Below are 72,089 nucleotides of genomic sequence, written 5' to 3' on the forward strand. Positions count from 1 at the left end.
AAATTTAAACTCAAGGCTAGGGCCTTAGCATCAATTTGGGTTAATTCAAATGATTTGAGTGTCTTATAGTGCATAAATCATATCAAATATATGCTATTATAGCACATATTTGGGCTCCAATCAATCATGCAAAAACCATGGAAACCATGCAAATGCAAATGCCATGGAAGTTCCATGCAAGTCATGTAAACTATGCAAATACCAAACAAGAAAAAAACCTAAAGAAGACTTAGGTGGGCTCAGGCAAGCCTAGGTGGGCCAGGGTGTGCCTAGATCGACTAAGGCATGCCTAAGAGGTCCAAGACATACCTAAGAGGGTCAAGGCATGCCTAGGTGAGCTAGGGTTTGCCTAGGTGGGCTAGAGTATGTCTAGGTGGGCCAAGGTATGCCTATATGGACCAAGGTGCACCTAATAGGGCCAAGGTATGACTAAATGGATCAGTGTGTGCCTAAATGGGCTAAATGTGCCTAGATGGGACAAAGTGTGCCTAAGAGAGCCAAGGTATGCCTAAATGGACTAGGGTGTGCCTAAATGGGCTAAATGTGTCTAGATGGGCCAAAGTATGTCTAAATGGACCATGGTGTGCCTAAATAGGCCAGATGTGTCTAAATGGGCTAGATGTGCCTAGATGGGTCAAATGTGCCTAAATGAGCCAAATATGCCTAGATGAGCCAAAGTTAGATATAATTGTCTCATTGCTATCCTTTTGGTGTATTGACATTGATTTGAGCATTCGGCCCATGTCTCTTACATTGTACATGACTTGGGTGTATTAAAAGTTGTATAGAAAATACAAGTCATGGGTTCCTTATAAGTAAATAAGTTGTCCACAGTTGGTTCATGGATTTGGGCAATCCAGTAGACTCTAGTGCATTATCTCTTAATTGGAGGGATGACTTGTCTTGGTTGTTAGGATGCATTTCTCATGGTGAGTGCATTAGTGTATGTGATGCACATTGAATAAGACCTACGATGAATCATGACATAAGTTTATTAATAGTCATGATTCACCAAGCTACTATATTGTGTGCACTCTTAATCTTGAGAGGATATTAAGTTTATGCCAAAATCAATAGGAGACTTTGACTTATTGGTGAGACCCTAAAATGGTCATATATCTTTATGGATTGGGTCCCTATTGATGAAGGTTGTTCACTACATGTATTCTCAATAAACACACCATGATATCTCATGGGATTGAGATAGTGTGCGTCCTTGGATGATCTAAAGGACATGTGATCATGAAATTTGTGGCCATAATAATTCCTTTAATAGAATTTGACATATGCTCTTTTGAATTAGGATATGTCAGTTGATCACATAATAAATGAAATCTATAACTCAAGGATTTGAGAAGTGATCTTGATAGGTGATAGCCCTAGCTTGTTAGATTACAAACACTAGTTCATGAGGAGTTTGCATGCAATGGATAGTGGGTCACAGACTAAAGCTTCGTCTCGTTGTTATTTACATAAGGTACTGGAGTGCAATTGATTTTCTTTAGTGGAATGTTGAATCAACTTTAGAATTGAATTATGAGAGAGCCAATACTCCCATGGATCCAAATGGTCCCTACTTTGAGCTCATAAACCATGATAACACAGTTTATGAGGGTTAGATTGGCTCTAGGTTCATTCTTATGCATAAGAGTGTTTTGGTAATTATGCAAAGTTGCATAGGGGATAATGAACAAGGTCTCTAGATTGAGATAATTGATTATTTAGATGACCCTATGTGGTTAATTGATCAATTAAGACCCATTTTAGGCTAGATTAAGTGACCCAAGTGTTGATGGGCTTAAGTCACTTAAGTCTAATGGGCAACCTTATAAATACCCCTTATGGGTTAGGGTTTCTTAATTACTTTAGTTGGTCGTCTTCTACTTCCAAAAAGAGAAAGAGAGAGTCAAGGTTTTCACCCTTCCAAAGCCTACACTTTGGAGTGTCAAGATTGTGGTTCAAGTCATCGGGAGGAAGATCTTGGGTATACGAGACCTCCAGACTATTTAGACATGTTCTTCACAACAATGAATTGATTTTGGAACATTCATATCTAGGTATGTGGTTCATATCTCTAGATCTATAGTTAATAATAGTTTTTATTGTCATTTTATTTCATTGTGACATATTTAGAGATGCTTAGAGATAGATGCATGCACCTTATGAGATCCAGGGTATGGGATTGGAGTAATTTAGGGTTCCCAACAACTAGGGTGTGCCTAGATAGGCTAGGGCATGCCTAGATGGGCCAAGGCATGCCTAGATGGGCTAAGTCATGCCTAGATGGGCTAGAGTTGCCAAGATGGATCAAGGTATATCTAAATGGGCTAGGTATGCCTAAATGGGTCAGGGTGTGCCTAGATGGGTTAGGGTGTGTCTAAAGGGGTCAAAGGATGCCTAGATGGGCCAAGATGTGCCTAAGAAGGTCAAGGTATTCCTAAATGGACTAAGGTGTGTCTAAATGGGCCAAATGTGTCTAGATGGGCCAAAGTGTGCCTAAGAGGGCTAAGGTATGCCTAAATGGACTAGGGTGTGCCTAAATGGGCCAAATGTGCCTAGATGGGCCAAAGCATATCTAAATGGACCAAGGTGTGCCTATATGGGCTTGATGGCCTTAAATGAGTCAGGGTGTGCCTAGATGGGTTAGAGTGTGTCCAAATGGGTCAGATATGCCTAAATGAGTCAAAGCGCGCCTAGATGAGGTAGGGTGTGTCTAAATGGGTCAGGGCTTGCTTAGATGGGCCAAGGTGTGATTAAAAGCGCTAAGGTATGCCTAAATGGACCTGTGCCTAAATGGGTCAAATGTGCTTAGATGGGCCAAATGTGCCTAGATGGGCCAAGGTGTGCCTAAGGGATCTAGGGTGATAAAAAATACGCCTAAGTGATCTAGGGTGGTTAGAAAAGTGCATAAGTGACTTAGGGTGATTAGAAAAGTGTCTAAGTGACCTAGGGTGATTAGAAAAGTGTTTTAGTAACCTAGGGTGATAAAAAAAAAAGTGCTTAAGTGACTTAGGGTGATTAGAATAGTGTTTCAGTGTGTTGTTCTAAAGGTTTAAAGGAGCTATCCTAAAAAGAAAAAAAAATGAAAATCCTAAATCTAACCTAGGGTGACAAAAAAAAAAAAAGTGCTTAAGTGACTTAAGGTGATCAGAATAGTGTTTAAGTGTGTTGTCCTAAATGTTTAAAGAAGCTATCTTAAAAATAAAATAAAATAATGAAAATCCTAAATCTAACTCGAGGTTGCCAAGAGTCATAATGAGAGGCCAGATAAATCCCTCAACCAAAGTCTCCAAGGTGGTTAAAAAAGGTAAGTTGTATGAGTAGCAATGGCCCACCAAGGAACTATTGTGGAGTATTGAAAGAATACTTAGTATGACATGTGCTAAGGGATAAAATGGAGGGTCTACACACTCTCTCCTTTGCTTGATTGTTGTGCTTTGAGTTTGGTTTTTGGTTTTTCGATGCACATGGCATATATATTCATTATCGATTTATTAATTTTATTAATATGTCTTGTTTTTTTTTGTTTTTTGCTTTTTGTTTTTTTTTTGTTATGATCTCTTAGTATACATAATCTGTTAGTCAATTACCTTAGTTCCCTCCACTTGTTTAGTAGATACTTTTTTAGAACTTAGAGGGGTGCTACCCTATGATACCTTCCTAATAAGTAACCTAATTCCCAAATCTAGACTCGATTTTCACACTTTACTTTTCCTTAAATGTAATATGATTGTTATATTTTTAGATGAAATGTACTATAGGTTAGTCCTAGATGTTAATTAATAAGCATTATAAAAATACTTAAATTAAACACTCATAAGCAATCATATTTTCTATAATCATTTGGAATAATGTGATATCATAACTCAGAAGTGATGCATTTTATGCTACTTCTAATTATATCTATCCCTTATAGCTCATCAGCCAAATGAGTGTCAACAAAATGACAATATTGTCTCTATCCCTTATATCTCCTTTTTTTTTTCTCAAATAATAAATATTTATATTTCATAACTAGACACAAAAATAACAATAGTCAATTATGTCATCTACAATATGAAAAGTAAGGAAACAATAAAGTATTAAAACAACTAGAAAAGCCAAATTAACATTACCAATATTAGTTACCCATGAAACACAAGTAGGTATTGAGTTTCATATAATATAACAAGCTAAAATTATAGGATATCCAAGTTCAACAACACACAAATGGATAGATGAAGATATTGGTTTATGCATCTGATGATGTGATCATGTGGGGATCGTTAAAGGACGAAATCCATGATGGAGACTAGCTTCCCATATTTTCTCAATGTTGAACATTGTGTTACCACACTCGTGCACATTCCATCCTTCTAATGCATGAATCACCCCAGCTACACGCGATGCACTCATTGCCCTTCTCGGCAACCAATTCTATCACATATTTACATTATAAAAAAATCCATAACCCAGATGAATAATATAAGTAATCCAGTTTATAGTGTATGATGATTGGTAGGTGGTGGAGTTAATGCCTTGAAAGTTTCTTTGAAAGATGTTCTCTTCATTGATTCGTGCCTAATTGGTGTCTCAGTTGATTCGTGTCCAGCTGGTGCTCCTTGATTGAGGGAGTAATCAACAAAATTTATTACCTATAACACCATACACTAGGGTAGCAAAGAAAAAGCTACTATAGTATAGTGGCTCTAGGGTCGTTCACTGGGAATGACTAACAAGCAATCAATGATACCAATTCCAAGTGAATTGGTCTTGTTTCATTTCAAGGTTAGCTTAAGAAGTAAAACACAAACTTTGATTGGTAAAGGTTTAGACTTAAACTAACTAACATAACAGAAGTTTGGAATAATTTAGGAAGAAAAGCATTCCTTAGAGAATTAGGTTCACTGGGGTGGTTCCTCATGCAAATGACATAGCTCCGGTCAGATGGTTCATTTCCTCGCATTAGAGATTCAACATATAGTCAATTCTCTAACCGGTGTTATACAGAGACTCCTTCAATTAGATTTCACTTTAATTCTCTCACTGATGCACTTTGCAATGGTTTAAGCCTCTCACTAAGCCTTAACCATTCAAGGTGATCTTTAACCTTGGATTACCCGTCAAAAGCTCGCAAGATATAACTAATGGATGCCTCCTAGGAGTCCAAAAGCTTACCAAGTGTTGGCTATTCTAGAAAATCCTACCCTGAAGTCACCTACCAGAGGCTCGCAAGGGGTAAACTGGTGCATTTCCATGGTTGGAAATCACTTGCCTTACCAAGTGTTGGCCCAGGTGACTCCAAGGTGTTTTAAGTTAACTAAAAACATAGAAATCACTAAAGGATTTCACTTCCTCTTCATTACTAGCTAAAACCACAGAGCTTTGCATTCTTGCACTTGGAACCTTCCCCGACAACCTTAGCTCCGAGGAATTAGAGGTTTAGTTACTCATTCTCTGGGGAAAACTCCTCAGAGAATTCATAACTTAGAAATAAAATGAAAATACAAAGTGAGAAGGTAAGGTAGTAGAAAGAAAATAGACTTTACTTGCTTACCTAAACGTTTACAAAAGGAACTCCTCTCTGAGAACAGGCTCCCGAGAGGTATATATATCAACATAATATAAAACTAATTGTTACAAAAATATTTAGTCTTTTTACTAACTTAAAAACTAAGGAATCATGTAATTGGTGGTTTACAAGGAGTATTTTGGGATTTAGACAACAAAAATCTAATGGAAAATATCTCCTAATGTCGATAGCAAATATCGGAGGCTTCAGGAGCCATTTCGCAGGAGAAAAATGGTGTCTGCGAGATTTCGCAGACACTCAAGAGGGCTGCGAAATTATTTCGCAACACCAAACTATCTTCATAGGGCTGCGAAGTTGGCTTCGACCTTGAGGTTCCCAACTTCCTTCTCGCGGCATAAATCGTGCATCGTCAGAAGGAGAAACACCTTACTGTACAAAAATGCTGCGAAATCACTTCGCAACAAAAGGGTGATTTCGCAACACTTTGCAAAATGCTTCCTTCAGCTCGGAGTGATTGGCTTGTAATGGCTGCAGCTTCTTCGTTTCAACTCCGAATTGCACACCGTTTGAAGCATTGGATTTTTGACTTCCTGAGCTTTGAAATGGTATATAGCATGCATCATTTGGACTTCATAAAGTACTCCAAAAGTGGCTGCTACGACTGTCATCAAGAATAGGCTTTATGGCAGATTCTCTTTGCTTTTTCTCCTTGCAATCCGGATTCACTCTTGGCACATGACTTCTAAGCTTTGCCCAAGATTCCTCATAGCTCTCCTCAGTCTTGACTTGCTTTGGTGATCAAAATACTAACAAAAACACCAAAACTTACACAAAGTGATTAAAATTGCTTTAAAGGATCCTTAACATGTCAATTGAGTTAAAAGGCCTAAACTACTACTCAAAAGTGTTTAAAAGGATTAATTATAGGCTATCAAATAGCACTTTTTGAGTAGTAATCACTCCCCCCAACCGACATATTGCTAGTCCCTTAGCAATATAGGAGAGAAAAAAATGAAAATAAATAACAAACTAATCTAAAATTTACAACATCATGCTAAAGGAAAATAATTCTCAAGTGGCATGATGATCTATTTCTCACATGAATCATTAAAGAAATACAAACCCAAATCTCAACAAGAGTCATAACAAACTATGTTAAACACTGTCAATCAAGGGAGTGCATTATGCAAACTGAAGTTTTAAAATCATTTCCACTTTCTAAGAATCAAACTTTAATCTTCCACAAAAAATCTATGTGTATTGGTTCCTTAGGTTCCGAGAATAATATGCTAAACTAATCTCTCCCCCCAACCTATCTCTTTTCAATACTTTAGCAATCTGACCAAAATCAATAAGAAAAGAACACACTGTCATTTTTTATTTTTTTTTTATTTTTTTTTCAAGGTAGCTTTATGGGGTACTCTTTCTGATTTGTCCATGTAATGGGGGTCCATCGATGACTCCCAACCAATTAAGGTTTAGGGCACCAAGTTTTAAGGATCTTTCAACCACTAACTCCTCGGATTTTTCCCCGGACTTTTAAGAATGAATTTCTAATACCCAAGCATCTACCATATGCTAACTCTACCTATTCACCCTTGTAACGAGCATTGAGGTCGGTGTCTCCCAACCAATTAAGGCTTAGGGCATTAGGCTTTAAAGGCTTTCACCATATGCCCCTTAGACCTTGCTCGGGTTTCAAGGCAAGCAAACAACTTTCTTTATTTCAAAGGCTCATTGGCCTTTTGCAGGGTGTTTCAATTTTTATCAAATGAGGTCAAATATACCAAGTCCCAAAATTATCCTAAGTCAAGAGGGAAATAGCTTTTCATCTTATAATCGGAATCTAATGTGCACAGTGTGTGGATAGCTTAAAGTGGAAGAACTTAATTCAATTTCAATAGAAGTTTCAACAATTGAACCACTTTAGTAAGCATAATCCATACTCTAAGTCAAGTGAAAAAACAACAGTTCAATTTCTCTTGGTTTAATTTGAAAATTTTTCCTCAAAATTCATGGAGAATAGAGTAACAAGAGTAAAAAGTAAAAACTACAACTAATTAACCAATATAATTGCAATACCAAAAAGGTTTAGAATACTTCCTTCCTCATACCCCCCAACCGAACTGAGCATTGTCCTCAATGTGATATGAGTGACTGTGAGTAAAGGGAGGAAGTGGTACCTCCTGACTGCTATCAAATTCGAATATTGATTGAGGAAAACCACATGTTTCAAAAAGAATAGAATATGTGAGAAAAGGAAATAAGAATAACTTAATGCTAACTGTTAACAAGAACTATTCAACTTGTATTACTTTCAATTCATTCGAGTACAATGTAAAAGACAAGTAACACAAGGAATCCCATATATAGTACCAAAATACTGGGATTTCTTTTCAACTAAAAAACGAAATACATAAAAATATTAGATATATATAATAGTCTGATGAGTGGTGCTGGGGCTAGAACTAGGCAGATGGATCTGCTGCCTTTTCAGTAGGTGCATCAGCTGGGGCTTCGGGCTCTGGAGGATGAGACTCTGAAGGATGAGGGTGTGGCTCTGTTGGAGTAGAAGTGGAGGGCTCTACAGCTTGTGGCAGATCGAAATGGACTTGGAGCTGCCTTAAGATGGCAGCTTGTTGAGCCTGAGTGGCTAACATCTGCTCTTGGCATGCTGTGATGGCTGCCATCTCTTGAGCAAGATTGCTCTGAGAAGCTGTAAGAGTCTCCAATGCACGGCACAACTCTCAATATTCAGATATAGGAATGGCCATCCTCGGCTCAGCTGATGTGGATGGCTAAGATGAAGCAGGTGTAGCTGGTGGAGCTCTAGGAATGGCAGGAGTAGCAACTGTTATACCTTCAGGTATATATCTTAGGGAGGCTCTCCTTGCAGCTGGTTGAGGCTGCCCAGGCTGATCAACTTTGTAGGCCGTCATATTATTCCATTTATCAAGAGTGAATGGGTCACGGCATATTCGCTTTCTCTCCAGCTGAGGCTCAGCCGGGTATCCTAGATGCTCCAAAATTTGGCATAGCAGCCTTGGGAAGAGGAGGGGAATGCAATCTGCTCTCTGAAGCTTCTTCTTGTGAACCTTCTCTTCAAAATAGAGAAGGGCTGCCATGATCAGATGATGAGGCCCAAAGAAGAATCCTTCTGACATCTTGTATAGAGCTTCCAGGAGAACTCCCCTTCTTTGGGTCCAATGCTGCAATGGATAGATATTATGGCGCAAAAAGGCATCAATCAAAAACATAACTGGGGGAAGCTCCCCCCTCAGCAGATGTGATCGATTTGCAGCTCCTCTGGAAACGGTGCGAACCATTTCTAGCTCAGTAGGATTTGCCCAAGCTCTAAAATTATCGAATTGGGTTGGCTCAAAAGGAATTTGCAGGGCTTCAGCAATATGTCGTGCTCCCAATATACCATGTCTCCCATCGATAGTGAAATGAATCAAGGTTGGATTCCTGACCTCTTTAGTTGTCATGGATTGGTAGAAATCCGTGGCTATCCGGGGATAGAAAAAGTCTCTTGGAGCTAGCAGATGCTCCATATGATACCTCCTCAGCAGCTGGAATGATTGGGCAAGCTCTGGCCTCACTCTGAATGCTGCTAAGTTGAAGCAAAGCTCGGAATGGAATGTCCGAGTTCGACAATCCAAGTTTCCCTCAATTGGGGGCTGAGGTAGCATTGGCCTCCTAATCACTTCTTCCAGAGGTGTTTCTGCTTGAATTTGGGGCTCGGGAAGTGGCACTTGAGGCTCCTGAGATTTTTCTTGCAGAGCCGGAGATGGTACCGGCGATGGAACTGGCAAGGGACTTGGCGAGAGAACCGGCGATGGCACTGGAGTTTGAACCGGTGATGGAATTGGAGAAGGCTCTGGATATTGCTCAGTCAAATCGATGGGTTCTGAGCTCTCCACCCTGGGTTTCTTTTGCAATGGCCGACCACCTGACCTGGTAAGGTATCGTCTTGTCGGCGGCTTTGGTGGCACGGGCTTCACCGGAGGTGGAATTGGCCTTGACGGCGAAGCCTCTAGAGCAGAACCTGGACTTGGCTCCTTTCGCAGACTCTTCTTGCGGTTCGAAGGAGATGAAGACTTAGCCCCTCGTGTTCACGCCATTTTGGGCTATCGAACTTTGGCCGGCGTTGCTGATCGGAGAAGGTGACCGGAGGCTCGGACGGTGTGGCTCATTGAAGAAGACGAACAGGCTGCGAGAATGGTGCTCTGATTTTTGAAACCCTTTTCGCAGCTCAAATGACCGGTATAAATAGGAAAAACGGAAGCCTAAGGGTCAGTTTAAGTTCACAGCAAAATGCCATTTTCGCAGCAACTTCGCAGTGAGTTTCGCAGCTGCGAAATTGATGTTACTGTGCTGCGAAATGGCACTCGTGTGCCAAAACCATTTTCGCAATTGCGAAATACCCTGCGGAATGGGACTTTTGGTGCGAAATCACGCTTTGGCTATCGAAATGGATGCTATTGTACTGCGAAGTGGCACTCGTGTGCCAAAACCACTTTCGCAGCTGCGAAATACCCTCGCAGAGACTTCTACAGTGTTGTGGAATGGTTTGGCAACAAAATGCTCAGTTCGCAGAAGTTTTCTTCAGCCTGCGAAATTTCGCAGAGCTCTGTTTTTCCCCTGTTTTTGCTCTGTTTTGGCTCCGATTTCGACCCGATTTTTTTTCTTTCAATCTCCTTGAAATTTCTTCCACCTGGGATCATTTAAAAGGATTAAAACACACCTAAAAACATGATTTAAGATCAAAAACTAAGATCAAAAGTATGGAAACAACTTGAAAATTTACAAAATTTACAAAAATTTTGAACTGTGGTAAACCACGTCCAGCAAACCCTTTTTCACTTAGGCTTTTTGAGGCTCAAGGAGGTTGATTGCCTCCTTTTCTGATTTGAATGGCTCCATGAATGGCTTGAGACGATATCCATTGACTTTAAAGCTATCCTTGCCATTGGAATTCAATAATTCCACCACTCCATTGGACCATACTCGGTGAATAATGAACGGGCCTATCCACCTTGACTTGAGCTTCCCAGGAAAGATATGGAGTCTTGTGTCATACAGTAAAACTCTTTGCCCTTCCTGAAATTCCTTGTTGGAGATGAGTTGATCATGCCACTTCTTCATCCTCTGTTTTGCAACTTTGGAATTGATATAAGCATTATTTCTTAATTCCTCCATCTCATTAAGGTTTAGAAATCTCTTTTCTCCGGCCTTGATCAAGTCCATGTTCAGCTTCTTTATCGCCCACCAAGCCTTGTATTCAACTTCCACAGGGAGATGGCATGCTTTGCCATAGACAAGACGATAGGGAGACATCCCAAGAATAGTCTTATAAGCTGTTCTATATGCCCACAATGAATCATAAAGCCTAATAGACCAATCTTTTCTGTTGGAATTCACCACTTTCATCAGGATGTTCTTTATTTCCCTGTTAGCTAGCTCAACTTGCCCGGAAGTTTGAGGATGATAAGGTGTGACCACCTTATGCTTCACTCCATACTTGGATAGCAGAGCTTCAAAAGGTTTGTTGCAAAAATGAGCTCTTCCATCACTGATTATGGCCTTGGGCACCCCAAATCTTGAGAAAATGTTCTCTTTAAGAAACTTGAGAACCACCCTGTGATCATTTTGTTTACAGGGGATTGCCTCAACCCATTTAGAAACATAATCTACCCCCACCAAGATGTAAGAATTACCAAAAGACATTGGGAAAGGTCCCATGAAGTCAATGCCCCATACATCAAATAACTCAACTATCAGAATGGGGTTCATAGGCATTTGATTTCTTTTTGTTAGCTTTCCAAGCCTTTGGCATCTATCACAATTCCTACACATGATGTGGGCATCCTTAAAAAGAGATGGCCAAGTAAACCCTGATTGCAATACCTTCATGGCTGTTTTCTGAGAGGCAAAGTGGCCTCCACATGCATTCTCATGACAATGAGATAGAATCCCTTGCTGCTCATCTTCAGGGACACACTTCCTAATAATCTGATCTGCACAATACTTAAAGAGAAAGGGCTCTTCCCAATAATAAGAATGAATTTTGGCAAAGAAGTGTTTCCTGTCCTGTGCATTCCACTCACTTGGAATTTCTCCAGTTACTAAATAATTGGCAATATGAGCATACCAAGGAGTTTTCACTAGGAACATGAGTGATTCTTCAGGAAAATCATCATTGATAGGCAAGGGATGGGAATTATGTGCTATAACTAACCTTGACAAGTGGTCAGCTACTACATTCTCCACTCCTTTCTTATCTTTGATTTGAAGATCGAATTCTTGTAACAAAAGAATCCATCTAATCAACCTTGCTTTTGCATCTTGCTTTGTCAATAAATACTTCAAGGCTGAATGGTCAGTAAAGACAATGATGAAAGACCCCACTAAATAAGCACGAAATTTGTCCAAAGCAAATACCACAACTAACAATTCTTTCTCTGTAGTTGTGTAGTTCCTTTGAGCTTCATTTAGTGTTTTACTTGCATAGTAAATCACATAGGGCTTCCCATCTTCTCTTTGGCCAAGCACAGCTCCTATAGCAAAGTCACTGGCATCACACATCAATTCAAAAGGTAATTGCCAGTTAGGGGCTCTCACTATTGGAGTTGTTGTTAAAAATTTCTTCAGTTGATCAAAGCTACTTTGACACCTTTCATCCCATATAAACTTAGCATCCTTAGCTAACAGCTCACAAAGAGGTTTTGAAAGACTTGAAAAACCTTTTATAAACCTCCTATAAAACCCTGCATGGCCAAGGAACTGCCTTACTCCTTTCACAGTTGTTGGAGATGGTAATTTGGCAATAAGCTCCACCTTTGCTTTATCAACTTCAATGCCTTTTTCAGAGATGATATGACCAAGGACAATTCCTTGACGTACCATAAAATGGCATTTCTCCTAGTTCAGCACCAAATCTTTTTCAATGCATCTATGAAGAACTGCTTCCAAATTAACCAAGCATTCCTCAAATGTACCTCCATATACGGTGATGTCATCCATGAAAACCTCCATAATTCTCTCCACCATATCACTGAAAATACTCAACATACATCTTTGAAATGTAGCAGGTGCATTGCATAAACCAAAAGGCATTCTTCTATAAGCATATGTTCCAAATGGACATGTAAAAGTGGTATTTTCTTGATCTGCCAAATCAATTTCAATCTGAAAATACCCTGAATACCCATCCAAGAAACAATAGAATGGATGTCCAGAGACTCTCTCCAGCACTTGATCAATAAATGGCAATGGAAAATGATCCTTCCTAGTGACAGCATTCAGCTTTCTATAATCAATACACACCCTCCAACCTGAAGTGAAGCGTGTAGTAATTTCTTCCCCTTTTTCATTCTGAACCACTGTGATCCCTGACTTCTTTGGTACCACTTGAGTAGGACTCACCCAAGGGCTATCAAATATAGGGTAAATGATTCCTGCTTGAAGTAGCTTCAGCACCTCAGCTCGCACCACCTCTTGTAGATGAGGATTCAACCTTCTTTGAAATTGTCGAATTGGCTTTGCTTCCTCCTCCATATATATATGATGAGTACAAACTAAAGGACTAATGCCTTTCAAGTCAGAAATTTGCCATCCTATTGCCTTCTTACACTTCCTGAGAACTTTCATTAAACAATTCTCTTGATGATTGGTCAGAGATGAAGATATCACAACAGGACATTGATTATTTTCTTCAAGGTATGTATATTTCAGCTCCACAGGTAAAGGCTTCAGATTGAGTTTTGGAATTTCTTTTTCAACAGCTGTCTCCTCTTCTTTTTTGAACAAAGTTAGAATATCTTCTATCTTTCTCCAACTTTGTAGAGTAGCAAGCCTAATAGGAGATTCAGAAAAACCTTCCTCAATATCCTCAAGACTTGCATTCAACTTGTCTTGCATATTTTGATTACAGTGCTCCTCTACCAAAGTATCAATAATACATAACTCTTCTGGACCTTCTTCTTCTTCTGGAGTGATTTGCTTTTTAGACATATAGAAAATATTGAGATCCAGTGTCATGTTACCAAAAGTGAGTTGCATAAGCCCATTCCTGCAGTTGATGATTGCATTTGAAGTTGCAAGAAATGGCCTTCCAAGGATGATAGGAACTAAATTAGCTTCCTTTACAGTAGGATCTGTATCAAGAACAATAAAATCTACTGGATAGTAGAAATTATCCACTTGAACCAATACATCCTCAATTACCGCTCTTGGAATTTTCACTGATCTATCTGCCAGAGATAGAGTGATTGCTGTTGGCTTCAACTCTCCAAGGCCTAATTGCTTGTAAACAGAATAAGGAAGCAAATTCACACTTGCTCCCAAATCTAGCAAGGCTTTCTCCACTACCTTTCCTCCAAAAATGACTGAAATGGTAGGACTTCCAGGGTCTTTGTACTTCAAAGGAGACTTACATTGTAAGATTGCACTTACTTGCTCAGTCAAGAAGGCTTTCTTGTTTACAGTCAACCCTCTTTTGATAGTACACAAGTCCTTTAGGAATTTTGCATACGTTGGAACTTAATTGATCATATCCAGCAGTGGAATATTGACTTTCACTTGTCTCAATACTTCAAGGATTTCAGCTGCATTTCTAATCCCCTTTTTCCCATGTAATGCTTGAGGAAAAGGTGGAGAAGTTGATTTCTTCAGCATTTCTTCCTTCAAAAGCTCCTTCTCTGGAATTACTTTCATTGTTGCATCAGAGTCCTTCTTTTCTTCACTGATCTCACTCTCTTTATCTTCCATTTCCTTCCCTTTCTTTATCTCTTCTTCTTTCTCAACATGTGGCTTGGGTGTTGGCTGCTCAATTTTCTTACCACTCCTTAGAGTGATCAAAGCTTTGACATCCTTCACCTGTGATGATTCTCCCTCCTGGTTTTCCACTTCATGGACACCTTTGGGATTTTGGTGAGGTTGAGAAGGAAATCTTCCCTTTTCTTGCAGTGTATTCAAATTTGTAAGCCTTGAAATTGAATATTGGATGTTGTCAAACTTTTGGTTCATATCATTTTGCATTCCATCCATCCTTTTATTCAACATACTCTCCACTCTATCAATTTTTTGATCGACTCGAGCATTAGTGGCTTCTTGCTTTTCAATAAAATCTCCCATTACCTTAGTGAGATTGGCTACTGCTTGTTCAATACTTGAAGATTGTTGAGATGGTGGATCCGGCTATTGGTATTGAGTTGCTCTGGCCTTCCATGAGAAATTTGGATGATTCCTCCAACTTGAGTTGTAGGTATTTCCATAAGGAGCATTGTTATTAGGCCTGAATTGTCCAACAACATTTGCTTGATCTCTAAACATTTCCCTTTCAACTGAAATTACAGGGCATTCCTCCATCAAATGTTCAAATGATTGACAATTGGGACACAGCTTCACTTGCACTGGTGCTTTAGCAAAAGCTTGCACTTCATGTATTCTTTTCAGCTCCAGCTCCTCCAATCTTCTTGTCATAGCTGCCAACTTTGCTTTCATATCATCATCTTCTTTCAAGGTATACATCCCAGCCTTTGCATTGTAAGCATTCAACTGAGACTTCATCTTTCCCACTTCTCCTTTAGTTCGTTCATCCCATCCCCTTGAAACATCAGCTACATAACTCAAGAAATCCATAGCTTCCTCTGGATTTTTGCTCATGAAATCTCCTCCACACATTGTCTCGAGGAGTTGCTTCATTGAGGAGGACATACCATCATAAAAATAGCTCACCAATAGCCAAGTATCAAAGCCATGGTGAGGACAAGCATTTATAGCTTCCATGTATCTTTCCCAACAATCATAGAATTTCTCATTCTCTTTAGCTGAGAAGTTTGAAATTTGCCTTTTCAAGCCATTTGTTCTATGAGTAGGAAAAAATTTCTTGAGGAATTCAGCTTGTAAATCAGTCCAAGAGCAGATACTCTAATTCGTGCCCAATTAGTGTCTCAGCTAATTTGTGTTTAGCTGGTGCTCCTTGATTGAGGGAGTAATCAACAAAATTTATTACCTATAACACCATACACTAGGGTAGCAAAGAAAAAGCTACTATAGTATAGTGGCTCTAGGGTCGTTCACTGGGAATGACTAACAAGCAATCAATGATACCAATTCCAAGTGAATTGGTCTTGTTTCATTTCAAGGTTAGCTTAAGAAATAAAACACAAATTTTGATTGGTAAAGGTTGAGACTTAAACTAACTAACATAACAGAAGTTTGGAATAATTTAAGAAGAAAAGCATTCCTTGGAGATTTAGGTTCACTGGGGTGGTTCCTCATGCAAAAGACATAGCTCCGGTCAGTTGGTTCATTTCCTCGCATTAGAGATTCAACTTATAGTCAATTCTCTAACCGGTGATGTACAGAGACTCCTTCAATTAGATTTCACTTTAATTCTCTCACTGATGCAACTTGCAATGGTTTAAGCCTCTCACTAAGCCTTAACCATTCAAGGTGATCTTTAACCTTGGATTACCCGTCAAAAGCTCGCAAGAGATAACTAATGGATGCCTCCTAGGAGTCCAAAAGCTTACCAAGTGTTGGCTATTCTAGAAAATCCTACCTTGAAGTCACCTACCAGAGGCTCGCAAGGGGTAAACTAGTGCATTTCCATGGTTGGAAATCACTTGCCTTACCAAGTGTTGGCCCAGGTTACTCTAAGGTGTTTTAAGTTAACTAAAAACATAGAAATCACTAAAGGATTTCACTTCCTCTTCATTAATAGCTAAAACCACAGAGCTTTGCATTCTTGCACTTGGAACCTTCCCCGACAACCTTAGCTCCAAGGAATTAGAGGTTTAGTTACTCATTCTCTGGGGAAAACTCCTCAGAGAATTCATAACTTAGAAATAAAATGAAAATACAAAGTGAGAAGGTAAGGCAGTAGAAAGAAAATAGACTTTACTTGCTTACCCAAACGGTTACAGAAGGAACTCCTCCCTGAGAACAGGCTCCCGAGAGGTATATATATCAACATAATATAAAACTAATTGTTTCAAAGATATTTAGTCTTTTTACTAACTTAAAACTAAGGAATCATGTAATTGGTGGTTTACAAGGAGTATTTTGGGATTTAGACAACAAAAATCTAATGGAAAATATCTCCCAATGTCGGTAGCAAGCTTCGGGAGGCTTCAGGAGACATTTCGCAGGAGAAAAATGGTGTCTGCGAGATTTCGCAGACACCCAAGAGGGCTGCGAAATTATTTCGCAACACCAAACTATCTTCACAGGGCTGCGAAGTTGGCTTCGACCTTGAGGTTCCCAACTTCCTTCTCGCGGCATAAATCGTGCATCGTCAGAAGGAGAAACACCTTACTGTACAAAAATGCTGCGAAATCACTTCGCAACAAAAGGGTGATTTCGCAACACTTTGCAAAATGCTTCCTTCAGCTCCGAGTGATTGGCTTGTAATGGCTGCAAATTCTTCGTTTCAACTCCGAATTGCACACCGTTTGAAGCATTGGATTGTTGACTTCCTGAGATTTGAAATGGTATATAGCATGCATCATTTGGACTTCAGAAAGTGCTCCAAAAGTGGCTGCTACGACTGTCATCAAGAATATGCTTTATGGCAGATTCTCTTTGCTTTTTCTCCTTGCAATCCGGATTCACTCTTGGCAAATGACTTCTAAGCTTTGCCCAAGATTCCTCATAGCTCTCCTCAGTCTTGACTTGCTTTGGTGATCAAAATACTAACAAAAACACCAAAACTTACACAAAGTGAACAAAATTGCTTTAAAGGATCCTTAACATGCCAATTGAGTTAAAAGGCCTAAACTACTACTCAAAAGTGTTTAAAAGGATTAATTATAGGCTATCAAATAGCACTTTTTGAGTAGTAATCACTCCCCCCAACCGACATATTGCTAGTCCCTTAGCAATATAGGAGAGAAAAATGAAAATAAATAACAAACTAATCTAAAATTTACAACATCATGCTAAAGGAAAATAATTCTCAAGTGGCATGATGATCTATTTCTCACATGAATCATTAAAGAAATACAAACCCAAATCTCAACAAGAGTCATAACACCTATGCTAAACACTGTCAATCAAGGGAGTGCATTATGCAAACTGAAGTTTTAAAATCATTTCCACTTTCTAAGAATCAAACTTTAATCTTCCACAAAAATCTATGTGTATTAGTTCCTTAGCTTCCAAGAATAATATGCTAAACTAGTCTCACCCCCCAACCTATCTCTTTTTAACACTTTAGCAATCTGACCATAATCAATAAGAAAAGAACACACTTTTTTTTTTTTTTCAAGGTAGCTTTATGGGATACTCTTTCTGACTTGTCCATGTAATGGGGGTCCATCGATGGCTCCCAACCAATTAAGGTTTAGGGCACCAAGCTTTAAGGATCTTTCAACCACTAACTCCTCGGATTTTTCCCCGGACTTTTAAGAAAGAAATTCTACTACCCAAGCATCTACCATATGCTAACTCTACCTATTCACCCTTGTAACGAGCATTGAGGTCGGTGACTCCCAACCAATTAAGGCTTAGGGCACCAGGCTTTAAAGGCTTTCACCATATGCCCCTCAGACCTTGCTCGGGTTTCAAGGCAAGCAAACAACTTTCTTTATTTCAAAGGCTCATTGGCCTTTTGCAGGGTGTTTCAATTTTATCAAATGAGGTCAAATATACCAAGTCCCAAAATTATCTTAAGTCAAGAGGGAAATAGTTTTTCATCTTATAATCGGAAACTAATGTGCACAGTGTGTGAATAGCTTAAAGTGGAAGAACTAAATTCAATTTCAATAGAAGTTTCAACAATTGAACCACTTTAGTAAGCATAATCCATACTCTAAGTCAAGTGAAAAACAACAGTTCAATTTCTCTTGGTTTAATTTGAAAATTTTTCCTCAAAATTCATGGAGAAAATAGTAACACTAGTAAAAAGTAAAATCTACAACTAATTAACCAATATAATTGCAATACCAAAAAGATTTAGCATACTTCCTTCCTCATACCCCCCAACCGAACTGAGCATTGTCCTCAATGTGATTTGAGTGACTGTAATAAAAGGGAGGAAGTGGTACCTCCTTGCTAATATCAAATTCGAATATTGATTGGGAAAAACCACATGTTTCAAAAAGAATAGAATATGTGAGAAAAGGAAATAAGGAGAACTTAATGCTAACTTTTAACAAGAAATATTCAACTTGTATTACTTTGAGTTCATTCAAGTATAGTGCAAAAGACAAGTAATCACAAGGAATCCCATATATAGTACCAAAATACTGGGATTTCTTTTCAACAAAAAACAAAAATGCATAAAAACATAAACAGAAAATATATATAATGTCTGATGAGTGGGGTGATGGTGCTAGGCAGAAGGATTTGCCTCCACAGTAGGTGGATCAGCTGGTGGTTCGGGCTCTGGAGGATGAGACTCTGAAGGCTGAGAGTGTGGCTCTGGTGGAGTAGAAATGGAGGGCTCTACAGCTTGTGGCAAATCGAAATGGACTTGGAGCTGCCTTAGGATGGCAGCTTGTTGAGCCTGAGAGGCTAACATCTGCTCTTGGCAAGCTCTGATGGCTGCCATCTCCTGAGCAAGATTGCTCTGAGAAGCTGTAAGAGTCTCCAATGCACGGCACAACTCTCGATATTCAGATATAGGAATGGCCATCCTCGGCTCAGCTGATGTGGATGGCTAATATGAAGCAGGTGCAGCTGGTGGAGCTCTAGGAATGGCAGGAGCAGCAACTGTTATACCCTCAGGTATACGTTGGGGAGGCTCTCCTTGCAGCTGGCTGAGGCTGTCCAGGCTAATCAACTTTGTAGGCCGTCATATTGTTCCATTTATCAAGAGTGAATGGCTCACGGCATATTCGCTTTCTCTCCAGCTGAGGCTCAGAGGGGTATCCCAGATGCTCCAAAATTTGGCATAGCAGCCTTAGGAAGAGGAGGGGAATACAATCTGCTCTCTGAAGCTTCTTTCTGTGAACCTTCTCTTCAAAATAGAGAAGGGCTGCCATGATCAGATGATGAGACCCAAAGAAGAATCCTTCTGACATCTTGTACAGAGCTTCCAGGAGAACTCCCCTTCTTTGGGTCCAATGCTGCAATGGATATATATTATGGCGCAAAAAGGCATCAATCAAAAACATAACTGGAGAAAGCTCCCCCCTCAGCAGATGTGATCGATTTGCAGCTCCTCTGGAAAGGGTGCGCACCATCTCTAGCTCAGTAGGATTTGCCCAAGCTCTAAAATTATCGAATTGGGTTGGCTCAAAAGGAATTTGCAGGGCTTCAGCAATATGTCTTGCTCCCAATATACCATGTCTCCCATCAATTGTGAAATGAATCAAGGTTGGATTTCTGACCTCTTTGGTTGTCATGGACTGGTAGAAATCTGTGGCTATCCGGGGATAGAAAAAGTCTCTTGGAGCTAGCAGTTGCTCCATATGATACCTCCTCAGCAGCTGGAATGATTGGGCAAGCTCTGGCCTCACTCTGAATGCTGCTAAGTCGAAGCAAAGCTCGGAATGAAATGCCCGTGTTCTACAATCCAAGTTTCCTTCGATTGGGGGCTGAGGTAGCATTGGCCTCCTAATTACTTCTTCCAGAGCTGTTTCAGTTTGCATTTGGGGCTCGGGAAGAGGCACTTGAGGCTCCTGGGATTTTTCTTGCGGCGCCGGAGATGGTACCGGCGATGGTACTGGCAGGGGGCTCGGCGAGGGAACCGGAGACGGCACTGGAGTTTGAACCGGTGATGGAATTGGAGAAGGCTCTGGAGATTGCTCAGTCAAATCGATGGGTTCTAAGCTCTCCACCCTGGTTTTCTTCTGCAATGGCCGACCGCCTGACCTAGTAAGGTATCGTTTTGCCGGCGGCTTTGGCGGCGCTGGTTTCACCGGAGGAGGATTTGGCCTTGACAGCGTAGGCTCTGGAGCAGAACCTGGACTTGGCTCCTTTCGCAGACTCCTTTTGCGGTTCGAATGAGATGAAGACTTAGCCCCTCGTGTTCGCGCCATTTTGGGCTATCGAACTTTGGCCGGCATTGCTGATCGGAGAAGATGACCGGAGGCTCGAACGGCGTGGCTTGGCGAAGAAGACGAAGCGGCTGCGAGAATGGTGCTCTGGTTTTTGAAACCCTTTTCGCAGCACAAATGACCGGTATAAATAGGAAAAACGGAAGCCTAAGGGTCAGTTTAAGTTTCGCAACAAAACGCCAATTTCGCAGCAACTTGCCATTTTCGCAGCAACTTCGCAGTGAGTTTCGCAGCTGCGAAATTGATGTTACTGTGCTGCGAAGTGGCACTCGTGTGCCAAAACCACTTTCGCAATTGCGAAATACCCTGCGGAATGGGACTTTTGGTGCGAAATCACGCTTTTCCACTTCGCAATGCGTTTCGCAGCTGCCAAATGGATGCTACTGTACTGCGAAGTGGCACTCGTGTGCCAAATTCACTTTCGCAGTTGCGAAATACCTTCGCAGAGACTTCTACAGTGTTGCGGAATGGTTTGGCAACAAAATGCCCATTTCGCAGAAGTTTCCTTCTTTCTACGAAATTTCACAGAGCTCTGTTTTTCCCCTGTTTCTGCTTTGTTTTGACTCCGATTTCGACCCGATTTTTTTTCTTTCAATCTCCTTGAAATTTCTTCCACCTGGGATCATTCAAAACGATTAAAACACACCTAAAAACATGATTTAAGATCAAAAACTAAGATCAAAAGTATGGAAACAACTTAAAAATTTACAAAATTTACAAAAATTTTGGACTGTGGTAAACCACGTCCAGCAAACCCTTTTTCACTTAGGCTTTTTGAGGCTCAAGGAGGTTGATTGCCTCTTTTTCTGATTTGAATGGCTCCATGAATGGCTTGAGACGATATCCATTGACTTTGAAGCTATCCTTGCCATTGGAATTCAATAATTCCACCACTCCATTGGACCATACTCGGTGAATAATGAACGGGCCTATCCACCTTGACTTGAGCTTCCCAGGAAAGATATGGAGTCTTGTGTCATACATCAAAACTCTTTGCCCTTCCTGAAATTCCTTGTTGGAGATGAGTTGATCATGCCACTTCTTCATCCTCTGTTTTGCAACTTTGGAATTGATATAAGCATTATTTCTTAATTCCTCCATCTCATTAAGGTCTAGAAATCTCTTTTCTCCGGCCTTGATCAAATCCATATTCAGCTTCTTTATTGCCCACCAAGCCTTGTATTCAACTTCCACAGGGAGATGGCATGCTTTACCATAGACAAGACGATAGGGAGACATCCCAAGAATAGTCTTATAAGCTGTTCTATATGCCCACAATGAATCATGAAGCCTAATAGACCAATCTTTTCTGTTGGAATTCACCACTTTCATCAAGATGTTCTTTATTTCCCTGTTAGCTAGCTCAACTTGCCCGGAAGTCTGAGGATGATAAGGTGTAGCCACATTATGCTTCACTCCATACTTGGATAACAGAGCTTCAAAAGGTTTGTTGCAAAAATGAGCACCTCCATCACTGATTATGGCTTTGGGTACCCCAAATCTTGAGAAAATGTTCTCTTTAAGAAACTTGAGAACCACCCTGTGATCATTTTGTTTACAAGGGATTGCCTCAACCCACTTAGAAACATAATCCACCCCCACCAAAATGTAAGAATTACCAAAAGACATTAGGAAAGGTCCCATGAAGTCAATGCCCCATACATCAAATAACTCAACTATCAGAATGGGGTTCATAGGCATTTGATTTCTTTTTGTTAGCTTTCCAAGCCTTTGGCATCTATCACAATTTCTACACATGATGTGGGCATCTTTGAAAAGAGATGGCCAAGTAAACCCTGATTGCAATACCTTCATGGCGGTTTTCTGAGAGGCAAAGTGGCCTCCACATGCATTCTCATGACAATGAGATAGAATCCCTTGCTGCTCATCTTCAGGGACACACTTCCTAATAATCTGATCTGCACAATACTTAAAGAGAAAGGGCTCTTCCCAATAATAACCATGAATTTTGGCGAATAAGTGTTTCCTGTCCTGTGCATTCCACTCACTTGGAATTTCACCAGTTACTAAATAATTAGCAATATGAGCATACCAAGGAGTTTTCACTAGGAACATGAGTGATTCTTCAGGAAAATCATCATTGATAGGCAAGGGGTGGGAATTATGTGCTATAACTAACCTTGACAAGTAGTCAGCTACCACATTCTCCACTTCTTTCTTATCTTTGATTTGAAGATCGAATTCTTGTAACAAAAGAATCCATCTAATCAACCTTGCTTTTGCATCTTGCTTTGTCAATAAATACTTCAAGGCTGAATGGTCAGTAAAAACAATAATGAAAGACCCCACTAAATAAGCTCGAAATTTGTCCAAAGCAAATACCACAGCTAACAATTCTTTCTCTGTAGTTGTGTAGTTCCTTTGAGCTTCATTTAGTGTTTTACTTGCATAGTAAATCACATAGGGCTTCCCATCTTCTCTTTGGCCAAGCACAGCTCCTATAGCAAAGTCACTGGCATCACACATCAATTCAAAAGGCAATTGCCAGTTAGGTGCTCTCACTATTGGAGTTGTTGTTAAAAATTTCTTCAGTTGATCAAAGCTATTCTGACATCTTTCATCCCATATAAACTTAGCATCCTTAGCTAACAGCTCACAAAGAGGTTTTGAAAGACTTGAAAAACCTTTTATAAACCTCCTATAGAACCCTGCATGGCCAAGGAACTGCCTTACTCCTTTCACAGTTGTTGGAGATGGTAATTTGGCAATAAGCTCCACCTTTGCTTTATCAACTTCAATGCCTTTTTCAGAGATGATATGGCCAAGGACAATTCCTTGACGTACCATAAAATGGCATTTCTCCCAGTTGAGCACCATGTCTTTTTCAATGCATCTATGAAGAACTGCTTCCAAATTAACCAAGCATTCCTCAAATGTACCTCCATATACGGTGATGTCATCCATGAAAACCTCCATAATTCGCTCCACCATATCACTGAAAATACTCAACATACATCTTTGAAATGTAGCAGGTGCATTGCATAAACCAAAGGGCATTCTTCTATAAGCAAATGTTCCAAATGGACATGTAAAAGTGGTCTTTTCCTGATCTGCCAAATCAATTTCAATCTGAAAATACCCTGAATACCCATCCAAGAAACAATAGAATGGATGTCCAGAGACTCTCTCCAGCACTTGATCAATAAATGGCAATGGAAAATGATCCTTTCTGGTGACAGCATTCAACTTCCTATAATCAATACACACCCTCCAACCTGAAGTGAGGCGTGTAGTAATTTCTTCCCCTTTTTCATTTTGAATCACTGTGATCCCTGACTTCTTTGGTACCACTTGAGTAGGACTCACCCAAGGGCTATCAGATATAGGGTAAATGATTCCTGCTTGAAGTAGCTTCAGCACTTCAGCTCGTACCACATCTTGTAGATGAGGATTCAACCTTATTTGAAATTGTCGAATTGGCTTTGCTTCCTCCTCCATATATATATGATGAGTACAAACTAAAGGACTAATGTCTTTCAAATCAAATATTTGTCATCCTATTGCCTTCTTACACCTCCTAAGAACTTCTATTAAACAATTCTCTTGATGACTAGTCAGAGATGAAGATATCACAACAGGACATTGATTATTTTCTTCAAGATATGTATATTTCAACTCCACAGGTAAAGGCTTCAGATTGAGTTTTGGAATTTCTTTTTCAACAGCTGCCTCCTCTTCTTCATTGAACAAAGGTAGAATTCCTTCTATCTTTCTCCAACTTTGTAGAGTAGCAAGCCCAATAGGAGATTCAGAAAAACCTTCCTCAATATCCTCAAGACTTTCATTCAACTTTTCTTGCATATGTTGATTGCACTGCTCCTCCACCAAAGTATCAATTATACATAACTCTTCTGGACCTTCTTCTTCTTCCGGAGTGATTTGCTTTTTAGACATATAGAAAATATTGAGATCCAGTGTCATGTTACCAAAAGTGAGTTGCATAAGCCCATTCCTGCAGTTGATGATTGCATTTTAAGTAGCAAGAAATGGCCTTCCAAGGATGATAGGAACTAAATTAGCTTCCTTTACAGTAGGATCTGTATCAAGAACAATAAAATCTACTGGATAGTAGAAATTATCGACTTGAACCAATACATCCTCAATTACCCCTCTTGGAATTTTCACTGATCTATCTGCTAGAGATAGAGTGATTGTTGTTGGCTTCAACTCTCCAAGTCCCAATTGCTTGTAGACAGAGTATGGAAGCAAATTCACACTTGCTCCCAAGTCTAGCAAGGCTTTCTCAACTACCTTTCCTCCAATCATGACTGAAATGGTAGGACTTCCAAGGTCTTTGTACTTCAAACGGGACTTACACTGTAAGATTGCACTTACTTGCTCAGTCAAGAAGGCTTTCTTGTTTACAGTCAACCCTCTTTTGATAGTACACAAGTCCTTTAGGAATTTTGCATACGTTGGAACTTGTTTGATCATATCCAGCAGTGGAATATTAACTTTCACTTGCCTCAAGACTTCAAGGATTTCAGCTGCATTTCTAATCCCCTTTTTCCCATGTAATGCTTAAGGAAAAGGTGGAGAAGTTGATTTCTTCAGCATTTCTTCCTTCAGAAGCTCCTTCTCTGGAATTGCTTTCCTTGTTGAATCAGAGTCCTTCTTTTCTTCACTAATCTCACTCTCTTTATCTTCCATTTCCTTCCCTTTCTTTATCTCTTCTTCTTTCTCAACATGTGGCTTGGGTGTTGGCTGCTCAATTTTTTTACCACTCCTTAGAGTGATCAAGGCTTTGACATCTTTGACCTGTGATGATTCTCCCTCATGGCTTTCCACTTCATGGACACCTTTGGGATTTTGGTGAGGTTGAGAAGGAAATCTTCCCTTTTCTTGCAGTGTATTCAAATTTGTAAGCCTTGAAATTGAATATTGGATGTTATCAAACTTTTGGTTCATATCATTTTGCATTCCATCCATCCTTTTATTCAACATACTCTCCACTCGATCAATTTTTTGATCCACTCGAGCATTGGTGGCTTCTTGCTTTTCAATAAAATCTCCCATTACCTTGCTGAGATTGGCAATTGCTTGTTCAATACTTGAAGATTGCTGAGATGGTGGATCCGGCTGTTGGTATTGAGTTGCTCTGGCCTTCCATGAGAAATTTGGATGATTCCTCCAACTTGAGTTGTAGGTATTTCCATATGGAGCATTGTTATTGGGCCTAAATTGTCCAACAACATTTGCTTGATCTCTAAACATTTCCCTTTCAGTTGGAATTGCAGGGCACTCCTCCACCAAATGTTCAAATGATTGACAATTGGGACACAGCTTCACTTGCACTGGTGCTTCAGCTACAACTTGCACTTCATGTATTTTTTTCAACTCCAGCTCCTCCAATATTCTTGTCATAGCTGCCAACTTTGCTTTCATGTCATCATCCTCTTTTAAGGTATACATCCCAGCCTTTGCATTGTAAGCATTCAACTGAGACTTCATCTTTCCCACTTCTCCTTTAGTTGGTTCATCCCATCCCCTTGAAACATCAGCTACATAGCTCAAGAAATCCATAGCTTCCTCTGGATTTTTGCTCATGAAATCTCCTCCACACATTGTCTCGAGGAGTTGCTTCATTGAGGAGGACATACCATCATAAAAATAACTCACCAATAGCCAAGTATCAAAGCCATGGTGAGGGCAAGCATTGATAGCTTCCATGTATCTTTCCCAACACTCATAAAATTTCTCATTCTCTTTAGCTGAGAAGTTTGAAATTTGCCTTTTCAAGCCATTTGTTCTATGAGTAGGAAAAAATTTCTTGAGGAATTCAGCTTGTAAATCAGTCCAAGAGCGGATACTCCTTGGCCTTAAAGAATTAAGCCATATTTTGGCCTTATCCTTTAAAGTAAAAGGAAATAACTTAAGCCTCATCAAATCAATTGAAGCTCCTCCCTCTTGGAATGTATTACAAACATCCTCAAATTCCTTGATGTGTGCATACGGATTCTCACTTTCCATCCCATGGAAAGTTGGTAGAAGTGGAACAAGGTATGGTCTGATCACTAGCTGCTCTGTAGGGGGCACTATACATGATGGTGCACTCATACGAGGTGGATGCATACGGTCCCTCATTCATCTGAATTCATTGAGATTATCTTGACGACCTTGGTGACTATGCTGATCTTCAGGTGTAGTTTCCATGATATTCAAGATCACTTCCAATTCTTTTCTCTGAGGTGTATCACACTTAACAAGCCTACCTCCAATGTCTCGTATCCACTTGGGCATACACAACTAGTATCTATCTGCAACTTAAATAAAAACAGAGGACAACAAGAAAAACAGAGCTACAACAACAAAATTAAACTAGACTAAATTTTAAAAGATAAACTTAGATTGTAAATAAACAAAGAAAGAATGAAAATTAGTAAAGTGAAAGAAACTTTACCAACTTGTGATGAAAATCACAAGTGCTCAAAAATGGTATCACAATGAACTTGACACTCATTCCCCAGCAACGACGCCATTTGATTCGTGCCCAATTGGTGTCTCAACTGATTTGTGTTCAGCTAGTGCTCCTTGATTGAAGGAGTAATCAACAAAATTTATTACCTATAACACCATACACTGGGGTAGCAAAGAAAAAGCTACTATAGTATAGTGGCTCTAGGGTCGTTCACTGGGAATGACTAACAAGCAATCAATGATACCAATTCCAAGTGAATTGGTCTTGTTTCATTTCAAGGTTAGCTTAAGAAATAAAACACAAATTTTGATTGGTAAAGGTTGAGACTTAAACTAACTAACATAACAGAAGTTTGGAATAATTTAGGAAGAAAAGCATTCCTTGGAGATTTAGGTTCACTGGGGTGGTTCCTCATGCAAAAGACATAGCTCCGGTCAGTTGGTTCATTTCCTCGCATTAGAGATTCAACTTATAGTCAATTCTCTAACCGGTGATGTACAGAGACTCCTTCTATTAGATTTCACTTTAATTCTCTCTCTGATGCAACTTGCAATGGTTTAAGCCTCTCACTAAGCCTTAACCATTCAAGGTGATCTTTAACCTTGGATTACCCGTCAAAAGCTCGCAAGAGATAACTAATGGATACCTCCTAGGAGTCCAAAAGCTTACCAAGTGTTGGCTATTCTAGAAAATCCTACCTTGAAGTCACCTACCAGAGGCTCGCAAGGGGTAAACTAGTGCATTTCCATGGTTGGAAATCACTTGCCTTACCAAGTGTTGGCCCAGGTGACTCTAAGGTGTTTTAAGTTAACTAAAAACATAGAAATCACTAAAGGATTTCACTTCCTCTTCATTAATAGCTAAAACCACAGAGCTTTGCATTCTTGCACTTGGAACCTTCCCCGGCAACCTTAGCTCCAAGGAATTAGAGGTTTAGTTACTCATTCTCTGGGGAAAACTCCTCAGAGAATTCATAACTTAGAAATAAAATGAAAATACAAAGTGAGAAGGTAAGGCAGTAGAAAGAAAATAGACTTTACTTGCTTACCCAAACGGTTACAGAAGGAACTCCTCCCTGAGAACAGGCTCCCGAGAGGTATATATATCAACATAATATAAAACTAATTGTTACAAAGATATTTAGTCTTTTTACTAACTTAAAAACTAAGGAATCATGTAATTGATGGTTTACAAGGAGTATTTTGGGATTTAGACAACAAAAATCTAATGGAAAATATCTCCCAATGTCGGTAGCAAGCTTCGGGAGGCTTCAGGAGCCATTTCGCAGGAGAAAAATGGTGTCTGCGAGATTTCGCAGACACCCAAGAGGGCTGCGAAATTATTTCGCAACACCAAGCTATCTTCACAGGGCTGCGAAGTTGGCTTCCACCTTGAGGTTCCAAGCTTCCTTCTCGCGGCATAAATCGTGCATCGTCAGAAGGAGAAACACCTTACTGTACAAAAATGCTGCGAAATCACTTCGCAACAAAAGGGTGATTTCGCAACACTTTGCAAAATGCTTCCTTCAGCTCGGAGTGATTGGCTTGTAATGGCTGCAACTTCTTCGTTTCAACTCCGAATTGCACACCGTTTAAAGCATTGGATTGTTGACTTCCTGAGATTTGAAATGGTATATAGCATGCATCATTTGGACTTCAGAAAGTGCTCCAAAAGTGGCTGCTATGACTGTCATCAAGAATATGCTTTATGGCAGATTCTCTTTGCTTTTTCTCCTTGCAATCCGGATTCACTCTTGGAAAATGACTTCTAAGCTTTGCCCAAGATTCCTCATAGCTCTCCTCAGTCTTGACTTGCTTTGGTGATCAAAATACTAACAAAAACACCAAAACTTACACAAAGTTAACAAAATTGCTTTAAAGGATCCTTAACATGCCAATTGAGTTAAAAGGCCTAAACTACTACTCAAAAGTGTTTAAAAGGATTAATTATAGGCTATCAAATAGCACTTTTTGAGTATTAATCATACTCCTTGGCCTTAAAGAATTAAGCCAAATTTTGGCCTTATCCTTTAAAGTTAAAGGAAATAACTTAAGCCTCATCAAATCAATTGAAGCTCCTCCCTCTTGAAATGTATTACAAACATCTTCAAATTCCTTGATGTGTGCATACGGATTCTCACTTTTCATCCCATGGAAAGTTGGTAGAAGTGGAACAAGATACGGTTTGATCACTAGCTGCTCTGTAGGGGGCACTATACATGATGGTGCACTCATACGAGGTGGATGCATACGGTCCCTCATTCATCTGAATTCATTGAGATTATCTTGACGACCTTGGTGACTATGCTGATCTTCAGGTGTAGCTTCCATGATATTCAAGATTACTTCCAATTCTCTTCTTTGAGGTGTATCACACTTACCAAGCCTACCTCCAATGTCTCGTATCCACTTGGGCATACACAACTAGTATCTATCTGCAACTTAAATAAAAAACAGAGGACAACAAGAGAAACAGGGCTACAACAGCAAAATTAAACTAGACTAAATTTTAAAAGATAAACTTAGATTATGAACAAATAAAGAAAGAATGAAAATTAGTAAAGTGAAAGAAACTTTACCAACTTGTGATGAAAATCACAAGTGCTGAACAATGGTATCACAATGAACTTGACACTCATTCCCCGGCAACGGCGCCATTTGATTCATGCCCAATTGGTGTCTCAGCTGATTCGTGTCCAGCTGGTGCTCCTTGATTGAGGGAGTAATCAACAAAATTTATTACCTATAACACCATACACTAGGGTAGCAAAGAAAAAGCTACTATAGTATAGTGGCTCTAGGGTCGTTCACTGGGAATGACTAACAAGCAATCAATGATACCAATTCCAAGTGAATTGGTCTTGTTTCATTTCAAGGTTAGCTTAAGAAGTAAAACACAAACTTTGATTGGTAAAGGTTTAGACTTAAACTAACTAACATAACAGAAGTTTGGAATAATTTAGGAAGAAAAGCATTCCTTGGAGATTTAGGTTCACTGGGGTGGTTCCTCATGCAAAAGACATAGCTCCGGTCAGATGGTTCATTTCCTCGCATTAGAGATTCAACATATAGTCAATTCTCTAACCGGTGTTATACAGAGACTCCTTCAATTAGATTTCACTTTAATTCTCTCACTGATGCACTTTGCAATGGTTTAAGCCTCTCACTAAGCCTTAACCATTCAAGGTGATCTTTAACATTGGATTACCCGTCAAAAGCTCGCAAGAGATAACTAATGGATGCCTCCTAGGAGTCCAAAAGCTTACCAAGTGTTGGCTATTCTAGAAAATCCTACCCTGAAGTCACCTACCAGAGGCTCGCAAGGGGTAAACTAGTTCATTTCCATGGTTGGAAATCACTTGCCTTACCAAGTGTTGGCCCAAGTGACTCCAAGGTGTTTTAAGTTAACTAAAAACATAGAAATCACTAAAGGATTTCACTTCCTCTTCATTAATAGCTAAAACCACAGAGCTTTGCATTCTTGCACTTGGAACCTTCCCCGGCAACCTTAGCTCCAAGGAATTAGAGGTTTAGTTACTCATTCTCTGGGGAAAACTCCTCAGAGAATTCATAACTTAGAAATAAAATGAAAATACAAAGTGAGAAGGTAAGGTAGTAGAAAGAAAATAGACTTTACTTGCTTACCCAAACGGTTACAGAAGGAACTCCTCTCTGAGAACAGGCTCCCGAGAGGTATATATATCAACATAATATAAAACTAATTGTTACAAAAATATTTAGTCTTTTTACTAACTTAAAAACTAAGGAATCATGTAATTGGTCGTTTACAAGGAGTATTTTGGGATTTAGACAACAAAAATCTAATGGAAAATATCTCCCAATGTCGGTAGCAAATATCGGGAGGCTTCAGGAGCCATTTCGCAAGAGAAAAATGGTGTCTGCGAGATTTCGCAGACACTCAAGAGGGCTGCGAAATTATTTCGCAACACCAAGCTATCTTCACAGGGCTACGAAGTTGGTTTCCACCTTGAGGTTCCCAGCTTCCTTCTCGCGGCATAAATCGTGCATCGTCAGAAGGAGAAACACCTTACTGTACAAAAATGCTGCGAAATCACTTCGCAACAAAAGGGTGATTTCGCAACACTTTGCAAAATGCTTCCTTCAGCTCGGAGTGATTGGCTTGTAATGGCTGCAACTTCTTCGTTTCAACTCCGAATTGCACACCGTTTGAAGCATTGGATTGTTGACTTCCTAAGCTTTGAAATGGTATATAGCATGCATCATTTGGACTTTAGAAAATGCTCCAAAAGTGGCTGCTACGACTGTCATCAAGAATAGGCTTTATGGCAGATTCTCTTTGCTTTTTCTCCTTGCAATCCGGATTCACTCTTGGCACATGACTTCTAAGCTTTGCCCAAGATTCCTCATAGCTCTCCTCAGTCTTGACTTGCTTTGGTGATCAAAATACTAATAAAAACACCAAAACTTACACAAAGTGATTAAAATTGCTTTAAAGGATCCTTAACATGCCAATTGAGTTAAAAGGCCTAAACTACTACTCAAAAGTGTTTAAAAGGATTAATTATAGGCTATCAAATAGCACTTTTTGAGTAGTAATCATTCATGTGACCCATTGCAAGAGGGAAAAAGAAATGAAGTTTAGAAGAAAACATTGGTAGAGAGATGTTTAAAATTTCTTATGCAAGAAAAAGAAATATAGTTGATAATAATTTTCATGATTATAGAAAAAAGAAGTTTTCTTATTGAGAGAAAAATGTTCATTACCCTTCAAATCTTTTCCTCAACTTCTTTTCAATAAATAAATGATTTTCATGAAATATAAGGTGTATCTACACCATTGAGGTCTCTAAATGAGAACAAACAAACATTAAGGGTCTATTTCATAATTATTTTCGAGAACAAGTTTTTATTCTCCAAAACAAAAAACCCTAAAAATACATTCGATAACAAAAAAAATAGTGTTTTTCAGATAATATATTTTAGTTGGTTTTTATTGTTTTCACTTGTTTTCTTAGAATAGTTTTAAAAAATAATTATATAAATATGTAAAATACTTAAAAATAAAACACTAAGCATAAAAATTATTTTAAAACATATTAAAAAATACTAAAAATAGGTTAAAAACATTTTAAGTTTTCAAACATATTTTTGTTTTACAAAACATTAGAGAATGGTTTTCAAAAACTATTATAAAAAAACAGTTTTCAAAATTGTTTTTGAAAACAGTTATGAAATAGAGCCTAATTACTAACCTCACAAGAGTCTATGTTCTGAAAAGACTTGGGAGACATCATTGCTGGTGTAGTGAGGTAGAGGCAGTCTTTGCGCAACCTCTTTGGAGGGAATTGAGAAAAGGGAATGAATAACGTTCCTTTCGATGCTTTAATTTGTTCTTCTTTGGTCAATCCATCTCCAACCAGCCATATCTTCAAAATAAATAAATAAAATTAAGTTCACGATGGATGAAAAAGTGTAGAGGGTTTAAAATAGTTGCTAAATGATAAATTGTACCTTTTCAGTAAAACTTTTAGAAAGTAGTAATTTACTTTCACACTCAACATTCTTGAGCTTTGTGTTGAGTTGCTCATACTCATCCCCATGTGATGTGGCTACCTGAGATTCATTGTATGAAAAATCAAAACCAAGATTGGGCATTGTTTCACAATTCTCAAAGTACCTTTATATAATGCTTGTTAATTATACATACCTGGATATCCATTTGGCATAAAGCAGAAGCAATAAAATAAGCAACCTTGGTGAGGTTGCCTCTGAAGAGTACTTGAGTTGTTCCTTTAGGAATGCTATTTAGAACAACAGCAACTGCTAAGCTACTCCCATCCACCACCTTGATTTTGAGCTTAGGATTTCTATGGATATAAAGCTCACCATAACTATTAAGCTCATCACCCTGCAAAGTTTATATTTATTATTGGACAGTTTTATTTTATTTTTTCTAAAATTCGCAAAATAATTCAAATTTTCAGAATGTAAATTTTTTTCAGAAGTCAACTGAAGGCCATAAAAGCTGTGTGTCCATGCAAGCATGAGGTAGAGATATGGAACATGGAGGTAAACTCTTCCAAATGATCAAAAAGGAGGTAAATTGCCTTTTTTTTTTTTTAACTTGCCTGGTTCAAGAGACTTAAACTCAAAACTTTAATCCCTCTTTTGTCTGCTTTGAGTATGGCTTCTTCTATCAAACTATCGATGGATTCATTTCCCAATTTCAGGAGATACTACAATAAGAAAATAGAAAAGGAACAAAAAGTAAATAATATACTGAAGTACGATTAAATAAAAACAAAAGAATAACAAGTTAACAATAAAATGTTGCTTACTTGTATCTTGAATTTTGGTACGACCCACGTTTGGACATTGACTTTGTTGAATTGATTCCTCTCAAGAATAAACGTACGACCATAGGTCCATGTTAACATTATAGAACCACATGTCACTGGCCACATTGCCCATACATACCATCTGTATGTGTAAGGTTTGGAGGCTAAGGAGGCGAATCCTAGCCTCAGATGATAGATGGACTGTGGCGTTACAAGATGTGTCAAATGAACTACATGGAGCAATTCTTCAGGTCTTATAAGTGATTTTTCATATAACGCATCTGAAGATTTATCCATCGTACCATAGATGTAATCATAGATGGGCATGAAAAGTGAGTAATTGGTCCTGAATCGAGTGTGATGCAGAGAGTGATACCTGAGATGTCAAGCAGTCAATCATTTCTTCACGCACATTTCAAATTGGAAAGAATACATTTATGGGATGAGCCACATAAAAAAGTAGAGATACAAGAATACATTCTAAAAACCATAAAATTTGGTGGGCAACTTATGGGATTCCGACCTTAGAGCTCAACACAGAAAACTATGTAAAAAGGAATTGGGAGACTTACGAGGGGGTATACATGAGGTACTTAAGAGGTGGAAAAATGGAGAATAGCATCTTAGGGATCAGCTCGAAATTGCAGTGTCCCATGTTGTTCATGAAATCAATATAAGAAATATAACCAAAGAGGGCTGCAATGGAGTTCTTTCTCATGAAAATTCCTGCTAACAGTGGTATTGAAAACAGTAGAAAATATGCTAGGTGTTCAGCAAAAGGGTGGATGACAGCTGCCATGGAAACAACGATACGTCATATTCTAATGTAGGTAGTGATTAATTAGTAACGGATCAAAGAGTAAACGATCAATTCATACAGGTGATGGGCTCTGTGACAATCGAGGAATGGTGATGAGAATGATAACGTGAGTAAAGATAATGATGGTGCAATGCTCTGTGTAACCAGTAGTATAGGAACTCAACAGGCCCCATATGAAGAAGAATTGTAAGAAGTACACCATCTGTTCTCCATAAGGGCATGTGAGCAGCCCCAGGAAGTATCATGTAACCCACGTAGAAAAGGATCCCATTCAACAATATTTGGTCATCCCTGCAAACAAAACACCACAAGAAAATGTGAATATCCATGCATGCAGGTGATCAGACTGTGTGTGAGAGTGAGTTTCTGACAGACCAGTTGCTTTCCCTGTCAACTTGCTCGAATTCAATACTCTTATCAACGATCCTATTGTTGCCCTTAGCTGTTCGGTATCGAGCAAGAGAAATCCAAATCTGGTTGTGAAGTGTCCTCCATAACAGAAATGGGAAAAATAGAACGTAAACAGGGTCCCTCTCCTTCCCATCTTTGATTATTAATGTGTATATGCTATGAACTACCCATGGAGCCAATATCACATACTGAGACAACGAATAAAAGTAAAATAAAGGAGTAAAACAAAAATAAAATAAACATTGAAGAGAAGGCAAGATTGAAGAGCAATCTAAGTGTGGCAAGTCAGACTAATAATATTGTACCTTGAAGCTTCCAAGAGACTTCCAAGGCCAGTCAGTGAGGATACCTGGTTTGGAAGCCATATACACTTCTATAATGTTACTTGCTTAATTTAGTTTGACGTCTACAAAATTGGAGGGCTATATATAATGATTCTCTCTGGTGCATTTAAGCAGCCATTAGTGCAGGCCTGAAACCCTTAGAAGGATACGATCAGCAAGTTGTTTGTGACCTTCACTTTCAAGGATAAAAGGAGCTTGTACAAAAACTATTTTTTACTTTTAATAAAACTTGAATTAAATTTGACTAGTCTTATATAAAGTGAATTAATAAATTTTTTAAAACATCAAAATAAGAAAATAATTTTTCAAAGCATGCAACTGATTCAAATAATTTTATTTTATTTTTTAAAAAAAAAACTGTTCTCACAAAACAAGTTTTCAAAGGGTCTCGTTCTTAAAAAATATTTATTTATTTATTTTGGTTCTTCGCCTCAAACAATTTTCAAAAGCAAGCCTCTAAAAATCTGTAGAAAATCTCGGCAAACAGGCCCTTATCTTCCCTATTTCTTATCCTAGTTTGGTGAAAAAAGCAGATTAATAACGGGCCGTATTTCTCAAATCTCAACTCTTGTGTGAGAATAATAAATGCAGAATTCAAAACCTTCCACTGTTCCAACCATCCTAGGGCGAGGTGGGTACACTTATAATCAATACTTAGTGTGCTATGTTATTTTTGCTGCCCACCTTTTCAGGTTTGCATTTGGATACTGTTGACAGCACCTTTCAAATATTATCAAGCTGCTCTAGCTGGCTATGACAATGTGGAAGACATGGGATGTTGTGCAGAAAAGGCCAAATAAATAAATAAAAGGGGAAGCTATGGGATCATACACCAATTAGAAAAAACAATATTTTAAGATATCCATATTTATTCTGTCTTGGGAATAGATCGTACAAATGGTACTTTGATCGTATAGTAAGGCATTTTCAAGGGTTGATTACATAAATATTTTCATTATAAATAAAAGAGTGAGGACTAGGCAAATGACAAAGGTTGATTACGTAAATATTTTCATCATAAATGAAATGGTGGAAGACCACTCAAAAGTGATGAATATTACAAAGGCAATCATGGAGAGCCAAGAAAAATTATAAAAGAAGAAAAAAAAAATCTTCTTTTTCTTTTGAATAACAATAGTAAACATTTTTTTATTTTCGTGCAACGATTTCTAGTAAAAAAACTAGAGAAAAAAAAACATTAATTTAATGTGGTTCGGCATATTGTCCATGTCCATGGGAATAAGGAAAAAGACTTTCACTATATGTCAAATTAGGATTATATAAAATGTTATTTATGCTAACCCCCAGGTAATGAAATTCCAAAAATAACCCTGAACCGTACCGCGGGGGAGCGTTGCCGCCCCGCACCCCCCTAACCTATCGTTTGCCCTTAACAATATAAATACAAGTTGGAATGGAAAATGCTAGCATTTGCCCCTTTTTCTCCATATATGTCCTTCCCTCAATATGAGCCACATACTACAATAATATTGATTAATTTCCTTCTTGCAGCTTCTAAATCAATTTGATATGCCAAGTTTCATTTTATTTTTAAAACATAAATAAAATGCCCAACAATAGATCTACAATCTAATCATAGGCTAGATATTTCTACCAAAATAGTTGTCATACCAATTAATGTTACATTAAAAATGTTGTCACCTATGAATGCCAAACATTTTGTAGTGGTACCACCATGGACGGACTCTACATTCATTATGGTTACTTGTGGTCCCGCAAACACTTATCATGGGTAGTCGATTTCCAATTAAATACACTCCTTTAAACATTTTTTAATTTACAAAATTTATATTTCTTCATTGTATGTAAATTGTACTATGTTTTCAAATGTTTTATATAACTTGAGACATTTGAACAAGATGAATTAATTTTGAATATCAGTTAGTGTCACTGCTCTTAATTTTATTTTTATTTTTCTTATATATACTATGTTGAAAATTATATATCCAGTTTTTTGTACTTGCTTAAAAGTTTAAAATGGTTCTGGATTATCGTTTAATAGATTATTTTTTTAAAGATTAAAATCAAATTTTTTGTCATATGTTTATTATAAAAATACTTGTATATTCAAATACTAATAATTTCATTCCCATTGTCATTAAGTTATCCAAAGATAAGAATAGATAAGAAAATGAATGAGATGTGTACAATATCGTGCTAATTGAAATGATGGGATACAAATATGTCACTAAAAACAATATTTTAAGATATCCATATTTATTCTATCTTGGGAATAGATCGTACAGATGGTATTTTGGTCGTATAGTAAGGCATTTTCAAGGGTTGATTACATAAATATTTTCACTATAAATAAAAGAGTGAGGACTAGGCAAATGACAAAGGTTGATTACGTAAATATTTTCATCATAAATGAAATGGTGGAAGACCACTCAAAAGTGATGAATATTACAAAGGCAACCATGAGAGCCAAGAAAAATTATAAAAGAAGAAAAAAAAATTCTTCTTTTTCTTTTGAATAATAATTGTAAATATTTTTTTATTTTCGTGCAACAATTTCTAGTGAAAAATTAAAGAAAAAAAAACATTGATTTTATATGGTTCGACATATTGTCTACGTTCATGGGAATAAGGAAGAAGACTTTCACTATATGTCAAATATTTTTTTATTTTCGTGCAACAATTTCTAGTGAAAAATTAAAGAAAAAAAACATTGATTTTATATGGTTCGACATATTGTCTACGTCCATGGGAATAAGGAAGAAGACTTTCACTATATGTCAAATTAGGGTTATATAAAAAGGTATTCATGCTAACTCTCAGGTAATGAAATTCCAAAAATAACCCTGAATCGTATCACAGGGGAGCGTTGTCGCCCCGTCCTCCCCCCCCCCCCCCCCCCCCCCCCATTTTTCTCCATATATATCTTTCCCTGAGCCACAATACTACAATAACATTGATTAATTTCCTTCTTACAGCTTCTACATCAATTTGATGTGCCAAGTTTTATTTTATTTTTAAATCATAAGTAAAATGCCCAACAATGGTTCTACGATCTAATCATAGGCTAGATATTTCTACAAAAATAGTTGTCATACCAATTAATGTTACATTAAAAATGTTGACACCTACGAATGCCAAACATTTGGTAGTGGTACCACCATGGACGGACTCTACATTCATTATGGTTACTTGTGGTCCCATAAACACTTATCATGGTTAGTCGATTTCCAATTAAATACATTCCTTTAAACATTTTTTAATTTTCAAAATTTATATTTCTTCATTGTATGTAAATTGTACTATGTTTTCAAATGTTTTATATAACTTGAGACATTTGAACGAGATGAATTAATTTTGAATATCAGTTAGTGTCACTGCTCTTAATTTTATTTCTATTTTTATTTTTCTTATATATACCATGTTGAAAATTATATATCCAATTCTTTGTACTTGCTTAAAAGTTTAAAGTGGTTCTGGATTATCATTTAATAGATTATTTTTATAAAGATAAAAATTAATTTTTTTGTCATATGTTTATTATAAAAATGCTTGTATATTCAAATACTAAATGATTTTTCTTAAAAGATTTTTTTTTTAATTGAACACTATCAACAAGAATGTTACAAACTAAAAATATAAAATCATTTTACAATAGATTCATTATATAATTTATTGTAAAAATATTTGTATGTTCAAATAATTAATAAATTATTTTTCTTAAAGCAAAGTTTTTAATTGAACACTATCAACAAAAATGTTACAAATTAAAAAAACTTAAAATAAAATCATTCTAAAATGGATTGTATAAACTATGCGAATAATCACTAAAAAAAAAAGAATCATAATTTTAAAGAACCCAATGGAATTGTAAACTAATTTTTGATTTTTTTTTTCTTTTTTAATTGAATGTCCTATATGCTCCGCAAATGGATGAATGACAGCTTCCATACAATATAACAATATAATTTATTAATGAAAGAAAAATGTTAAGGTATCACAGTATATATTTAATAAAAAATTATGATGGCTAAATATGGATACAAATGGCACCATTGAACGAGGGAATTAACGAATCCGACCAAAATATAGAAGGAAAAATAATAAGAATTAAAAATGTGTACATAAAAAGATTGTGCTTAAAATTTTAATGACATCGAAACATTTTAAATTTATCGACTGAAAAGTTCTATGGGTTTGATACCACCTAGTACATTGAAAAGTTTTACCTCTCATATTGTTAAATTAAATCATTGGACTTTTAGTCACTAAATTATATTTGCCCAACATGCATAGGTGATCTAAATGGCTAAATCCACCCTAAACTTTGGTGTTGTTTGTTTTTTTCCTTAAATATAAATGGAACTTAATTTAATTCTAAATACAATTTAATAATATTAAATATTAAGTTGTTTTTTTTCATAATAAGAGTTGAGTGTGAGGGTTATGGATCATAAATGTGAATCAACTAACCTTTTAAATTAAGAAAAAAAAATTATATATTTTAGTTTTTTCTATTTAATAAATAATATTATTAAATAAGTTAAAAATTAAAAAAAAAAAAAAAACAGATAAATTTCTAAATTGCATTCAACATTAGGTTAAAAAAACAAACACTACCTTCCTCTTCAACCATGCATATCTTAAAAAGTTTAATATAAGCTTTTCGCATCTATTACTGTTTAAGGCAGTTACATGCATAAAATCAACATAGTTTTATGACTTCTTATTGTGTAGGTGTGTAGGTGATAGATTTTTCTTTGGGAAAAGTGTCTTGACATGGTCATTTTAAAATATATGTTCTATCCAAATCCATCTTTCCCAATTTTAAATCATATCAAATGATCCTAAAATATTTATTATTTTATGTCTTTTTAGTTCAAAGATAGTACCTTTATTTAATTTGAACGGATATTATCAAAATATAACAGTGTATAAAATTTTAATTATTGTTAGAGACTATTTTTTTTTCCATTTTTTTAAACTCTGCATAAAATAAAAAATTAAATGAATCAGGAGTAATTAAAGCTAATAAAATTTCAAATTTGTAAGAGAAGAAAGGCAATTAGAGAAAAGAAAAATATTAATTCTTACATGTGATGGGCTCAGTGACAATTGATGAATGGTGATGATAATGGTAACGTGAGTAGAGATATTGATGGTGTAGAGCCCTGAGAAACAAGCAATACAGAAACTCCGTAGGGCCCATATGAAGCGGAATTGTAATAACCACGCCATCTGCTCTCCAAAAGGGCATGTGAGTAGCCCTTGGAAGTGTGAAATAAGTTATTTAGAATATGTTTCCATTGAAAATAATCTGGTCATCCCTACAAAACCACAACACCATCAGAAATTTTGGATCAAGACCTCCCACTAAAAAAGACCTCAAGATTATATTAAAAAAATAAAAGAAAAATGACAAATTAAAATTCATTATCGTAATTTAATTGAGGTGTTAAACTATTTAATTTTTTGTTTTGCTTCCTTCAATTCATATGAAGCATCTATAGGATTGATGCCTATACAAGCCAGAGTTCTTAGCAGTGTCTTTCTCAGTCAACTTGCACAAATTCAAGGGTATAGAGTGAAGAGAGCCCTCTATGGTCTAAAACAAGCACCTAGAGTTTAGTATGAGAGACTCACGACTTACCTTTTAGGAAAAGGTTTTGAGAAAGGAGTTGATAGAACTCTTCTTATCCCTAGGTTTAAGTCTAAGTTGTTAGTGGCTCATATCTATGTAGATGATATTGTTTTTGGAGCCACCTCGACTGATCTTGCCTTTAGCTTTGCCAAGAAGATGAAATTAGAATTTGAGTGGGTGAACTCAATTTCTTCCTAGGATTGTAGATTAGGCAATTTAAAGATGGTATCTTTCTATCTGATCAGTCTAAATATGCTAAGGAGTTGATAAAAAATTTTGGCCTTGAATCCACTAAGCATTGTAGGACAACACACATGAGCACTACCACTAAGCTTTGCAAGGACACATCTAAAAGGATGTTTTGCAAAAGTAGGAATATGATAAGAAGTTTATACCTCATGGCTAATCACTCTGACATCTCATTTAGTGTGGGAGCTTGTGCTAGGTACCAAGCAAACCCCAAAGAGTCACAATTAACTTCTGTTAAAAGAATCATACGTTACATTAGTGGTACTCTATATTATGGTTTTCTTGTTCTTTCTCGGTGAGAGAAGGAAAACTATTCCTATTAGTTGGTCCTCCAAGTTATCTTCCCCAAAGAGAAGAAAGAAGGAAACTATTCTGTTTGGATAGTTCAATGACAAGGCATAAGAGAGTAATTCTTTTAGCATAGGAGTCTCAATTTAAAAGGTAAATAATGGATCTAGAAAATCTCATGATAGATAATTTATGATAAGAAGGGTTACCAAAATAACTTTGGAAAGTTTTAGTAATTTAATAAAGATATAAAATATTTTGAAAATACTTTTCTAAATGGACTACTTAATTCAATTTTGAAAATAAATATTTTTGGCAGTTTTTCATTGAGAATATTTTATCCATTAAGGAATTACTAAAAGGTTCTATTTTTCTTTTTTTAGTATTTAATGGAATAAATTATTATGAAATTAATTTCCATGGAAATATTTATTAAGTTGGAAAAGTGTAAGGAATAAGGAAAGTAAATCTTATGAGGATTTTTTAATGAGTAGCAAAAGTTCTTTTCATGAATAAGGTGCTCTTAAGATTATTCAAAATTTTGTAAATTAGAAATTTTCTTATTACACAAGAGTTTCCAATTTAAAAAATAAATATGTAAACCCATTTGTCTTGGACCACCGGGGAGGTTTTTTTGCATTCATTTTCAAGATGAGGGGGACCCCTTTCTGCCATGAGCAAGCTGCATGGACAGGTGGCCAGGAGCATGGCTCGCCCATGGTGGTGGGTGAGGATGACGCACTGGGGGAATGGTGTACATGGGAGCGGGTGATGGCTTGCTGCAGAAGACAGGAACAGGTAGGGGGGGAAGACTTTTTTTCAGGAGGCTTTCGAGAAGAAAACCAGAGGGGTGCTGAGAAAGAGGGACTTCAACAGGAGAAACCGGAGGAAGGGGAGAGCTTTCCAGGGACCGTGAGAAAGAAGCAGGGGAGGAATCGCTCAGGTTTGATCATTTCTTACCTTATGTTCTTCACCTTTCTTTTATCTCATTTTACTTTGATGGTCACACTAATGCTTCTAGTTGATGTTTGGATGCTTGCTTTGATCATTTAATGTGTTAAACCTATTTCTTGTTTTCGTTTGCTGGGTCTCTGTCTTCCCTTGTATGAGTTGTGTGCTTATTATGCTATTTGTCTATGTGATAAGTGTTATTTCCACATTAAAATTAAGTGGGTGGCCCACTAACCTAGTATTTAGCCAATTAAATAATATCCACTATCTTTAAACTGTTATAGATATTTACCATTGATGGAGTGGGTAAATTATAATAATTTTAATATTATTATTTGAGATAATTAACAGTTATTTTGATTGACACGTTCAGAACGGTTTTTGAACGTGTATTCTTGGCCCTCTTCTCCTATCAATAAAAGACATATACAGAAAACCCTTCATGTGTGGAGTGTGTGCTTTTTCCATCAATTACAGAAAATAACTCTGTGTATTAAGGTTTGATAAGGAGAAGAAGAGATCAAGGATTCAAGATCTATAAGCCGAAAGGGAAATCTCTCATGGCTGCGTCTTCTTCAAATGGTATGTGATCTATTTGTTAATTACTGGTTTTTATTATTTTTTTATTTTTTTATCATCAGAGACGAGTTTGAATCATAATGATCTGGATTATTGTATGTTAATTTCTGTGTTAAAGTCCAACAATTGGTATCAGAGCAAGGTTTTGAATTTAAATATTCAGATCATTGATTTATAAAAGATTAGATTTTTGAGATTTATCTTACATTAATTCGTCTCACTAAAATTAATAAAATAAACAAAAGACCAGCTTAACGCATAGAAGGAAGATTTTTATTTTTCCTTGCAATGCTGACTGGATCTATGCCAGTGAGGGGCGCTGGTTTGGCGTCAGTCCGTTGGCCATTTTCAAGCGCCGTTTTCAGGCGCCATTGTTGGCCGTTTTTAGGTGCCTTTGCTGGCCATTTTCAGGCACCATTTCAGGCGCCTTTGCTGGCCATTTTCAAGCACCATTTCAGGCGCCTTTGTTGGCCATTTTCAGGCGCCATTGCTGGTCGTTTTTAGGCGCAATTGTTTGCCACTTTCAGGTGCCATTTTAGGCGCCATTGCTGGCCGTTTTCTGGCGCCATTGCAGGCGCCATTGCCGGAGCACCATCTCGCCGTTTGCGCACTAGTTGCAGGCGCCATTGTCAGCGCCAGTCCAGGCGCCATTGAAAGGCGTCATCTCGCCGGTTTCCGGCCCTAGTCCAGGCGCCATTGAAGGCGTCATCTTGCAGTTTTCACGCGCTAGTTCAGGCGCGATTTCCGACGCCAGTTCAGGTGCGATTTCCGGCGCCATCGCGCTGTTTTCAGGCGCCATTGCCGGCGCCATTTTTCAGGCTCCATCTGCTGGTTGCAGGCACCATTGCCGGTGCCATTGAAGGTGCCGTTTTCAGGCGCCATCTCCTGGTTGTAGGCGCCATTAGAGGCGCTATTTGCAGGCGCTGTTTTCTTGCCGTTTGTAGTGCTGTGTGCGCTTCAGGCACCACCTTACAGGCTCTTCAAAAGTGCCATTTCAGGCACTAATCCAAAGATCTTAATTGATTTATTATATGATTTGAATCTGTACATTTGTGAAATTACTATTATTATATATGAGGAATGCAAGTATTAGCTTTAGTATATTCAATGAATGCAGATTTCTTTGATTTTATTATGATTAATTATTGAATCTGTTGATTATTAAAGATACTATAATATGATTGATTAATGAATCTGTTGATTATTAAAGATACTATATTATGATTGATTATTGAATCTGTTGATTATTATAGATACTATTTCCTTGTTTTTTAACTCAAATAAAAGAATTAATTTCATCTTGTGAATATTTTATCTAAAGACAATTTATAAATATAAGGTTAACTAATTTGGATAGTTGCCAAAGTAACCTAAATTAGTGAGCCTTGTATTTATTGAATTGCATAAAAGAATAAAGGGAGACTTGTAAAATTCTTAATAATTTTCTTTATAATTAGGAGAATGAGACTAACCCAAAGGAGAGTCAATTTCTGCTAATTATTAATTAATGTTTTTATTTTGTGTTGCTTAGAAAAGTAAAATGGATACCCAAAGGTAACATATAAATGACACAAAATAGTAAAGTGTTTTAAGCTCCCTCCAAGTGAACACTGGATATGTTAAAATTTACCCAAAGGAGAATTTTAATGATATCAATAGTTCATTGTTTTTTATTTTATACTTGAAGCTTATTGTGAGCATTGTTCTATTTTGTACAGTTCCCACTTCATTACACTCTCTTGCATCTGGAATGACTATTTTTGATGGGTCAAACTTTTCTGAATGGTATGAAAGGGTTCAATTCTCACTGGGTGTATTGGATCTTGACTTGGCTTTAATATCTGATAAACCTCCTGAAGCTACGGATGACAGTACTCCGGAGCAGGTGGAACAATCAAAAGCCTGGGCAAAATCAAACAGACTTAGTCTGATGTTTATGAGAATGACTATTGCCAATAATATCAAGACCTCTCTCCCTCAAACCGAGTTTGCCTCGGAATTTCTGAAATCTGTTGAGGAGCGCTTCAAACGCGCTGATAAGTCCCTTGCTGGCACATTGATGGCTGAATTGACCACCATGAAATATGATGGTCAGAAAGGTATTCAGCAACATATTTTAAACATGACTGAAAAGGCTGCAAAGCTTAAGGCACTAGGTATGGGTATGGATGAGTCCTTCTTGGTACAGTTTGTCCTTAACTCACTTCCATTACAGTTTGCTCCATTCAAAATCCACTATAATACTAACAGTGATCAGTGGAACTTGAATGAGCTCACCAGTAAATGTATACAAGAGGAAGTGAGATTAAGACAAGAAGGACATAATCTTGCTTTTGCTGTAACTCATGGAGTCACGAAGAAGAAAGGAAAATTCAAAAAGGGAAAGAACTTTCCACCTAAGAAAAGCGGACCTGGGGAAGGTAGCCAGAGTCATGATGGAAAATTCACTATAAGTTGCTACTTTTGTGGCAAGAAAGGGCATGTGAAGAAGGACTGTATCAAGCACAAGGCTTGGTTCGAAAAGAGAGGTATAAATCTTTCTTTTGTATGTTATGAATCTAATCTTGCTGAAGTTCCTTCAAATACTTGGTGGATTGATTCTGGAGCCACAACTCATGTGACTAATTTAATGCAGGGATTCCTTACAACCAGGAAACCAAAGGAAAGTGAAAAGCTCCTCTATATGGGAAACCGTCTCAAGGTTGAAGTGGTAGCTGTTGGTACCTATCGCTTACTATTAGAGACGGGTCATCGGATGGATCTTTTAAACATTTTTTATGTACCTTCTATCTCTAGGAATTTAGTTTCCTTGTCTAAATTAGATGGTACTGGATATTCTGTTTTATTCAGTTCTGGACAATTAAGTTTGATGTTGAATTCTGTTATAGTTGGTTCTGGTATTTTATGTGATGGTTTATATAAAATTTCCTTGAATCATGAATTTGCACAAGCTTTGATAACCCTGCATTCAAATGTTGGTTCAAAACGTGGCTTAATTAATGAAAATTCTTCAATCTTGTGGCACAGAAGACTAGGGCACATCTCTAGGGAAAGAATTGAAAGATTAGTGAAGGAAGGAATTTTACAAAATCTTGACTTCACTGATTTTCATGTATGCGTGGATTGCATAAAGGGAAAGCAAACTAAACATACAAAGAAAGGTGCCACAAGAAGTAATGAGCTCCTTGAGATAATTCATACAGATATTTGTGGACCACTCTCTGTTCCATGTTTCATAGGAGAGAAATATTTTATCACCTTTATAGATGATCTATCTCGTTATGGTTATGTTTATCTAATGTATGAAAAGTCTCAGGCCATTGACATATTTGAGATGTTCATAACAGAGGTCGAGAGACAATTAGATAAAAAGATTAAAATTGTGAGATCAGATCGAGGTGGTGAATATTATGGCAGATATGATGAATCAGGACAAAATCCTGGTCCTTTTGCCAAATTCCTTGAAAAGCATGGCATTCGTGCTCAATACACAATGCCTGGTACGCCACAGCAGAATGGTGTTGCTGAAAGGCGTAATCGCACATTAATGGAAATGGTTAGGAGTATGATGAGTTACTCTTCTGTACCTATTTCATTGTGGGGTGAAGCCTTAAAAACCGCAATGTATATCTTGAACAGAGTTCCTAGTAAGGCAGTTCCAAAAACTCCTTTCGAGTTATGGACTGGTAGGAAACCTAGCTTGAGACATATATATATATATGGGGTTGTCCAGCGGAGGCAAGAATCTATAACCCACATGAGAAAAAGCTTGATTCAAGAACGGTATCTGGATATTTCATTGGCTATCCGGATAAATCGAAAGGGTACAGATTTTATTGTCCTAACCATAGTGTGAGAATAGTTGAAACCGGTAATGCCAGATTCCTAGAGAATGGCGAAATCAGTGGGAGTAATGAACCAAGAAAGGTAGATATTGAGGAGATAAGAGTGGATATCCTACCACCTTTTTTACCTCAAGAAATTATAGTTCCTCAACCTGTTCAACAAGTTGAGGATAATGAGCAAAATAATAGAGATGGTTCATTACCACTAGAAAATATTGCCATTGAAAATGCTGTAGAGCCACCACAACCGGCACCTTTGAGGAGATCTCAAAGAGAAAGGAGACCTACCATTACAGATGATTATGTGGTGTATCTACAGGAATCTAATTTTGATATTGGGATAAGGAAGGATCCGGTTTCGTTTTCACAAGCCATGGAAAGTGATGATTCTAGTAAATGGATGGAAGCTATGAATGAAGAGTTGAAATCTATGGCCCATAATGGTGTCTAGGATCTCATCGAATTGCCTAATAATTGTAAACCCGTCGGCTGTAAATGGGTCTTTAAGACAAAGCGCGACGCTAAAGGCAATATCGAACGATTTAAGGCCAGACTTGTGGCCAAAGGTTTCACTCAAAAGGAAGGTATCGATTACAAAGATACCTTCTCTCCAGTTTCCAAGAAAGATTCGCTTAGAATCATTATGGCACTTATAGCTCATTTTGATTTAGAGTTACATCAAATGGATGTGAAAACTGCATTCTTAAATGGGAATTTGGATGAAGATATCTATATGGAACAACCTAAAGGGTTCGCAAAGAAAGGAAATGAACACCTAGTTTGCAAATTAAAGAAATCCATTTACGGTCTTAAACAAGCTTCCAGACAATGGTATATTAAGTTCAATAATACCATTACATCTTTCGGATTTAAAGAGAACGTTGTTGATCAGTGTATATATCTGAAAGTTAGTGGGAGCAAGTTTATATTTCTGATACTGTATGTGGATGATATTTTTCTTGCCAGCAGTGATCTTGGTTTATTACGTGAAACCAAGGAATATCTCTCTAAAAACTTTCATATGGTTGATATGGGTGAGGCAAATTATGTTATTGGCATTGAGATCTTTAGGGATCGATCTCGAGGAGTGCTAGGTTTATCTCAAAAAGGATATATTGATCGGGTTTTAGAGAGATTTAATATGCAGTCATGTTCATCGGGTATTGCACCTATATTGAAAGGTGACAAATTAAGTAAAATGCAGTGCCCAAGGAATAACATGGAAAGAGAGCAAATGAAGAAAATTCCTTATGCATCAGCTGTGGGGAGTTTGATGTACGCTCAAACATGTACAAGACCGGATATCAGCTTTGCTGTAGGCATGTTAGGAAGATACCAAAGTGATCCAGGATTCGAACACTGGAAAGTTGCAAAGAAGGTGATGAGGTACTTACAAGGGACAAAGGATTATATGCTCACATATAAAAGATCAGAACAATTAGAGGTTGTCGGTTACTCGGATTCTGATTATGGTGGTTGTCTCGATAGCTTAAAGTCAACTTCAGGATTTGTCTTTATGCTAGCAAATGGGGCAATCTCGTGGAAGAGTGAAAAACAATAAATTACTACTTCATCCACGATGGAGGCCGAGTTTGTTGCTTGTTTTGAAGCTTCAAGTCATGCTTTATGGTTGCGGAATTTTATCTCAGGGCTTGGTGTTGTCGACTCTATTGCTAAACCTTTGAGAATATATTGTGATAACACTGCAGCTGTTTTCTTCTCTAAGAATGGCAAATTTTCTAGTGGATCGAAACACATGGATTTAAAGTATTTAGTTGTTAAAGAAAGAGTCCAGAAACAACAAGTGTCAATTGAAAATATTAGGACCACACTTATGGTTGCTGATCCATTAACTAAAGGATTACCTCCAAAGGCATATTTGGAACATGTTATGAGGATGGGTCTTTTGAGTAATCCATAATGTGTATGATAATGAATGGTGGTTATGTAATTGACAATTTGCGCATTAAAATTGTTTCTGTTTATTCTTGTTTTCAATTATGGGTGCACATTTTATTGTTTGATAAACAAGAATTGTCCTGACAAGACAAATTACAGGGGCTATTTGGCATTAAGGACTGGGTTAGTAAGGGTTATTAATGTGTGGTGCATGGAAGGAAACATGATATTATGGTCATGTGACCGCCATGACTCGCATTTATGATCTAAATTGATTCAGTATTATGGCAAATGATTTTGGATGTATTGGCTAAGTTTATTGAAATCGTGATCACGTGTCAAATTTATTTTCCAGTATATATTTTATATATAAACTAAATATATTATAGTTTTCATAATCGGTTTAGTGGGCCAAGTGGGAGAATGTTATTTCCACATTAAAATTAAGTGGGTGGCCCACTAACCTAGTATTTAGCCAATTAAATAATATCCACTATCTTTAAACTGTTATAGATATTTACCATTGATGGAGTGGGTAAATTATAATAATTTTAATATTATTATTTGAGATAATTAACAATTATTTTGATTGACACGTTCAGAACGGTTTTTGAACGTGTATTCTTGGCCCTCTTCTCCTATCAATAAAAGACATATACAGAAAACCCTTCATGTGTGGAGTGTGTGCTTTTTCCATCAATTACAGAAAATAACTCTATGTATTAAGGTTTGATAAGGAGAAGAAGAGATCAAGGATTCAAGATCTATAAGCCGAAAGGGAAATCTCTCATGGTTGCGTCTTCTTCAAATGGTATGTGATCTATTTGTTAATTACTGGTTTTTATTATTTTATTATTATTTTATCATCAGAGACGAGTTTGAATCATAATGATCTGGATTATTGTATGTTAATTTCCGTGTTAAAGTCCAACAATAAGACCATTCGGACCCTCTCACCAGCTTCTTTTGAAAGCTCCTTAATTTTCATCAAAATGGGGCTTGGATTTAATGGCATCATCTTCTCTTCTATATACTCTTTTTTTTATCACTATCTTCCCTGTTTCTGGCATTTTGGAGTGTTGAACATCATGTCGAATCTGGCGAAATAAGACCGTCTTTCGCTTCACACCTTTTATGATCTCAGCCATGAGGAGTGTTGCTAACATTCAGGTATGAAAGGAGAGTGATGTAAGCAGTGGCCATGGGCGACGTTATGAAGCCAAGAAATAATCCTGAGCTAGCCAATTTTAAAACAGTCCTAACTCTCGGACGGTTGGATATGTATATGGTTTGGCGTTCTTCATTATTGATCTACTAGCCTGGACAATTTAGATTATGGCTAAGTGTTCTGATAGAGATGGAGAAGCTATAAGGCTGCCAGAGGACCAATTCCAAAAGATGGAAAAATTTTCTCTGAACCAAGAGCCGCTGTATGCTTTTAGATTGAGTTGTGGAGCTGCAGATACATAAACAGAGGGCTGCGGAGGAATTATCATCATGTAAGAAGCTGCCCGACTTACCTCAGAATCAATCGTTAAGCAAAACCCTGCCAAATTTAGAGAGAGTGGAATCACTTGTACAGGTGAACCTTTCCAACAATCATTTGCATGGCAGTTTATCTTCTACTAGAGCATTCTTCGCCATCAATTCAAGCTTAGTCTCAGGAAACAATCCTTGTGGTGGGGATACTGCAAGTGAGCCACCACCATGCAAGAGATTAAAAATCCCAGTTGGAGGGTTCTTCGTCACTTGTCTCCTAGTTGTTTCGGTGGTGCTCGCTCTTGCTGTTTTTGCCGCTGTGTTCATCCTACACCGGGATGGGTCAGAGCTCAAGAGGGTAGAACATGAAGATGGGATGTGGGAAATGCTGTCCTTTGATTCCAAAGTCTCAAAATCGATCACAATCCAAAGCATACTGCCGTCTATAATAGAAAATAATGTGATTTCATACAAGGAAAAGATTAAAATGGTGAGATGACCTCCCTTACAGCTTTGATGAATCAACTTGTTATTCATCTAAAAAAGGCTCATGGATTAGAATCCTATGAGACCATCTACAGTGTATCTTCTGAAATTGTCATAAGAGGACCAGGCCCACTTTTGCATGGTGCGCCTCATGCACATCACTGCCCAAATACCCCACTTACCCATCTTTTTGTTCCCGCCACCTTTCCTCTCTCTATCACCACATGCACCTCTCAAGCCCACCATGCCCATATTTCACACCCACTGAACCCATGTTTCTCTCATCACCCCTCATCCTATCCCACACGAGCTCACCACCTTCATGTGTTCACTCCTCACTCATACATGCATGGAACCTTGCATACCCGGCTGCCCACCATACCCATGCCATGCTCATCTCCATAGGAATCCCAAAGCCACCCACCTACATGCATGGGAATCATGCATGCATGGCCACCCCCCATGGTTGCCGTTCATCAACACATACCCATCCTTTCAAACAACATTCAAAAAATCGGTCGAGTCCGGTACAACTCGGCCGAGTCGTATCTGCCTCGAAGCGAACCGCGACAAGTCCGATACCAGATACCTAGACTCAGCCTGAATCGGTCGGACTCGGATGAGTCGACCGATATTCCGAGTTAACTCGGTCAACTCGGGGAAAAAATTCAAGATTCTCTACAAAAAGCCCCACCACAACAAATCTTAATTTCTCAGAGAAATCAGAGATTCCTTTGCAAAAGAAAACCTATGAAACCTATGAAAATTTTAAACAAACCTGTGAAGATTTGAAACAAACCCGTGACCCTTTTAAAAACCTTTAAAAAGAGGCTCAGTTGAAGAAATCCACCATTGCCGAAGTCTAGAATCTTCTTCGTTGGTGTGGTGCCTGGTGGAAGGTAGTAGATCATGGTCCAATAGTCTGAGAGCGAGAGGCTACGTCTTCGTGGTTTGGGGAAGAAGACAAAGGGCTGCATCAGTGCATCTTCGTGGTGTTGCTGTGTAGGGGGTGTTGTTGTTTTGGGGAAGAAGAAGAAGACAGAGGGCAAATCATGGTGTTACTGTGTTGGGGAAGAAGAAGAAACAAAGGGCAGGGGGTTTGATCGGCAGGTAAAAAATTAATTCTTTATAAATTCCTTTTCAAATATTGTTTAATATTGCTATGTTGTTGCTATATACAATATGTTATTCCTTTTCAAATATTGTTGCTATATGTCTTATAAACTAAATAAGACATAATTAATAATTTTAAATTATTTCATGAATTTTTTAATTTTTTAAAATAATTTTAAAATTTAAAAACAAATCTAATTAATTACATATAAAATAAATTTTTTATAATATTATGTTGATAATTCAATTCGAAATGAGTACATGGAATGAAAATTTTGACTCATTTTTAAAAAGTTAAACTTTATTAATTATTCAATTTAAATAAAATATTATGAAAAAATATTACTTTAAATATTTATTATTAATTTTTAACCCAAAAAATGATAAAGATGTTAATATTTTTATGTTTCTAATATATGCTAAAATAGTATTTTTTTTTATAAAAATAAAATAAAATAAACCTATGCTTTTATCATAATATCATATATATAATCTGTTATTTCTTTTCAAATTAATATATATATTCTCTATATATGGTTTAATATTGTTGCTATATATAATCAATTATTTCTTTTCAAATATTGTTCCTATATGTCTTATAAACTAAATAAGAAATAATTAATAATTTTAAATTATTTCATGAATTTTTTAATTTTTAAAAATAATTTTGAAATTAAAAAACCAATCTAATTAATTACATATAAAATAATTTTTTTTATAATATTATATTGATAATTCAATTCTAAATGAGTACATGGAATGAAAATTTTGACTCATTTTTAAAAAGTTAAACCTTATAAATTATTCAATTTAAATAAAATATTATGAAAAATTATTACTTTAAATATTTATTATTGATTTTTAACCCAAAAAATGATAAAGATGTTAATATTTTTATGTTTCTAACATATGCTAAAATAGTATTTTTTTTTATAAAAATAAAATAAAATAAACCTATGGTTTTATTGTAAGATCATATATATATAACCCGTTATTCCTTTTCAAATTAATATATATACTCTCTATCTATGGTTTAATATTATTGCTATATATAATCTATTATTTCTTTTCAAATATTGTTCCTATATGTCTTATAAACTAAATAAGACATAACTAATAATTTTAAATTATTTCATGAATTTTTTAATTTTTAAAAATAATTTTGAAATTAAAAAACCAATTTAATTAATTACATATAAAATAAATTTTTTTATAATATTATATTGATAATTACATTCTAAATGAGTACATGGAATGGAAATTTTGACTCATTTTTAAAAAGTTAAATTTTATTAATTATTCAATTTAAATAAAATATTATGAAAAATTATTACTTTAAATATTTATTATTAATTTTTAACCCAAAAAATGATAAAGATGTTAATATTTTTATGTTTGTAACATATGCTAAAATAGTATTTTTTTTTTATAAAAATAAAATAAAATAAACCTATGATTTTATTGTAATATCATATATATAATTCGTTATTCCTTTTCAAATTAATATATATACTCTCTGTATATGGTTTAATATTGTTGCTATATATAATCTATTATTTCTTTTCAAATATTGTTCCTATATGTCTTATAAACTAAATAAGACATAATTAATAATTTTAAATTATTTCATGAATTTTTTAATTTTTAAAAATAATTTTGAAATTAAAAAACCAATCTAATAAATTACATATAAAATAAATTTTTTTATAATATTATATTGATAATTACATTCTAAATGAGTACATGGAATGAAAATTTTGACTCATTTTTAAAAAGTTAAATTTTATTAATTATTCAATTTAAATAAAATATTATGAAAAATTATTACTTTAAATATTTATTATTAATTTTTAACCCAAAAAATGATAAAGATGTTAATATTTTTATGTTTGTAACATATGCTAAAATAGTATTTTTTTTTATAAAAATAAAATAAAATAAACCTATGATTTTATTGTAATATCATATATATAATTCGTTATTCCTTTTCAAATTAATATATATACTCTCTGTATATGGTTTAATATTGTTGCTATATATAATCTATTATTTCTTTTCAAATATTGTTCCTATATGTCTTATAAACTAAATAAGATATAATTAATAATTTTAAATTATTTCATGAATTTTTTAATTTTTAAAAATAATTTTGAAATTAAAAAACCAATATAATTAATTACATATAAAATAAATTTTTTTATAATATTATATTGATAATTACATTCTAAATGAGTACATGGAATGAAAATTTTGACTCATTTTTAAAAAGTTAAACTTTATTAATTATTCAATTTAAATAAAATATTATGAAAAATTATTACTTTAAATATTTATTATTAATTTTTAACCCAAAAAATAATAAAGATGTTAATATTTTTATGTTTGTAACATATGCTAAAATAGTATTTTTTTTTTTATAAAAATAAAATAAAATAAACCTATGATTTTATTGTAATATCATATATATATAATTCGTTATTCCTTTTCAAATTAATATATATACTCTCTATATAAGGTTTAATATTGTTGCTATATATAATCTATTATTGCTTTTCAAATATTGTTCCTATATCTCTTATAAACTAAATAAGACATAACTAATAATTTTAAATTATTTCATGAATTTTTTAATTTTTAAAAATAATTTTGAAATTAAAAACCCAATCTAATTAATTACATATAAAATAAATTTTTTTATAATATTATGTTGATAATTCAATTCTAAATGAGTACATGAAATGAAAATTTTGACTCATTTTTAAAAGATTAAACTTTATTAATTATTCAATTTAAATAAAATATTATGAAAAATTATTACTTTAAATATTTATTATTGATTTTTAACCCAAAAAATGATAATGATGTTAATATTTTTATGTTTCTAACATATGCTAAAATAGTATTTTTTTTATAAAAATAAAATAAAATAAACCTATGGTTTTATTGTAAGATCATATATATAATCCGTTATTCCTTTTCAAATTAATATATATACTCTCTATATATGGTTTAATATTGTTGCTATATATAATCTATTATTTCTTTTCAAATATTGTTCCTATATGTCTTATAAACTAAATAAGACATAATTAATAATTTTAAATTATTTCATGAATTTTTTAATTTTTAAAAATAATTTTGAAATTAAAAAACCAATCTAATTAATTACATATAAAATAATTTTTTTATAATATTATGTTGATAATTCAATTCTAAATGAGTACATGAAATGAAAATTTTGACTCATTTTTAAAAGATTAAACTTAATTAATTATTCAATTTAAATAAAATATTATGAAAAATTATTACTTTAAATATTTATTATTGATTTTTAACCCAAAAAATGATAAATATGTTAATATTTTTATGTTTCTAACACATGCTAAAATAGTATTTTTTTTTTATAAAAATAAAATAAAATAAACCTATGATTTTATTGTAAGATCATATATATATAATCCGTTATTCCTTTTCAAATTAATATATATACTCTTTATATATGGTTTAATATTATTGCTATATATAATCTATTATTTCTTTTCAAATATTGTTCCTATATGTCTTATAAACTAAATAAGACATAACTAATAATTTTAAATTATTTCATGAATTTTATAATTTTTAAAAATAATTTTGAAATTAAAAAACCAATTTGATTAATTACATATAAAATAAATTTTTTTATAATATTATATTGATAATTACATTCTAAATGAGTACATGGAATGAAAATTTTGACTCATTTTTAAAAAGTTAAACTTTATTAATTATTCAATTTAAATAAAATATTATGAAAAATTATTACTTTAAATATTTATTATTAATTTTTAACCCAAAAAAGGATAAAGATGTTAATATTTTTATGTTTCTAACATATGCTAAAATAGTATTTTTTTTATAAAAATAAAATAAAATAAACCTATGGTTTTATTGTAAGATCATATATATAATTCGTTATTCCTTTTCAAATTAATATATATATACTCTCTATATATGGTTTAATATTGTTGCTATATATAATCTATTATTTCTTTTCAAATATTGTTCCTATATCTCTTATAAACTAAATAAGACATAACTAATAATTTTAAATTATTTCATGAATTTTTTAATTTTTAAAAATAATTTTGAAATTAAAAAACCAATCTAATTAATTACATATAAAATAAATTTTTTATAATATTATGTTGATAATTCAATTCTAAATGAGTACATGAAATGAAAATTTTGACTCATTTTTAAAAGATTAAACTTTATTAATTATTCAATTTAAATAAAATATTATGAAAAATTATTACTTTAAATATTTATTATTGATTTTTAACCCAAAAAATGATAAAGATGTTAATATTTTTATGTTTCTAACATATGCTAAAATAGTATTTTTTTTTTATAAAAATAAAATAAAATAAACCTATGGTTTTATTGTAAGATCATATATATAATCCGTTATTCCTTTTCAAATTAATATATATACTCTCTATATATGGTTTAATATTGTTGCTATATATAATCTATTATTTCTTTTCAAATATTGTTCCTATATGTCTTATAAACTAAATAAGACATAATTAATAATTTTAAATTATTTCATGAATTTTTTAATTTTTAAAAATAATTTTGAAATTAAAAAACCAATCTAATTAATTACATATAAAATATTTTTTTTTATAATATTATGTTGATAATTCAATTCTAAATGAGTACATGGAATGAAAATTTTGACTCATTTTTAAAAAGTTAAACTTTATTAATTATTCAATATAAATAAACTATTATGAAAAATATTACTTTAAATATTTATTATTAATTTTTAACCCAAAAAATGATAAAGATGTTAATATTTTTATGTTTCTAACATATGCTAAAATAGTATTTTTTTTTATAAAAATAAAATAAAATTAACCTATGATTTTATTATAATATCATATATATAATATGTTATTCGTTTTCAAATTAATATATATATTCTCTATATATGGTTTAATATTGTTGTTATATATAATCTATTATTTCTTTTCAAATATTGTTCCTATATGTCTTTTAAACTAAATAAGACATAATTAATAATTTTAAATTATTTCATGAATTTTTTAATTTTTAAAAATATAATGTACAAGAAATTGTCTTGAATACTTTAAAAATATCACTCAATTTTCTATTAATATAAATAAATTTACATTATATTAGTGACAAAAAATATCCCTATTACTCAATTACATGAATACTATATTGCAAAATTAAATTACTATACAAAATTAATAATTATTGAAATTTTTTTTCTTCAAATAATCATAAATGATTTAATGATACGGAATGAAGGGTATGCATTTACATGGTCAATTACATTGATTTTAATTAAAAAAAAAACATATAAATATGTGGAAAACAAAAGATGATGAACTTAGGTGAGATCGTGTTTATTGCTTTTTTAGTACAATTTATTTTTATATGGTAACAATATGAAACATATAAGTGAGTGGAAAATTGAATATTATAATTCTTATATAAATGTGTTTATATATATTCAATTTGAAAAGTAAATTGTTTCCTTTTATACATGGTTAGGTTAAATTTTCAAAATGACTTTAAAACATGATATTGGCTGGGAGCATGTAGAACCTGTTGGTGGTAGTAGAAGAACCACAAAGTGTAAATATTGTGGGAAAGTTATACATGGCGGTATAACAAGATTAAAGCAACACATCGCACATATATCTGGACAAGTGGAAGGATGTCCACGTGTACCGGTAGAAGTGTCACATAGTGTTAGACAACATATGTCTAATACTTCAAAAGAAAAAGCACAATTAAAGAAAAAAAAAAAGGAATGACTTTTGAATTCCTTAAATAGAGATAATTTATATGAAATTGATGAGGGTGATTCTGATGATGAAATTGAGGAAGTTGTTATGGCTGATTTTGAAAGAAGACAAATGAAACAAGCAATGAAAGAAAGTCGTCGAATTTTTGAAGAAAGTGGACAAGAGCATCAGTAGGGTGGTAGTTCCTCACAACCTTCTAATGCTAGGATTAAGCGCGAACTAACACGTAGCTTCAGTGTAAGAGAAGGAGCTAGCATACCTCCAAAAGGAATTGATCCCTACATGTTCCCATCATAGCAGAAATCAATAAAAAGCTTGTTTTCTACTGAAGACGTGAAGAAAGTGGGTAAAGCTATTTCTAAATTCTTTTTCTTTAATACAATACCCTTTAATGCAGCTGACAGTGGGCTTTACTATCAATCAATGATTGATACCATAGCAGAAGCACGTCCAGGCATCAAGGGTCCCACAGGATACCAAATTGGAAATACATATTTGGAAGAGGAGGTGCAAGAACTTGAGGTATATATAACAACATTGAAGGCTAAATGACCTATATATGGGTGCACAATCATGTGTGATGGTTGGAGTTCTAGGACTAGAAAGTCTATCATCAATTTCATAATTTATTGTGATAGAAGTATGATATACCATTCTTCAGTTGACACTTCCAACATACCTAAGACAGCAGACTACATCTTTTCCCTTATGGATAAAGTTGTAGAGGAGGTTGGGGCAAGTTTTAAAGCAACTAGTATGTTGTTGATAGAGAAGCGGAAGCATTTGTTTTGGTCTCCTTGTGCAGCCCACTGTATTGATTTAATGCTTAAAGATATTAGAAGCATGAAGCAGATTAAGGAGACATTAGATCAAGCTAAGATGATCACAGGATTTATTTATAATAGCTTGAAAGTAGTGAATTTGATGAAAGTGTTCACCAAGGATAGAGATTTGTTAAGGCCAGGAATAACCCGTTTTGCCACTGAATTCATTTCACTTGACATTCTTATACGTTATGAGGCTGATTTAAAGAGAATGTGCACAACAAATGAGTGGCGTGAATTCAATAAAGATAGGAGCAGAAAAAGTGTAAGAGATAAGGTATCCAACCTTATCTTAACTGATCGATTTTGGAAGAAGGTAGGAGAAGTTCAAACCATCATGGAACCTCTCGTCAAAGTATTGAAATTGGTTGATCAATATAAAAAGCCCACACTATCAATCATTTATGAAGCAATGGATAGAGCTAAATTGGCTATCAAGGCATCGGTCAAGCAATGGGAAAAGTATTGGGAAGTCATTGATAAAAGGTGGGAAGGTCAATTGCACAGACATTTGCATGCTGCAGGTAATAAAAAAATTCTTTATATATTTTTTATTATTTTTTTCAAGTACAAATTATTATAAACTAATCATTATTTAACTTATGGCAGCATATTTTTTAAATCCAATGTTCCAATATTCAAAGCATTTCTCCAACCATCCGGAAATTAAAGTTGGATTAAAGGAGGTTATCAAGAGATTAAAGCCAGATTTGGATAAACAAGCAAAAGCTATTAATGAGGTATAATAATAGTTTGTGACCTTTATATAATGCATTTTGTATATGTAATGTGCATTAACAAAAAAAAAATGTTAATGATGTAGGTGAAATTATTTATTGACGGCCAAGGAGAATTTGGAAGTGCACTTACAAAGAAAGCAATAAATCAATCTCTTCCAGGTACTCAATACATTTATGTCTATTACAAATAAGAAATTATCATCATTTTTTGTTAAATATATCATAGTGATTAATAAGTATGCATTTTCTTTATTATAGCTAAATGGTGGAACAACTATGGCGACGAAGGTCCACATCTACAAAAGATTGCTGTTAAAATTTTAAGCCAAACTTGTTCTTCATCAGGTTGTGAAAGAAATTGGAGCACATGGTCATTGATTCACACAAAGTTGCGCAACCGTTTGGCAATGAAAAAGTTGCATAAGTTAGTTTATGTGCACTACAATATGCGACTTTGAGTTAAGAATTTGATGCAAGAGCGAAGCAATGAAGATTTATACAATCCAATTGATCTGAATCATATCTTTAATGATGATGATATATTAGATGAGTGGATACAAGAATGAGAGGAGCCTATTTTATCATCTGATAATTTGGATTGGTTGGATAAAGGTCTTCCCACTAATGAAGAAGGTAGAGAAAGAGATGTTTATTCCCGTTGTAAAGGTAAGACTTTTAAAACAATTTCTTCAAGTTCTAGTAGTGATGATGGTGACAATAGGGGCAGTAGGTAGGGTAGTGGCACTAGTGGGGGCAATAGAGGAGTTGGTGGCACTAGTGAGGGTACTGGGGAGATGGTAGCACTAGGGGTGGTTATATTAGGCAAGTAGATCCTTGCATGTCATGGGCACAAGGAGGTGAAAATTACTATGCCACACAAGATACAGATCATGGATATCGACCAGGGATATGGGAACAACGAAAGCATTTGGAAAGACTAACTACATTTCCCAGCGATGATGATTATTCTAGTGGGCATGATTATCATAGATCAAATCATCACCGTATTGATGAGCACTTACAAAATTTGGGTATAGGATCAAGGCCGTATTTCAGAAGGGTAGATGATAGATCGTATCACAACTTTAGAGACCGTGATAGCTCTTCCAGTACTTTTAGTAGAAATGATTTTAATCAATTTCCAATGATGCATCCAGAGGGATATTCAAATACTGGAACACGAGCTAGTGACTCATATGGATATGATCAATCTTCTAGTAGCAGTAGCATTGCTTATCGAGGTTTTGGATACTATCAAGCTGGTGTTGATCTCGAACAACCTTCGAAACCATATTTTCCTGATTATGGATCATCAAGCCAATCATCTCACCCACCATATTTGAGTTATGAACAACTTTTTCAATCATATCCTCACTACGGGAATTGTCACCCCAATTTGTATGCTCGTCGTAGAACTGATGATGATGATTTTGAACCCCCTCGTCATTCAACATGGAATTGATTGTTGTATTGTATGTGTTTTTAGTAAAAATGTTATTATATTTGAAATAAAATAACTTTCTTTTTATTAGCATTATCATAAATAACTTTGAGCAGATACTTTTATAACTATTTAAATAATGTTAAATGTGAGACAATTTTATTTTATTAAATTTTTGAGCTTATTTAATTGTATATATTTTTCTGATGATTTATATAATATTTTCATATTTTTTTGAATTTTCTAATTAGCTTATTTTACGTATCGCTCGATACCAGACCGATACACTGAGACCAATACACCTCGGGACCCTCCGAGTCAGTGACCGATACCGCGACTTTGAACCATGCTTTCAAACCTCCATACTTACCCATGCACATCACCACCCTCATACCCATGCAAACCCTCCACGCTTGTATACCCTAGCCCTCATATCCATGCAAACCTTCCATGCTCATATACCCTACCCAACATGCATAGCCATCACCCCCAATACCCATGCATATCACCACCCTTATACCCATGCAAACCTTCCACGTTTGTATACCCTACCCAACATGCATGGCCACCCTAGCCCTCATACCCATGCAAACCTTCCATGCTCATATACCCTACCCAACATGCATAGCCATCACCCCCAATACCCATGAATATCACCACCCTCATACCCATGCAAACCTTCCACGTTTGTATACCGTACCCAACATGCATGGCCACCCTAGCCCTCATACCCATGCAAACCTTCCATGCTCACATACCCTATCCAACACGCATGGCCACCCCCCATGGACACTTTCACTCACCACCCGTCCATCTCTCACCTTCAATACCCAACTCCCTCATTTTCTTCCTCACCACCTTTTCTCTCTCTACACCACACCACATGCCCATGGCCACATCTTCTCTCTCTAACCCTCCACTCTCCATACCCGTTTTCTCACCACCCTTCCTAGTCCCGTGTCCATGGACACTTCCAACTCATTCCCTTCACTTTTGCATGGCCATGCATGGCCATGTTAACCCCCATACCCGTTCCCTACCCATGCACATCTTCCACACCCATATATGTCATCAATCCTCTCTAAACCCTCTCATACCTATCAAACATCTTTCTCACCACCTTTTCTCTCTCTATATTACCACCCATGCCCATCACCAAGCCCCGACCTTCTCTCCGTCTCTATACCCAATACCATACTTCGGAGTTGGTTCATGCCGCGGGTTTCTTGGGTTTTCTGGAAGTTGTTGTGATGAATATGGAAGACCCACGTGAATGACACCTTAACCAAACTGGGCATCCTTAAATCTTGGTGTACATATATCACAGGCCCATGAAGATGAATTTTTATTGGACCAAAGTTGGGCAATGGCTGTCAGGGTACTCAAGGCCCACGAAAATGAATGTTGGTTGGACCCATATCCAACCTTGGGCCCATGTCCAAATGCCCCACCTTGCATGGTCATCCTTCTTGGCCCATCTTCAAAGCCCACAAACTTAAAAAATTGATTATTGAAAGGCTTCTAAATAATTCAAGTTCACTTTTTTTTCTTTCATCTTTAAAATTTTTTAGGCCCTAATTCCATCTCCCAATTTCCAGAATCCCAATTTTCCATATTTATTTATTTAATCGTCGCTATTTTCATTATTATTACTATTATTTTATTTATTTATTTTTTAAAAATTCCATCCCTAAATAATTCTTCAAATTTCTAAATCTACAATTCCAATTTTCGCAATTAGTTATCTAAGCATTATTATTTTCGTTATTATCACTATTCCATCCATTTATTTATTCACTCATTCGTTTATTTAAAATTCCAATTTCTTTTTAAAAAATAATAATTCTTCCAATTTTCAATTTCTAAATTTAATTGCTAATTCCCAAGATTCCAAATTCTGCAATTATTTATCTAAGCATTATTATTTCATTATTATCACTATTCCATTCATTTATTTATTTACTTGTTCATTTATTTAAAATTTCATCCCTAAATAATTCTTTAAATTTCTAATCCCTAAGTTCAATTTCCAATTTCCGAAATCCTAACTTCTGCAATTACTTACCCAATCATTATTGTTTCGTCATTATTATTATTCCATTCATTTATTTATTCACTTATTTATTTATTTAAAAATTCCGTCTTTAAATAATTTTTCAAAATTCTGATTTCCAAATTTAGTTCTTTGAAATTCCAATTTTCCAATTTTTGAACTTAATTTTCAATTTTCAATATGCCAATTCTCGCATTTATTCCGTTACTTATTATTATTATCATTTTATTCGTTTATTTCTAAAAATTCCGTCTTCGAATGATTTCCAAGATTTCCAATTTTTATAATTCAATTTCCATAGTTTCTGCTTCTCAAATAACTTTCAATTCTGATTTCTTTCAAAATTTAATTTCCAAGGTCCCAATTTTTGTAATTTAATTTTTTAAAATCCCGAACTCTCAAATCATTTTCAAAATTCCAATCTCTTTTAAATTTAATTTCTAAAAGTCTGATCTTCAAATAAAGTCTAAAACTCCAATTTTCAAGTAATCTTTGAGACTCCAATTTTTCAAATAAATTTCAAAATTCCAATTTTCTCTCAAATAGTTTTAATTCCACTATGGTTTTCAAACAATCTTCTGCTCCTCTTGATTTTAATAAGCACGAATGAATTTTTCATAATTCCAGAATAATGGAATCTGTGATACTAATTCATGCAAAATAAATGGGTTTTGATGGGAGCCCGACATATGTGATTTTATGATTGATTGATTCAACGGTCATACATTATTGATTTATTATGCTCTATGACATACACGAGATTATTTCTTAATTATGCACTAACCCTTTTTTTCTTGATAGCGCATTGATCGTTTGATGCCAAGGTATGCCTTGCTCCCACTTTGATCGTTCTTTATTGAGTGTTTTGATTCTCACATGTGCATGATCATTCTGAGTATTCATTGATTTCTTCATCAATTGCCACGTCAACTTCATTTTGTTAGTAGAGATCCGACTTTAGGGACTTAGAGGGGTGTTACGGTCTTTACCGTACCTTCCCGATAAGTAACCTGACCCCCGAGCCCGATCCAGTTTTTCATATACCACCTTTTCCAAAATAAGGAGTCACACTTAGGGTTTTCTTTCTTATTTTGTTTACCCTTTTAAAAAATAAAACAAAAATACGTGGCGACTCCAAGTCATTTTCTAATACATAAAAATAATTTTTGAATCAAAATCGAGCTCGTCATCGAGTGGAAAATGCATGAGCCGAAATGCGGGGTCCACAAAATATTTTAGAAAATTTCATTAGAGATAATTTATCATTAAAAGATTATTACCAAAAGACTTAGTAATTGATGGAAATAAATTTCTTTGAAAATTTCCTTAATAAAATATTTATTAATTGGAATTGTGTATAAAAGGAGAATTTAACTACAACAAAGTACATGATCATGGATGAAATGCTTTGTCTCCAACAATATGCCTTTTGTAGCCAAAAGGCTTTCCTAACGAAAAGTTTCGTCTCGTTCATTGTCTCGATATTTGTGTCACCCTATGTTTTTGGAGACGAATAATTAATGTTTGTTACGAAAATATATTTATGACAAAACAAAATTTTGTGGCCGACACTATTTGGAAACGAGTTTTTTTTGTGGCCTAAGATAAAATGTTTCGTTTGGAATTAGATTTTCAAATATCGAGTAAACTATTTGGTAACAAAATATTTCATTTGGCAACAAAAAATTTTTGTCACTACATGTTACTTTGTACATTAGGAGACAAACTATTTTCATCTTCATTATGTTGACACATGGTTTCTACAACGAAATAATTTTATCTCCATATATTTCCACTTACATTTGGGGAGGAAATATTTTCGTCTCAAATTATTGACAGTTAGTTTGGGTAACAAACAAATTTTGTCTCTAAATGTTACTTCATATATTAGGAGACAATTTTTTCATCTCCATCATGTTAACCCATAGTTTCTACAATGAAATAATTTTATCTCCATATACTTCCACTTACATTTGGGGAGAAACTATTTTCGTCCCAAAATCTTGACAGATAGTTTGAGTAACAAACAAATTTTGTCTCTAAATGTTTCAATTACAATTGGAGACAAAATGATTTCATCTTGAAAAACTAATAATGTTTAGGCAATAAAATAATTTTATCTCGAATTCATATAGGAGATGAAATAATGAAACGAAGTTCCTCTTTGCATTATTTTCGGATGAAATAATTTCCTCTCTAAATATAATGTTATTGTTAATTTTTTAAATTTTAAATAATCCTATTGAAACCTACATAAACCTATATGATATTGAACGATTTCTAATATACAATGATATTATATAAATAAAACATTTAATAATGTAAAAATAGAATAATATATAGAAAATAAGTAAACATTAAAACATTTGTTTCATCAATGCAAAACATACGTGCAAATAACATTGTCCAAGTACCATTCGAATATTGTCTAAAATAAAAGTGACCAATAAATAATAGCAAACCACATAATAATATCAACTCGATGGTGACGGTGGTGGTTGGGAAGTTGAGCTAGAATGAGGTGGTGGTTGGTTAGAAGTGTTGGTTTGTTGTGGCATCAAAGTCTGGATCATTGCCTTTAACTCCTCCAATTGAGTGGTAGCTGTTGTTTTAAACTCCTCTCACTTTGTGATTTGTTGTCGTAACCTCTCTGTTTCTTCATCAGGAAATTCAGTTGTAGTCGAACGCTTAAGTCGTGACCCATATCCCAAACCTCGAATATAACCTGATCACTTCCCTAGTACTCTTTGAGTTATCTCCAAGTCAGAGATAGGAGTATCTCCATCTTGGGTACTCTGCTCTTGAAGCTTACGCATCTCTTCCTAAGAAATATAGTTTTTAATTAGTGAACACGTTACATAGCATATAATGAAAAGAAAATTTTAATTTTTGCAACTATAAGTAACATGACTCTTACATATCGAGATTTAGCTGTGTCATTGATCCATCCCTTACTTTCATTGTAGTGAGTGGCACGAAATAACTCCACTTCCCCTTGCAACTCTCCAGTGGCAACACTCTTTTACATGCACATAAAAAAATAATTTAGTTATTTTTAAAGATAAGTAATAAACTCCATTTTCAACTTTCTAGGTGGAACGTGTCTTTTACATAAATAGAATAAAATAAAAATATTATTTTAAAGATATAATTTAGAAAAATACGTCATACCATTGAGTTATGCTGACAACAATAATACAAATATAGATATTTAATCTTATTCAATTATTTTTTAAATTGTAAAAGCATATAAAATATAATATTAAAGCGATATTAACCTTAATAACAACAATAATACAAATATAGATATTTAATCTTATTCAATTATTTTTTAAATTGTAAAAGCATATAAAATATAATATTAAAGCGATATTAACCTTAATAACAACAATAATACAAATATAGATATTTAAGTGATTAATTGAATGTCTATAGTAAATGAAATCAAATTAATAGCATTTTATTAGAACTATTAAAAGAGATGAAAATTTAATTAATAAAAAGGCTATTTATGTAACTAATAACATACCTAAAAATATAAAGTAGTGATAACGTACCTGATTTGCTTTTTTTTCAATGCTGTAGAACACCAAGATCAGCAACAGCAGTAGCCTATGGTGAGCAACAGAAGTAGTTGATGGCAGTCCGTGGTGATGGACAATGAATATGGTGATGGGTTTGAAATAATGGAGATGTTATTTAAGGAGAAGCAGGATGGAGGATTTTTGTGGAGAGTTTAGGAAAGCTTTTTATTCTGATTTCTTTTTTTTTTTTTTTTATTTCCATTTAATATTTTACAATATTTTTTTTTTGATAGGCAATTTAATATTTTACAATATTACTTACCAATTCTTTAAATATTTTCCAATGTTGAAGTAAAAAATTTTAGGATAGTTTTTTATAACCAACGAGAACATAGCAAACCAAATTGCTCTGTTATACCCAACAAACACACAATAAAACCAAACCAAAAACCTAAATTATCACCAGAGAGCAACATACTACCAAAAAAAAAAACGACATATTACCAAGAAAAAAAAGCCTTCAACACAAATTTTTTTAGTTAAACCCGAGAAAACAATACCTAGAGCGTGGCAACTCACTTGACAGCCGCTCACGCGGATTCTGCAGAACCTCCTGAAGAAACTGATCCATTTGGTTGATAGAGTCCTCAGAAATCATCCCGGAACCAACCAGAACCAACGAAGACGACAAAGTCGGAGCAGAAACAAAAGCTGAAGCTGGTACCGAGGCATCGAGAAAGGAAGAGGAAGAGGAATCTTTCTTGGATGATGAAGAGGAGAGCATCAATCTGCTCATGCTCTCGTCCAAATCAGCGACCTCCTAGGACTCAGGGGCTCCGAGATCGTGGATATAAAACATAAGGTTGTGTTTTTCAGATCATGATTTGCAAAGGTCGTGAAATTTAAATCCAATGGTACAAAATCAAAGCAATCCCTAGAACAGATCCAGAATACACAGGAAGCAAAGAAAAAAACGGGAATGAATTTTCCCGGAAATCGAATGGGGGATGGATTTTCTTGGAATCAAATGGAGGTTGCAAAAAAAGAAAATAGTAGTAATAACATGATTAGATTAGTACCTGTGAGGATTGAGAGTGGAAGAGGAAAATAGGGTCTTTTTAGGGATTCTCTGGTCTAGAGGGCAACTTCTAAAAAGGGGTTCTTGATGCCTGAGTGAAAAAGTGGTCGGGTGGCCCTTTTGATTTTTAAATTTAGTAGAAAGAAAAAAAAAAAAAGACAAATCATGAGAACAAATATAAATAATTATTAATTATCATCTTTATTTTGATTAAATAACTACCATTCAAATTTCGGTTTTTTAGAAAATATTTTATAAATTAAAATTAATTTAATAAGATAAATTATTAAATATTTTAATTATTTAAATTAATTAATGTTAATGGAAAAAGTTGTTACTACATATTTTAATACAATTTTAGAAATTAAATCTCAAATAAAATACTTTATATAAATTAATTTAATTTTTCATTTAAAATGTAATAAAACATATTTTAATAAAAGTATTTTAAAACTTTTAAAATAAATATTGTCTTCAACAAAATGGGTTCCTTTCATCTAAAAATATGATAAAACCACATTAATCTTTATTTTCATATCAAAGACTATTACAATGTCATATGTATTATATTTATGTATAAATTTTTTTTATTTAATAAATCAAATATTTCTTAATTCAATTCTAACTTTATACACTTCCAAAATTCATATTTATTATTCTTAAAATTCAAATATCGAATCTATCGATATATCTCAATCTACTAATGTTTTTCTTCTTGATCATATCTATGTCAATTACACTTACAAAATAACTATAAAATGTGTATTCTTGCTTATTAATTTTATCATTTTTTGGAGTTTTTCCAAGCATTCCTATGAATTTTAAATAATTTTTGCTCCACCGATATTTCTATGATATTTCCAATATATCTGTAAAATGGAAGTACCGATATATCTGTAATTACCGATAATTTCATTCTTGATTATATATATATATATATTTATATTATAATAATAACATTATCACATTATTTCTAAATAATATTTACTTTCTTTAATAATAATTGTGTTGTTTCATGAATATTAAAGTATCATGAAACTTTCTCAAAAAACAAATAAATCATGTTAAGTATTCAATGGTATAAATAAATTTAAAAGTGATAAATTTATTTTGAAAATGGAAAATGCATTTTAATGGGGATGAAATAGTTTTGTCTCCAATATTGAGTTTTTACAATAAAACAATTTCTTCCCCAATAATTCTCTTTGTTCATTCATCTAGTGGTATTAGGACAATATTTTTGTCTCCCATTATTAGGATTTTTCTCTCCAAAATTATTTTACAACAACATAATTTTGTTACCCATTATTTACCTTTTGGGACGACACTAGCTTTTTGTCTCCCAATATAGTTTGCACCATGAAATATTTTGTTGTTAAAAATTATGATGTCGTCACAAATAATTTGGCCTCATTTTACATTCAATTAAAACTTTAGACACAAATTTTCGTAACAAACTCAAATTTCATCTTCTAATATCATCTTTAGAGATGAAATTATATTCATGGTCGAAAAATTTGTGGCTGAAGGTCAAATTTCTTGTAGTATATATATAGATTTGAAAATTTTAAGAGTGGATATTTTATCAAAATTCTTTTTGAAAATTACTTTCATGGAAATTTTAAATTTTTTTCACATTCATTTTCTCCAATTACACTAAATATCCAATTAGGAAATAGATATTTTTTGAAATATTCAAAGTAGATAATTTATTCATCAGATAAATTACTAATGATTTTAAAATGCTCTTATTTATCTTAAAAGATTATGTGGGAAAGGCCTTAGCAAGCCCACAACCTCCATTGTCAAGTTCATTTTGATTTGAGTTCATCACCATCCCACTAATAGGTTAGGTCCTCTAGGAATCAAGGGATATGGACTCTCTAGTATGACGATACTAGACATATTTGTAGTAGGAGCAACCACCCCACTGGTGGGGTTCCTTACTCGGTGACATTGATAGTTCAAGGACAATGGTTATACACTTATCATTGGATATGAAATGGTTGAATCACCCACTGTGGTCTCACTTACATAGTCCATAGGCCAAATAAAAGGTATGTTGATCTTGCCTTTAGATACCTTTCATAGTTAAGTTAGGGAAATCAATTTGAGTGGGTCTCTAACTAGTAATAAAGTCATGACCTGCCCATCATAGGCTTGATTTTTATGATACTAGGATATCTTGCAAAAGGATATGTAGTTTGAGAGCACTACATTTTTGCTAAATTAATTACCAAATGTCTTGAATGCTCAATTATGTCAAATGCTTGGTTATATTCTTTGTTACATATATGATGTTCGTTTTATTATCACTCTTTTTCTCACAATAGACCAAGCCCAACTAATCAATTGAACTAATTTTATTTTGGATATAGTAACTAATTGCATAGAAACTAGGTTAGGAAGAGCTAGCTATTCCTTATAAACTAAGCTAGCAAAAGGAAAGAATGGTATATGAAGGTGGTATTAGATGGATCAGAAAACCAAGTGTCTAATACTTGAATCTTTGGATCATGTGTTGCAATAGAAACACATGCTTATTACTAGAGACTTTGATAGTCTCTTCCCAATTTGCAATGATTATTTGGTGATAAGGGTAGGTTAGCTTTGACAAAATACTTTTAAGATTGTTATGAACATTGATATTCATATGACCTTTGAGACCTTGTCATTTTTCTTCGAGTTGGCTAAGGGGATTCTCAAAGATTATAGGATGTTCATATGGAATTCAAGGGTTCTTCAGGTTCTTCAACCAAGAAGAAGAACAACAACACTAAATAAGGAAAGTTCTGGAGAAGGAATAAAAGAGCAAACTCAGGGGCAAGTGATTCTTTTGTGACTTTTTAGGACACTAGAAAAGGAATGTCTAGTTTACCTAAAGAAAAATGGAAAGTATACATCATTTTCTAGTTATTGAATATTTATTGGTGGGTTTCACCATTTATGGTGGATAAGTTCCAAGACCATTGAATGTAAGTCCTTATAGGATATTCAACAAAAGTGAGAAGGTTAAATGATGGGATTATACTTACCTTAGCTTCAAATGCAAGGTTAGTGGGAGGTTATACACTTTTAGTGATTATTACTCTAGGTTTGGATATGTACATAGGAAATTCGATGCCTTGGATACATTCATTGAATTTAAGGCGGGGTCAAATAACTTATTGGGTATGCATACCAACTCACTTTGATTAGATCAAGGTGATATGTCTTGTAGCTTTGATTATTTTCATTGGAACATGAGATTATTCCCAATTTTATGCACCAAGGTCTCAATTACAAAATGTAGAGGTGGAAAGAAGATATCAAACTTAGATGGACATAGTGAAATCACGGATAGGTTTCTCATCTTATCCTTATTTTTTTTGGGGATATGTCTTATAGACTATCACTACAAGGAAAAAGATATATGGTGACATTTATAATAAGTCACTATAAACATAGGGTGTCACTACAACATAGCGTCACCTTATCCACTGACACCATAGAGGGTATCAATTGGTGACGTATTTGGAAGCGACACCAAAGCAAATAAATGGTGACACATTCAGAAGAGACACCATATATTTTTAGTGATGCTTAATTTGATATAGAGTTGTATGAGATATATAAGGTGTCATATTAAATGCATCATCTTTGAGTTATGGTGTCACGTTAAATGTATCACCTTTAATTTATGGTGTCACATCATTGTAAATGATTATGGAAGATATGGTTGTTTTTTGTTGATTAGTTTGTAGATTTTTGTAATGCTTATTAATCAATAAGACTAACCTGTGTAAATTGTCCATAAATATAATAATCATATTACATTTAACTTATATTTTCATAATGCTTATGAATTAATTTGTAACATATTACATCATCCAATAATATTTGTATGTCAAATGTTCACAAAATGATAGTACATCAAACACATCAAACCCACCAAAACTAAAAAAGAAAAGTGAATACACATTAAAACATGATTTAGAAATGTTAAGCTTCCCAACATTCATGTATACTTTCATTTCATATGCATAAAACCGGCTAACCATAAAATGACACAAGAGTTGCATCCAAAAACCCAAAATTCTCAATTCCAAATAAAGTAACATTTATGTCCTATAATGTATGACATAAGAGTCATATCTAAAAACCTAAATCTTGTTGCCTCTTTCTCCTTTCTTTTTATTCTTCATATTGTCCTCCCAAGAGTGTATACCTGCATTTCATAGTTTAATGAGTTTTAGAGTTCTTATTGAAAATAAAAATGTGATGTTATAAACAATAAACAAATCTAAGTACTAATGTTTTCTTTTTCTTTTTTCTTTTTCTCATTTTGGTATAAAAATAGTTCGTAAAGAATAAGTAATGTTATACAATATCAATGGAAAATTCAATCATATAACAACTAAGGGACTTACCATGAATGATCACGATACATCAATATGATTCATGATTAGTTATAACACAAAAGTAATCTATTTTTCTCTAATTTCATCAAATTCTACTTGAGAATATGTTTTATTTGTCATCAAACTGAAATCAAATGAGAATAACATTAATATCACAATAATTGAAAGTATGAAATTATGTACAATTCATTAAACGAGTAAAACCTTTGATGCAATAACTGTAAAATCAACAATTATTTCTTTAATGAATCTCATAACAAAGTAGTCATATTTGAACTCAGTATTATTTTTTTACTATTAAATTATTTTTAAACAAAATAACAATTATTAATATATTGGTTCATTTTTAAATACTTTCATAAGAATATATTTTAACTACAAATTATTTTAATTTATCAAAAGATTTTTAGGAAATGAGCTATTATCCATTTATTATTTTCTTATTTTTCAAAAAACATTTTCAGTCATTTCATACACGGTGTCAACTACTAAAATTATTGTTTTTATAGAATAAACAAAGAAGCATAAGCATACACTTCTCCTCCACTCACTAAGTCAACTATTACAATCACCATAATATTTTATTCACCTACCAATATCTCATTCCATTTAGATAACTCTCTCAACAAAATCATTTCTACAATACTTTTTACTTTCCTATGATATTGAACATTTTATTCCATTTAGGTGACTCTCAACACAAAGAAAAGTAGGAATGTCTTCTTAGGTTAACTAAACAAAGACTTTTTTTTTTTACTTTACAATATGTATAAAAAAAAACAATTATTTATTACAAGGAATGTGGTAGAAAGGTCATTTCATTTTTAAAGAATTTTTTA

General features: G+C 34.6%; 2 protein-coding genes and 1 long non-coding RNA gene across 3 annotated transcripts in view; all 3 read right to left on the bottom strand.

The window, feature by feature from the left end:
• Nucleotides 1-4,251: 4,251 nt before the first annotated feature.
• LOC132255170 (vegetative cell wall protein gp1-like) lies at nt 4,252-20,505 on the bottom strand. Its single transcript, XM_059743025.1, has 3 exons — nt 19,984-20,505; nt 9,310-9,585; nt 4,252-4,416 (listed from the first exon to the last, which is right to left on the bottom strand). The coding sequence occupies exons 1-3, from the start codon at nt 20,503-20,505 to the stop codon at nt 4,252-4,254; spliced, it is 963 nt and encodes a 320-aa protein (XP_059599008.1).
• A 6-nt stretch (nt 20,506-20,511) lies between these two features.
• Nucleotides 20,512-34,900, bottom strand: LOC100261967 (very-long-chain aldehyde decarbonylase CER1). Its single transcript, XM_019225536.2, has 10 exons — nt 34,818-34,900; nt 34,477-34,700; nt 34,160-34,392; nt 33,854-34,073; nt 33,282-33,657; nt 33,072-33,179; nt 32,651-32,851; nt 32,455-32,556; nt 32,196-32,369; nt 20,512-20,625 (listed from the first exon to the last, which is right to left on the bottom strand). The coding sequence occupies exons 1-10, from the start codon at nt 34,875-34,877 to the stop codon at nt 20,512-20,514; spliced, it is 1,812 nt and encodes a 603-aa protein (XP_019081081.2). The 5' UTR covers nt 34,878-34,900.
• A 35,887-nt stretch (nt 34,901-70,787) lies between these two features.
• LOC132255209 (uncharacterized) overlaps nt 70,788-72,089 on the bottom strand; it is a 2,967-nt gene continuing 1,665 nt past the window's right edge. The window contains exon 2 of the long non-coding RNA XR_009467865.1: nt 70,788-71,057. This is a non-coding gene — a long non-coding RNA (uncharacterized LOC132255209). The remainder of the gene's footprint in view (nt 71,058-72,089) is intronic.

This window comes from Vitis vinifera, chromosome 15 (assembly GCF_030704535.1).
Source record: "Vitis vinifera cultivar Pinot Noir 40024 chromosome 15, ASM3070453v1".
NCBI classification, from domain to species: Eukaryota; Viridiplantae; Streptophyta; class Magnoliopsida; order Vitales; family Vitaceae; genus Vitis; species Vitis vinifera.

Coding starts and splice junctions, on each gene's coding strand:
- LOC132255170 (XM_059743025.1), bottom strand. CDS start 20,505: ATGGCGCGAACACGAGGGGCTAAGTCTTCATCTCATTCGAACCGCAAA. Junction 9,586..19,983: donor TCGACTTAGCAGCATTCAGA/GTGAGGCCAGAG, acceptor AACCGCAAGAAG/AGTCTGCGAAAGGAGCCAAG. Junction 4,417..9,309: donor CCTTGCCAGTTCCATCGCCG/GTACCATCTCCG, acceptor AATATGTGATAG/AATTGGTTGCCGAGAAGGGC.
- LOC100261967 (XM_019225536.2), bottom strand. CDS start 34,877: ATGGCTTCCAAACCAGGTATCCTCACTGACTGGCCTTGGAAGTCTCTT. Junction 34,701..34,817: donor AGTCTCTTGGAAGCTTCAAG/GTACAATATTAT, acceptor TCGTTGTCTCAG/TATGTGATATTGGCTCCATG. Junction 32,370..32,454: donor CTAAAAGTTTTACTGAAAAG/GTACAATTTATC, acceptor TTTATTTTGAAG/ATATGGCTGGTTGGAGATGG.